The sequence below is a fragment of the Hydra vulgaris genome, chromosome 08 (assembly GCF_038396675.1).
Source record: "Hydra vulgaris chromosome 08, alternate assembly HydraT2T_AEP".
Lineage (NCBI taxonomy): Eukaryota > Metazoa > Cnidaria > Hydrozoa > Anthoathecata > Hydridae > Hydra > Hydra vulgaris.
In genome coordinates this window covers 12729623-12800000 of record NC_088927.1, presented here as the reverse complement: position 1 = coordinate 12800000, position 70378 = coordinate 12729623, and the positions used below count along the sequence as shown (strand labels likewise).

General features: G+C 28.9%; 1 protein-coding gene and 1 long non-coding RNA gene across 3 annotated transcripts; one reads left to right on the top strand and one right to left on the bottom strand.

The window, feature by feature from the left end:
- Positions 1-11814: 11814 nt before the first annotated feature.
- On the top strand, positions 11815-41085 carry LOC136083625 (uncharacterized). Of its 2 annotated transcripts, XR_010639944.1 has the most exons (3): positions 11836-11937; positions 39971-40086; positions 40191-41085. It is a non-coding gene; the product is annotated as an uncharacterized LOC136083625 (long non-coding RNA). The 2 variants fall into 2 exon arrangements; XR_010639945.1 differs by lacking the exons at positions 39971-40086; positions 40191-41085 and adding an exon at positions 18180-25095 and having other exon boundaries at positions 11815-11937.
- Positions 41086-42291: 1206 nt separating this feature from the next.
- On the bottom strand, positions 42292-45829 carry LOC136083023 (uncharacterized). The gene is made up of 2 exons (XM_065802435.1): positions 45770-45829; positions 42292-43095 (listed from the first exon to the last, which is right to left on the bottom strand). The coding sequence occupies exons 1-2, from the start codon at positions 45827-45829 to the stop codon at positions 42292-42294; spliced, it is 864 nt and encodes a 287-aa protein (XP_065658507.1).
- Between the last annotated feature and the right edge of the window lie 24549 nt (positions 45830-70378).

The window sequence follows — 70378 nt, the reverse complement described above, 5'->3', positions numbered from 1 at the left end:
TATATATATATATATATATATATATATATATATATATATATATATATATATATATATATATATATATATATAGGTGTATATATATATATATAAATGTGTATATATATGTGCATATATATACATATGTGTGTGCGTATATATATATATATATATATATATATATATATATATATATATATATATATATATATATATATATATATATATATATATATATATATATATATATATATATATATATATATATAGGGAAGAACATGGCAAGATGAAGGATGTCTTAAATTTCCAGTTTTTTACTTGGTGGCAATAGTGGCAGTATTAAAAAATTGTATAGAGACACTAAAATCACCATTTTTGTATTAGTTGTGAAGCTTTGATTGCTTACCGCTTCCACGTTATAACTTTTATGAGCTTGTAAATAAGCACTGCTAAAGATATAGGTAAGCTATTTTATTTCTTTTAATATTTATAAGTAACTTGGTTCAAATACTACCTATTACTAAAAAAAAAAAGGCTAATTAATTGCCTTCCTTCATGGAAAGGCAATCGAATATTTTTAAACAGGCAGTCTGGTGCAATATGATGGGACTAAGTTTGCAAGTTCGTCATCTTGCCCCATATTTCAAAATTTATTAATCTAACTATGATAATGATCCAGGAGCTGTTGTGTTGGTTTAATTAATTATTAAATATTATATCGTAATTTAAAAAAGAAAGCAACTATTACAAAAAAGACTCGACTGCAATTATTAAAGATAATTACGAAAATTCTATTTTTAAGAGACATGAATCATGACAAAAAAGATGCTGAACAAGAAAAAATTGATAAAGAAAAAGACATGAATCATGACGAAAAAGTTGCTGAACAAGAAAAAATCAATAAAGAAAAAGTCACAAATCATGAGAGAAAAATTGTTGAAAAAAAGAATCGATAAAGAAAAAGAACAATCAAATATCCTAAGATGTTCTAGTTCTTTAATGGAAACAGATGAAGTTTGTCTTGACCATAATGTAAATGAATTTGAAAACTGGCACAATTGCGTTTATACCACATAAAATTCAGAAACCACCTAATATTATTGAAATGTTTTGATAATAAAATATAATTTGATAGGGAAGTAAGGAACTCAGGCGTATTTAACTATAATTTAAACCAAAAAGTTTTCCGAAAGGTTTCTTTAAAAAATCATTCAAATGTTTAAGTTACAAAGCATTGAGAAGTTTTTTTTGTAAGATATTTTTTTATTACTTAATGATTAAAATTACGTGAACATCAGTATAATGAGCTATAAAATAATGACTGCATTGGTTATTTTTTAGATTGAAGAAAAAATTTAAGCATTTGATTTGCCAAACTATTAAAGGACCTTGACATCCCTCAAATTTTACATTCTTTGATAAATAAAAAAAGATTTCATCAATTTTTGCCAAGAGTCAAAATTTCAACAGAGGTGATTATATAGAACACATTCAAATAAAATTGTTGTATCTAAGTAATATGCAAAATGTGGTTTTAACTGGATTTAAATAACCAGATGCTTTGTACAATGCAAAGTGAATGTCAAAATTATCATACTATATAAAAGTTTTACTGTTGAACAAGAAGACCAGTCTGCTACCTAAAGAAAAATTTTTTTCTAGACATCAACTTACTAAGCTACAAATGATTGTTAGTTTGTTGTATTTTGTTCCATGGTGGCTAAGAAAATATCTTCAGCAGCATTTACTAAAGATTTAAATTTGATTATTTAATTATTTGAGTATAAAGTTATCTATTTAACAATTGCTAATACTGTTCTGAAAACTATTAGCAACCACATGTGGCACCTCACTAAGTAGTTGGCTCCACTGTCTCTGTTTAATAACAACTTAGAGGACAGAGGCAAAAGATTGCAAATAAAATACTCTTGCTAAATCATTTTGTGACAATAAATGAAATAACTTCAAAAAAAGAAAGGGTTAAGGTTTGGTAGACCTATATTTCCAATGCTTCCTGAAAAAAACTATGCATGATTTGACTAATTTTATTGGTGAAGACTTCCTAGTATTTTTCACCATTATAAATATAAACAGTTTTCTCAGAATCAGTTTAAGTTTTAAGAACCGGTTATGGAATGGCGAAAATAAGTTTTCTGTCTTTTAAAAATTTCTAATGTGTTGTATATTAATGTTATCTAATGTATATAAAAGCTTCTAATGTGTTGTATATTCTAATGTTATCGAATGTATATAAAAATTTCTAATGTGTTGTATATTAATGTTACCTAATGTATATAAAAATTTCTAATGTGTTTTATATTCTAATGTTATCTAATGTATATAAAAATTTCTAATGTGTTGTATATTAATGTTATCTAATGTATATAAAAATTTCTAATGTGTTGTATATTAATGTTATCTAATGTATATAAAAATTTCTAATGTGTTGTATATTAATGTTATCTAATGTATATAAAAATTTCTAATGTGTTGTATGTTAATGTTATCTAATGTATATAAAAATTTCTAATGTGTTGTATGTTAATGTTATCTAATGTATATAAAAATTTCTAATGTGCTGTATATTAATGTTATCTAATGTATATAAAAATTTCTAATGTGTTGTATATTGCAGTGATAAGAAAGAAAACAGCAACTCAATTATCAAGATTTTTTTTTGAGTAACTCTGTTCATTATTATTTTCTTGACCTAGTGTTTATGTAAGAATACTGTATGTGATCTCTAAGTATATGTTTTAGATGTTCTAATTTCACAGTTAAACTTACAGAAAAAGAAGAAAAGGCTGGCCATTGAGGAGGAAAAAGGACATTGACAAGGAAAAAGGCTGGCCATTGAGGAGGAAAAGCGACATGCTAAATATTTTGCATTTTTAGCTCCATCGACATTATCTTATGAACCACCACAGGAAAACTCATCTTTATCTCACTCATTAACTCGTTTGATTCTGAAAAAGCAAGTCCTCAATCCATACAGTTCATACAGAAATGCGAAGCGGGCTGAAGATATAAAAGTTAATTTTCAAAACAATATCCCGGATACTGTAACTGCCAACTGGGATGGCAAATTATTGCCAACTCTAGATTCACGTAAATCTAAAAAAGAATGCCATCCAATAGTTATTTCTTATGGCAAGTCCTTTCTTGGAAATCATATATCAAATCCATTACAAAATTAGCAGCGCGGCGCTTATGCTAATTTTGTAATGGATTTGATATATGATTTCCAAGAAAACAAAATTTAATCCTAGAAGATGTAAGGTAGATGACTCATTAAGTACATAAATATAGGATATACCATTTATAAATCTAAATTATTATGATAAAGATTGGCTGAAAAAAAATGTAGTTTTATCCGAACTAAAGTTCACCAGCCACTGTGAGCCCCATGCTGTAACAGAAGTGAGATCCTTTTCAAGCTTAAATGCCCCCTCCAAGCAAATAGAGAGTGTTGGCTTAAATGGTAGTATCATCAGCAAACAATGCCACCTTCAATGTGAGAATATCCAGAAGATTGTTAATGTAAATTAAAAAGAGTATATGGACTAATATGGAACCTTGAGGAACCCCTGAAGTTACAGGATATGAAGAAGAGTGCTGTCCATTGAGGACAAATTTTATACTATGATTGGAAAGGATGGATTCAATAATCTTAAAGATGTTACCTGATACACTGTAAGAAGAAAGGTTATGGAGAAGACCATCATGCCAAACTTTATCAAAAGCTATAGAAATGTCAAAAGCGATAGCCTTAACCTCTCCACCTCTATCCAATGCACGATAAAACCTATCGGTTATTACTGTTAGCAAATCAGCTGTAGAACTAGAAGATCAAAACTCATATTAATAATTAGAAAGTAAGTTATTAGATTTAAGATAAGAGATTAAGTGTTTGTTAATTAAAGACTCAAAAACCTTGCTTATGATAGGAATAAGACTAATAGAACGGTAGTTAGATGAGTCAGATGGCTCTCCAGAAATTTTGAAAATAGGGATAACAGATGCCACTTTCTAGCAGGCTGGAAAACAAGACTCCGATATGTACTTGTTAAATAGTTTTGAAAGTACAGATAACAGTTCGGAGAACACTTCTGCAAGACTAAAACAGGTATGTTGTTTGGACCACAAGCTGTAGAAGAATATAAGCAGGAAATCACTTTAGACACAGGAGCTGAAGTGATTGTCAAGCAATGGATCAACCTGTTTGTTATAAATATGTCAGGTAGAACGCAACTAGTGAAATCAAGAGATGATATAGATTAAAAGTTCTTAGCAAACAATTCAGCTTTGACTTTAGGTGAAGTGACAAAATCTGAATTATACAAGAGAGGTGAAATGCTTTGATTTTTGCTGAACATCATGTCATTATAAAAAGCGAAGATAAAGCATTAATAAAACATGGAAGAAAATCCCTAATTTTCAATAACGAAACGGCGTGGATCAAAAAAAGGGGAGGATCGTTCGATGTCACATTGGGGGCATTTGATGGTGCTGAAGTGTGCGAGCTAGTGGGAATTTTTTTACTATTTCAAATTTCACACCATTATAATAAGGAAGATTTCGGATTATATCGTGATGACGGCCTTGCCGTATTTAAAAACAAAAACGGTCAGCAAATGGACAAAATTAAAAAAAAAATAACAAGTATATTTAAAAGTAACGATCTACTCATCACCATCCAAGCTTATATAAAAATTGTAAACTATCTTGATGTTACGTTAAATCTAGATAACAACTCATTTCAACCTTACTGCAAACCTGACAACCAACTAAGGTATACCCCCTCCGAGCATAATTAAAGCAATCCCTCGCAATATCGAACAAAGATTATCTTCCATGTCATTAAACAAAACTAGTTTCATGAATTCTACTCCACAATATGAAGAAGCTCTTAAAAAATCAGGTCATAACCCAAAGCTTATCTACCAACCATTACAAATCCAATCACAAAAAAAACATCGCAAACGAAATATAATTTGGTACAACCCTCCGTACAGTGTAAATGTCCAAATAAAAATAGGTAACCGTTTTCTGGCTCTTATAGATTCTCATTTTCCACCAGGCCACAAGCTTCATAAAATATTTTATCGAAATTCTATCAAGATTAGTTACAGCTGCATGCCTAACCTGAAATCAATAATCAACTCACTCAATCATAAAATATTGCACAACAACAAGCAAATAGAAACCAAGCAATGTAACTGTGTAAATAAATCAATTTGTCCATTAAACAAATAGTGTTTGTTCAACAATATTGTTTACCAAGCTACAATTAATAATGAAGGTAACAAAAAAGTATATTTTGGTATTAGTCACACATCATTTAAATTAAGATTAGGATTTTAGATGATTAGAACACTAATCATCTAAAATCCTTTGCTTTAGTTAAATACAGAAACGACACTGAACTTTCAAAACATTAAACCTATATTAACGTGGAGAAAAATTAAACGTTGCAGACCCTATAATTTTACAACAAAAATTTGCCACCTCTGTCTCTATGAAAAATATGAAATTTTATCACATTGTGGAACAAATTTACTAAACAAAAAGAATGAAATTGTATATCAGTTTCGACATTCAAAGAAATTCTTGCTCTCTTTATTTGACACAGGGGACTAGTAAACTATAACGGCTTCTTGTTTTGTTTTTACCCAGATTTGTTTATCACGTCTGAATCCGTTCTACGGTATTTAATTTTAATTTTAAGTTTTTTTAAACGGTTTATTGGCGTTTTTTGTTTGTATTCACAGCTGATGATTGCCTTCGGGCATGAAACTTTAAGTCCCGCTATTTAGTTGTTTTTATTCATTTAATTACATAAAGTATATATATATATATATATATATATATATATATATATATATATATATATATATATATATATATATATATATATATATATATATATATATATATATATATATATTTCAAGCCACTTAACAGCATTCTTGAATGGTGTTAATGCAAAAAGTTTACCACCATTGCTGTCTTGATTTCACCTTTGACCTGCTCATCAAATAGAGCAAGTGGTACTAGATGCTTTGAAAAGCACCATAAGTGTCGCTTTAAAGCACTGGATGCGTTAAAGCATCTCTGAAGAGGCAAATCTTAATAGAATAGATGCAATAGCCATCCATCTTGCATTGTGCAGGGCACCTCATGCACAAAGTCATAGCTTGCCATCAGTTTCTCTGCCGAGAAAAAAACGAACTGAAGAAAATTCAATTAATAATCAAATCAAAAAATTAATGGTAAAGAAAAAAGTTTGGCTAAAAAGCAATTTCAAAACTGAAAATATCTTTTTATAATTTTTTGACCTCTATAAAGCAATTACTTCATTATTCTTTATCATCAGAACACCCCTATCTTCGTATCTCTTATGACTACCTTAAAGCTGACGAGGACTCTTTCTATGATTTTCTTTGTAACGGCCCTTGGGTAGAAACCTTTCGTCTTCCTGCTGATAAATGTGTTTCTTATGTAACTTCTTGGATTTGGAAGATTACAGTCTTATAAAAGCAGATCGTCTCTTGTCGTAAACCAAGGCATTCCATTAAAGACATCATTGGCAGCGACTTTGAAGCTAGATTTGTTGATGCAATTCATTTGAAAACATTTGAAGGCACCGATAGTTGGTCTGCTAGTATTCGCCACTGTAGCTGAGAATATATCCATTAACATGGTCTCAATTATATCGTGGCAGCATGCAATCCATATAAGTTCACGTTTCAAAGTTTTCTCTTTTTTTTTTTTTTTTATTATCTTCACTTCCAACAATGCTGCAAGCAACCACTATTAGAGTTGAAAGTTACTGGAAGGAAAATGTATTATTAATTTCAAACCTGTCATCACAGTTTAAAAGAGGAAGTTCACATCTACATGCTGATATATCAAATACCTTTAAAAGGTTATTTTCCAACCAACAACTTTCAATTTTGAAGCTTTAGATCATTCAGCTGCAATTTCTTTTTGAAATGTTCTTGGTTTTCTTATTTCTTATTGGTTTCTCCTTCATTAGTAAAAGATTTGGATTCACGTTTTTTCAAATTTTTAGAATTTCTTCACTTTTAAAACTTGGCAGGAGAATCAATTTTTTCAGTTATAGGCATATTGAATAATCTTATAGGCATATTGAATAATCTGTTTATATGTTGGGAGGTCACTAACAGGAAGTTAATTTGGTTGCACAGCATATCTTACACTTTGATGTCGAGTTATAATATTATGTGTTCTTTTTCTTGTTGGTCGCCTTGACCCACATTTTGCATTCATTTTTAATATTTAAATTCTGTCTGAAAAATATATTTTATAAACTTATTATATAAAATAATATCATGTGAAAATACCATAAAATACAGAAAATAAATATATGGCTAATATACTTTATCTGTGATAGATTTTATATAATATTTTATATCTTAAATCATTGCAAAAAGTACTTAAATAAAATCATGAAAATGTAATTTGTTTTGTTTTTCCCAAAAAAAAATGACAAAGTTTTGAAATTTTTTAAATTAAAAATAATTTTATTGAATATAAATAGAACATTTCCTAAATTGAGCCGAGAGTTGACTTGAACTTAGTAGTGGCTTGATAGAAGACAAAAGTTAGACAAGTGTTTAAACTAATTTATTATTGCTCTGTTCATTAAGAACATTTTGCACTCTTTTTGTAGAATACACTAAAAAATTTATATGTATATATATATATAAATATATATATATATATAGTGTATTTTACAAAAAGACTGCAAAATGTTCTTAATGAACAGAGCAATAATAAAATAGTTTAAACACTTGTCTAACTTTTGTTTTTGTATATATATATATATATATATATATATATATATATATATATATATATATATATATATATATATATATATATATATATACACACGTAAGTGTATATATATGAACAAAGAAAATATCTTTATATTATCATGTATAATATAGCATACTTAAAAGAGTGCTCAAAAATATTTCCAAAAAATGCTCTGTATGTCTGTATGAGAAATTTGCTATTATATCGTATCCAAAACCTGAGGAACTGCTAAATAAAAGAACCGAATTTATATCAAAGTACCGCCACAAAAATAAATTCCTAATAAAAATTTCTTATTTTTTTAATATATAAATAATGCACATTATCACATAAATAAAAATTTTAAAACACATTATACATATAACTATTTCACAACTAATAGCTAAATATAAACAGATTAATAATCTAACTACTAATCAATTTCCGTCCCGTAACGATCCAAAATACCAATACAAAATCCAAAGTACAAATATAAACCGTAACGTCCACAAAACAAATTGAAGCAAAATTAAACTTTTACTACCCACCTGATGATTGTGGTAACACATGAAACTCAGAGTTGCAATATTAAATTATATTATAAACATTAGCATTTAGCTAATTCCTGGTACTGCAAGTAACAGTAACACATATATTACATATATATATATATATATATATATATATATATATATATATATATATATATATATATATATATATATATAAATATATATATATATATATATATATATATATATATATATATATATATATATATATATATATATATATATATATATATATATATGTATATATGTATATATATATGTATATATATATATATACGTGTATATATATATATATATATATATATATATATATATATATATATATGTGTGTGTATATATATGTATATATACATATATATATATATATATATATATATATATATATATATATATATATGTATATATATATATATATATATATATATATATATATATATATATATATATATATATATATATATATATATATATATATATATATATATATATGATAAAGTATATGATAATAGTTTTTCTTTTTATAACTTTTTTCCATTATGAGGACTCAACTATTATACATACATTAACTGAGGATTCGGAGTTAGTTAATTTCTGTCACCATTTCAGAAGAGTTGAAAACAATATAATGATAACACTATATTACACAATTTTTGTTCCTGGGGGGCATTTTTGCCGGTGCTACAATTTTTTGGGTTTACCATGCCGAAATAGCAGTTGCTTGAATGGTCCATCGGCTCTCGCCAAATTCACGGGAAAACAAACTTCATGGCTCGCTTCTTACCTCTGTACCAACCTCTAACATACCATATAATAATACATAAGAATTATAATAATTTGAGGATAGGAAATTTCAAAATATGGAACGATTTCAAGATGGAATGTGTTAGCCTACAGTACACGACTTATGACAAAACTTAATAAATTAAAACTCCTAGAAATGAACTAGATCGAAACCATTGAAATTTTATGAAAATAAATTTAGTTACATCAAACTGTCCGGTTTATTTTCAAGTGTTTTTTTTTTTTGCAGTATTCGCATGTGAAATATGGTACCCAAGATTAGTCTTGGTCCCCTACCAGCTCGCTGAAGTATTCTTTGAAGGCCTCGCACCATATACGACTTGCTTCCGCGAAATACTTTTTCGCTCTAGTCATAGTGAATTGTCTGCACACGCAGCAGAATGAATCAGCTGGATGCAAACAACCTCTTGATGCCATCTCAAATAAATAACTTCTCTTCGACTATTATCGCTATTATTTCAGTCTGCAATAACACGAATTGTTATCTTGGTTTGAAACATCTGTGTTTTTGTACTTGTACAGCTATTTTTGGAACGTTCAAGAACCTTCTAGAAAGTTCTGAGAGTTTCTCGAAAGTACTGGAAGTTTTTTTGAACATTCTAGAGTGTTTAGAAGAATTTAAGAAAAGTCTGGACAGTTCTCTAGCAGTTCAGGAATATCATAGGAGGAAGCTCGGCTTTGAAAGCAAAAAATTTATAAAAATTAAAAGGATTACATAAATCTTACTAATTGTTCATGATCATGTCAAAATAAGCGAATTATTTCATGAGCACGTCAGTAAATTGATTTTTTTATTATTTGAGAAAATAAAAGACATAAAAAAAATTACCATCTTAACAGATTTTCTTTTAATTTTAAGTTTTGATAAAGATCATATTTGAGGATGATCATTCATCCACTGTGTTTTATTTTATCCCCATCATCCTTCCTCTGTGCGATTATTCATCCACTGTTTGATGTCTTGAAAACGCCATTATATTGAGATTACTTTAATCCGTATGTTGCACTACAGATTTTAAAAAGTATAACGTGCAGATTTAAAGTATAACGCGCAGATTTAAAGTATAACGCGCAGATTTAAAGCTACATTCCTATGTCACAGTCATCAATTTATGCTGCTGTCATCATTCCTATGCTACAGTCTGTTTTTTTATATTAATCATCAAATAAAAACTATGGCATAGAAACATGTGGGTCAATTTGTAAACGTTTTAGAATGATTTTGTTCTATAACAGTGCTAATCAAATTTGTTGAAATATTATAAATTATACTTAATTACACAAAATTATAATTTATACTGATAGTTTATTTTTTAGACCAATCGATTATCGTAATCAATATGGAAAGTTTTGAAGTTGTCAAAAAAATTGAAGTATATGAAGAAATGAAAGAGAAGTTTAATATATCATCCATTACTCCTATAGGTGATAAGCATGTATGTGTTTTGTTACGAAGTCATAATGATATCATTTTAGTTTAAAAAAACCAAGGGCTATAGTTTTTTAAGAAACTACGAAATAAAAAATGATTTTATTTATTCAATCTCTGCTAATAAGGATTGGGTTTGTCTTGGATTTGACGATGGTCATTGTTCCGAGGTTACTTTATATAGTTTTTTGAATGGAAGGATGTTAAGAAACTCTCATCTCATTGGAAAAAAATCTAATCCCATTTCTTCGAAAAAAAAGTTTCTGGTAACCACTTCAGTTTTATTATCTGAAACATTTATTTGGTCATTGGGTTATTCATTCAAATATTGCAATTTAAATGAAAGTAAAGATAAGAAAAAAGTCATGTGTTTTAAAGATATTGAAAGAAAAGTTGAAGATATTGTTTTTTCGTTTGATGAAAAATTATTTTTCATTTCTTTTCACTGTAGTCCTGAAATTCAAGTGTTCAAAAAAGAAACTAAAGGCATTTTACATACATTTAGCTGTCACGACAATATTTTGAGAGATTCACCAAATGCTCTTAATACTGATCTCAGGGTAACGTGCTTGTGTTCAGTCAGGGATATGTTATGGGTTGGTACCGGAAGTGGACATATTCTTATTTATAAGGTGTATGACGTTGATGGGATTTATAAACTGCTGCAAACACTTCATCCATATAAGATCGAAGTGAGAAAACTTTTGCTTGTTGAACTGACTCAAACACGTGATGACGGTGTAAAACATATTGTCGTAAGTATTGGAAAAGAATTAAACAAAAATGCATTTGGATTGGATTCGTTTTTTGAATTTAACGGTAATATTCCGAAAGATCAAACGGCAGTAGATAAGAAAATTTACACACACTTAGATGATAAAGACGGTAAAGTAATTATTTTTTGGCATGTTTTGCAGTCACACCAATACAAAAACTTAGTTTTGCCTTAATATAAAACAAATTTAGCCTTGCTTACCCAAAACTTAAATATTTATCTTGCAAGTGATGAGTTTTTATATTCACTTTTTAAAAAATATGTAAACCATATTTTATACATTTTTAATATTTTAATTTTGGTTAAAAACTAATATTTTAATAATTAATAATAATATATAATAACTTCAACTTGGAGAAAAACTATGGTGTTCAAACAATAGTCTCTTGGTTAATTATTAATTATCTGTTATATGACGTGATATGTTTTTATTCGAAGCGCCTAATGTTGAATGATTGAAACATTTATGTAAAAAGTTTTTTATAGTATATTATTGAGAAGACAGTTTTACTGAAACGAAAATTGTTTTTTTTATATCATAACATAATATTTATTTTGTAAGTTTTTTGTTTTAGTATTGTTCATTAAAATTACACTTTGACAGTTAAATTACGCAAGATCAGTTAAATTACACCTAATTTTGTCTGCGCAAAATTATCTTTTCAACAAATTGCTTTCAAACAAAGAGTATATAGCTTTTAATAAATCTGTTTTTGAACGAATAGGTTAACTGATATTCTTTGATACCAACAGTATGGTGTGATATAGACAGTAGGTTACAGCAATAATATTCTTATGTAAAATTCAACTTTAAATAGAGTCTCCTTAAATATTTTTTTGATCTGACGAAATTTTAATACCCAAATTTGTACTTTTAGAAATTGAAAGAATATGTAACATTTTTTTGGTAAAACCGCATCATTAACACCAAATATTTTTAATTTTTAAAACAAAAAAAGTATTTAAATTGCCCCCTTATCCTCCCGATTAAAAGTACACACTCTATTCTGCAGATAGTATCTATCCATATAATATATATAAAACAAGTACCAAACAAACTTGCAATTGTCTAAAAATATTATTTACATTTAAATTTTTTGTAGAATACCATGAAGAACATTTTTTTGGCATAACACAATGAAGAACATTTTTTTTTTAAAATGAGATGTTACATATTCTTTCCATTTCTAAAAGTGCAAATTTGGATTCAATATTTTACCCAAACTATATTTCGATAACACTATTAGAAAAAAAAAAAAAAATTAACATATCTTTTAAGTCTATTGACATTAAGAGCTTAATAAAAAAAATTTTTTTGTTTTAAACGCAGGTAATAGCTCTCTATGTTGAGGTGTAGCTCAAATATAACCATCTTTTGTATCTGGTAGTTGCAACATAGATGCAATTGTCACTTATTTTACAGCATGCTCGGTAGTTTAAGTATGAATTTTCACAGAAAGGGTTATTAAATGTGTCAATCTTAGCAATAAAAACTTTTATTTAGTAAGCGAACAAGTAAAAACAGATTTTTGTACTTCATCTTTTTCCCATTTAAGTAGCTCTAAAAGAGCAGTTACAAATTTCAGTTTTTTTTGTCAAGTTCGCATATCTCAAAGGATATAAAAGATTCAAATATTATCATGGTTTGCATACCAAGCTCCTGACTGGGTGTAGAGAGTCACAATTTTATTTTACCATATCATGTAAGTTAATGAAGCCTGTTTATGTAGGTTAAATATTTGGCTTATAATATTCAACTTAAAGCAGCAGGCTTAATGCAATGTTTTTTTGCGTCCCGTAAGTAACAGCATATAATCAACTAAAATTCCTAAACTTATAATAATTGTGCATACATGTGTGTATATATATATATATATATATAATATATATATATATATATATATATATATATATATATATATATATATATATATATATATATATATATATATATATATATATATATATATATATATATATATATATATATATATATATATATATATATATATATATATATATATGTATATATATATATATATATATTTTTATATATATATATATTATATAAATAAATATAAACTATAAAATATATAATATATATAAATACATATTATATATAATATATAGAAATACATAAACTATATAATATATAATATATAGAAATACATAAACTATATAATATATATAAATACATATTATATATATATACAAGATTGCCCAAATAACACCAATTCCAAAAATCCAAGATCTAACTGATTTCCATCCTACCAATCCACGCCCTATATCAAATCTGAACACTGTTTCCAAAATTCTTGAAAAGCTTGCTTTATCTAATCTTCTTCCGCATGTAACTTCCTTTGTATCTTCAACCTTTTATAATCTGGTTTTCGACTTAATCATTAAACTGAAACAGCATTCCTTAAGATTTTCAATGACATCCTATCAAACATTGATAATATATCAACTACTTTTCTCTTCTTTAAACATATCATCAACCTTTGATTCTATTGGTCACAGACTACTAAAAGAGCGTGCAAAAAACAAGTTTAGTATTGCAGGAACTGCAATGAAATGGCTTTCTTTATACCTTCGTATTCGAAAAACTTTTGTTTCTAATGGAACAACAAAATCATGAATCTCAGATATTTCAACAGGAGCACCACAAGGTAGTGTTATTGGCTCCTTTCTATTTTCCATGTTTGTGTCTTCCGTAAATCCCATTATAGCTAAACTTAGATATAATCACCATCAGTATGCTGATGATACTCAACTGTATACTGTTATCAGACCAGGTATAGACCACATAAACAATATAGTTAAATTTGCAAATGAAGTCATCACATGGTTTTTTGAAAATAGACTACTGCTTAATCCATAAAAAACAGAACTGTCTTGTAAACAAACATTCATCATAGAAGAAGAAGAAGAAGAAGAAGAAGAAGAAGAAGAAGAAGAAGAAGAAGAAGAAGAAGAAGAAGAAGAAGAAGAAGAGACAAAACTTCTAACATGTTCAAGCAATTGGCTCGTGATGACATTGACATCACAACTCCATATCAATCAGCTGTTTTTCAAGTCAACAATCTAAGAGGCAATCAAGCTGAAACATTAAATGATTAAAAAATGGCATATGGAAAGTTGGTCCTTACACGGTTCCTTAATCGATTCCGTTGGAATCGATTAAGGTTGGTCCTTAATCGATTCCGTTAATGGCAAGCACATCAACGGAATCGATTATCAAGTAGTCGTCCTTAAAAATGAAAGAAGAGAAATCAAATTGGATGTCCTGGGCTTGGTAGATAGCAGGGTTAAAAACTATTACTAAAGGAATTTCTAAATCCTCGATGAATTTCACCTATGGAATTCAATACAGATGATTGTTGCAGATACCGCCAGCGTTAACACAGGAAAAAAGAATTGCGTTGTTGTAATATTGCAACGAATATTCACAGAAAAATGCATCAACAAACCTCATTTTATCAGTAGTCAGCACCATGTATTAGATAGGTTCCTCGGCTTGGTGATGGATGAAGAACTTGGGAGTAAAACACAATCGCCGAACATTAAATATCCATTAGTATCTCAACTTTTGAAGAAGTACAAACAACTGAAAACGCAATTTGATAACGGAATAGAAGTTATTCTCGAAACATCAGGCTGGAGAGATGATATGAAATTTTTATTTCATCTCACTCGAGTGCTCCAAGTAAAAGTTCATCAAACTATAGTAAAGGAGCACGGGGTTGAAAAAAAGTCATGAGCATATAATATATACAGTATTGGACAAAACATTTGTAACCAACATCGAACAATGCTAAAAAGTGTTCCTAAGTTTACATGTCTTAAAAACGAAACGAACTATACTACCACAGCAAACAGTTCAGAAGTCTTGAGTCATGGCATACCATGACATGAGCAATCAGCTGACAGTTGACAGCACACAGGCAGAATTTCGTTGACAAGTGCCATTTTGCAGCGGAAAAAAGAAGTGCAACTTTTTTGGTTTGTTTCATTTTCTTAAGTCTGGTCCGTGTCAACGTCACGGAAGTTTTTTAATAATTAAAGGAAGTATCCAGAAGTTTCCAGAAGCATGCAGAAGCTTCAGAAGTTTCCAGAAGAAGCATCTGGTAGCATCCAGTAGCTTCCAGAAGTATCCAGAAACATTCAGAAGCATCCAGACGCATCCAGAAACTTCCAGAAGTATCGAAAAGAAGCATCTAGAATCTTCCAGAACAGGTTCGCACAGGTTTGTTTTACTATATAAGAGACATGTAAATCGACAAGTAATTCAGTCAGTATATGGAAGTCAATCAGTCAGTATTATCAGGACAGTTTATCGAAGTAAGTTTTGTCAAAGTGTTTTATCGAAGAACATCAATACAAGAAGTGAAATACAACAAGTGTTTCATTACATCAATACAGTCCACATCCAACCAAGACGTTGTGTTCCACAGAGCATTATTGTATCATCACAAGGTAAATGTAACACGGTAAGCCTTGAGAAGCGTGATTATTTATTTTTATTATTTTTATGACTTCAAGTGCAAAAATGGCTCCCGACAGTGTTGCATTGGAACTAAGAAAGGAAATCATTGGCGATTTCGTAAGTGGAATGTCACAAAAAAGTATTTGTGATAAATATCGCGTGAAAAAATGGACCGTATCAAGACTATGTTCCAAATATTGTTCTACGGGGAAGTTGGCAGCAGATAACAAAGATGGAAGACCGCATTCTACCACTTTTAGAGAGGATTCTATGATCGTAAGATCCGTCAAGAAGGATCCCTGGATATCATCAGCCGAGATACAAAAGCAACTAGACCTGCCTGTATCGGACCGAACAATCAGACGACGTGCTGTTGAAGCCGGATTGTTTTCTCGACGCCCTGCAAAGAAACCGCTGATTTCACTAAAATCCAGAAGAAAAAACTCCTGTTTGCTACATCTCATATTGACTGGAATGTGCAGAAATGGCGAACTGTCCTGTTCAGTGATTAATCGAAGTTCAACATCATTGGGAGCGATGGTATTTGCCGTGTACGTCGACCAGCCGGAAAACGCCTTGATTTACGTTACTGCCATAACACCGTGAAGCATTGTGGAGGCAATGTAATGATCTGGGAGTATTTTTCTGCTAACGGTCTAGGTCCAATACATCGAAAAGATGGAATAATGGATTGTTTCATGTATAAAAATATCCTGAAAGATGTTATGTTACCTCATGCTGAATGGAATATGCCAATAAAATGGGTTTTTCAGCAAGTCAACTATCCGAAACACACTGCAAAAGAAGTAAAGCAGTGGTTTCAAGACAACCACCTATCGGTGATGGATTGGCCGCCTCAATCTCCGGATCTCAACCCTATCGAGAACCTGTGGGAGATCGTCAAGCGCAGAATTAATTGTGAAGGTGTTCGTAACAAGGATCAACTGTTTGAACAAATCCAAAAGGCTTGGGCAGCGATTCCACAAAGTTTCATTGATCACCTGATTGAATCTATGCCTCAAAGATGCAAGGCTGTGATCGACAACAAAGGATTCGCCACGAAATATTGATAGCGAAATACAGCTATCAAATGTTGGTTGGTTTGATAGCTGTATTTGATAGCTTGGTCAACATTTTGTCAAGTTGCACTTGTTTTGTCCAGAAGGAAATCAACTTTTTTTAATACTTTTGATTAATTTATTAATTTTCGTGTACAAATAATGAACTTTGTGATGAATAAAACTTGAAGAACTTTGTCTCTAAACAGTTACATAGTTATTTCTCTAAATTGAAAAAATGCAGCACTTTTATATAAAGAAACTAAATTAGCATTGTTTGGTTGCACTTGTTTTGTCCGATACTATATATATATATATATATATATATATATATATATATATATATATATATATATATATATATATATATACATATATATATATATATATAATATATATATATATATATATATATATATATATATATATATATATATATATATATACACACACAAAAAAAGGCATCCCGAGGGGGTGGGCTTTGGGGGTGTCTAGCCTTTCTACTAAATTTGCTGGACATACTGGACATACTGGACATACTGGGCAATGGAGTCAGCAAAATTAGATATATAGTTGGCAGTCAGCAAATGTCAACAAACGAGGGCATTTTTTTTTTAGTCGGCAAAAAAGTCGACCAAATATAACGAGTTTAAGTTATTTTAAAGAACTTTTTTGTATTAACGTCATTTATTAATGTCATTTATTAATTACAACAGCACATTAATCAGACCAGTAATTTAAAAAAAAAATTAAAGTGCCAGAACTTACTTTTGAAAAAAATATATTTTCGCTTTAAAAAATATCTTGATAAATAATTTGTTTTGGAAAGCTTAATTAAGATAATTCTTATGGTTTAAGTAATAATTAAGATACGAGCACAACTAATCTTGGCAATTGGGGATCACTTTAATTATTCAAATTATATATAGAATATAAATTATAAAATAAATTTTATCAAGCATAACTATATGGAGCATATTATTAGTTATGTTCCCTGTTTAAACTTGTAACTATTTACAAATAAGGAAAAAGCAAGGTATGATCAAAGAGTTAAAAAAGAGAAACGCATCACAGACAAAATTAAAGCATTGAAACATAAAAAGAAAAACTTATGGAACCAATTAGGAGTTGGTAAACTCGAACATCTGAATATATTAAAATTTTAAATATAAAAAAATAAAATTTAAAATTTTTAATATTGTAATTAGCTTCGTAACTACTGTTTCTACTGTTATTAATGTTTTTTTATTATAAGATACACTGCTGTCAAAAAATACGAAGCCTATGGTATCAAGGGTGTACTACGTGGCTAAATATCGTCTTTTTTTTGTGATGGGTTATTACCTGTCACTATTTCTTGAGATTTTAAGTGGTGTGCTTCAGGGCTCTGTGCTTGATCCCTTGTTATTCTTGATATTTGTAAACGATCTACCATCAATTGTTAATTCGAATTGGAAATTATAGGCAGATGACATTAAACTAATGAGAGTTATGAAAATGTTGAATACCACGAGTCTTTGCAGAATGACATCATTGAATTTATAAAATGAACGAAAATATGCTTGGCCATGTTGAAAGTTGTAAGTGCAAAGTTATGTGTGTAGGTAAAAAGAATTTACAAATATGTTATAGTATGACCACGACGGCAAAGAGCATACATTAGATACAACAGTAAGTAAAAGAGATTTAGACGTGATTATTTCATTTGACCTTAAATGGCATGATCAAATGACTTAAGTGGCGGCAAAAGCGCAAAGAACTTTAAGTCAAATTAAATGTACATTTACATACTTTGATGTGTAAACGGTGAAATCACTATATACAACATTTGTGAGACCGTTTCTTGAAAGACGGTTTCTTGAAAAGCGATGGGTTTAACATCATTGGAGAAAAAAGTGCAAGAAGAGATCTTATACAATAATACAGATTTTAAAAAATATAGACCAAATAAGTTGGTACAAAAATCTACAATCGGCATCATCCTTGTCTTGTTCAGGCCCGGTTTCTTTGGTACGGGGCAACAAATACAGGTTAAAGAGAGAATACATACCATCTTGTTTACTGAGATATAATTTCTTCACAAACCGAGTTTTTAATAATGGGAATTTGTTACCAAATGAAATCATAGAAGCAAGATTGTTGAATATTTTCAATAACATTTGTTTTTAACTCTGCGGGCTGCCTGCATTGTGTTCCACAATTTATTTTATTTATGAATATTTTATTATATTTAGAAAAATTGTAATTGTTATTGCATTAAATTGTTATTGTAATTACTGTAATTTTAACTGCAATAAACATTACTATTACTATCAATAATAACACCTTTCTTACGTTTGATGTTAGTTATTAACACCTTTCTAACGTTTGATATTAATTTACATTTAAATATGAAAATACAAGTCATAACGTTTATAATGGGTTGGCGACTCACACAAGTCTAAGGTATTCCAATCATTCTTGATGTCCAACTGATAGAATATTTTAAAAAAATGCTAATAAAATCCAATAACTTTATAAATAATCAACATATGCTTTGAATAAAATTATATTTTTAAATACAGACGGTGCTTGTAAACGCCCTACTAGCGTCTCTGAAACGCTTTTTATTAGCCAAATTCATTCGACGCGGTCCGCACACTTATGTTTACGATGTAGGGAAAAGAATAAAAATGGTAGCTTTTCAGTTTGATAAAGTATCAACAAGTGTTCCAGATCTTAGTATTTATATTTTTTCTGGCTAAATTTTTAAAACGCTTTATTGTATTGTGCTTCTGCTTTATGCTTTATAAAAATTTTAAATCAAAAGATTCGAATGGTCTGCTCAAATACTATCGTTTATCAAGATCATAAAGTGTACAAAAAACCTATATGAAGTTGTTTAAAACAAGTTTATAAAAAGAGAGATTTAATACAAACAATTTGCCAGAAATACAAAGAATTTGCCAGACATTATTATTTCAGTTAAATAATAAGAAAAAAGATGCAAAAAAAACGGACTAGCTAAAATAAAACTTGAATCAATCATAAAAACAAAGTGATATGAAAAAACAAAAATAAAATTCAGCAGAGAGAAAATTATTGTTATAAAAATTATAAAAGGAACCCTTTATATATACAAATTCAAAAATAAAATTTTCAAAATGTTAAAATTGCTTTTATCTCGAAAAAATTACAAGGGTAAAAAAAGTTTTTTATAAATTTTCTTAATGATTTTAACATAACAAAACCAGATTGTCAAATTTGACTTTTAATATAAAAAAACTTGATTTCAAGATAATTTCAGTTTTTCATTTTCTTTTAATCATATATTGAATTTACTGTTTCTTCAACAATTACTAATAAGGTATTAATTTGTTTAATTTAAAAATGTTTGATGTATTGCATCTGTATCTGACATTGAACATAAAATTGAAGAAAATTTTCTACTTGTTTTTAATGGCCCAACACAATTAACACAATCTTGAGTTTTCTAGTCTAACCAACTTCTTGATAGATCTAATTTATCAGGGCTACAGCCATACTTATTGTTGATTAGGCTAATAAAGTATAGGTATTTTTTAACTTTTGCTTTAGAAAGTTTTCAAATAATTTATTTTTTTGAATATTTTCTAAATGGCTTAGGCCTGGTGTAAAAAACATTCTAAAAAACATTCCAATATAACATAACTTTAAAAGTTTTCCAAAAAAACCAAGTAAATTAGATAGTCAAGCAGCTGTAACTTTATGTTTTCTATAATCATGCTACTTTTTTGTATTTTGTTCTATGCTTATGTAATGAATACCATATCATTTTGGAGCCATGCGGTTACTAAGGTCAATATTTACAACACCAGGATGAAAAAGTTATCTATTAATGAGAAATATGCTATGCCTTTTAAAACATCATGTGTTCTTTGTACAACAGTATTTTCAGTCTTATTTCGAATGATATTAGCGACAATTTTGGTATTATTTTTAAAAGTGTTAGAAGAAGTTTCTTCGAGTATTATTATAATTTGAATCTTCCGTGAGTTTATTAATATAGAAGTCAATATTTTCAATTTTAGTGTTATCTATGTGAAGTATAATTGGATCAAATAATGAGGTATTAAAACAAATATAATCGGATAAAACAAAGACAGTCCTTTGTGAGCATTTAAAACATAAATGTTGACAGACAAATGATTCGCTTCCAATTTTCAATTTCATTTGTACAAAATAAACACGTTACAACTAAACAGCCATTTCTTAAAAGTGTTATTTCCATTTTTAAACAATGATACATTTGTTTACAAATAGTTTAGTTCTGGATATGCTGATATAGCAATTGTCATCTTTTTTATTTAGGACTCAGTAAATTTTAAAAAATGATTACACTTTGTAACTGTTCTGTTGAAAAAAGAGCCTAAATCTTTTCTTTTATAGTTTTCACTGTATTTAGTATTTTATCATTATTATGTCTTAAAAAACACAAAAGTGAAAGTAAACCCAGTACACAACCTACTAAAACTAACAGGACAACTTCAATGTTCTATTTTATGAATAAATAAATCAAAAAGTAAAACAACTGATCTCAAATAGTCAATATATAATTTTATACTCATAGATTTAATGCATGTAACATTTAACCAGGTAAGTATTTTATTTTTGCAACTTTGTAGCTTTTTTTTTTTTTTTCATGAAGACGCAGTTCCCTTCCTTTTTATGGTCACAATATCTGTAAATGATATCTTCACTGATTTTCTTATCGTAAAATATCTTGTTTGATGACCATTCAGCTGTAATTTTCGGTACTTTAAGAGATACTTCATTAAAAATACATGTTTGCTATTTAATAACAATATTCAATAGCATATTAGGCTTCCTTTTTTTTCTTTTAGCTTTAAAAAAACTAAATATTTGCATTTTTTTTCAATTCCTCGAAAGTATCTTTTTAATCATTTAGGTTTTTAATCATGATGAATTGAGAACTAATAGTAGCAGCGACAGTATTGCTTAGTTGATTTTTTTTAATAACATCTTTACTTTTTTCCCTACATCGAATTAATTTCGAGACCAGGCCTCTGAAATAAATTTGGCTAATATTACTTAATGTCTTTTTTTATTTTTTTTTATTTTACAATATTCTCTGGTAAAAGTGTCGTTGGTACATAATATATGAAGATCACGGAAATTCGAAGAGGATCGTAAGATCCTGTCACCGAGAACCGTTTATCAATACAAAAATTATAAACCAATTATTTCAAAAAAATATAAAATGAAAAGTAAATACCGTTTAAGAAAACCTTCATACAAATGAAATAAGGTACCTCAATTATAAAACACCGTTTAACAAAACAATAAAATATAAAATCAAATATTTTAAATGAGTAAATACCGCTTTTATGAAAACCTTCATACAAATAAAATACCGATTAACAAAACAATAAAAAAAAAAAAACAAATATTTTAAATTACATTTAGATAACACTTATAAAAGAGAAACGAGATTAGAAGAACTCGAAAATATTTTCTATTGAGAAAATAACTTTTTTCAGTTTGTTTTTGAAAGTAGAAAAATTCCAACTTTGGGAAAAATCAAAATTTTTTAAAACTATTTGGTTCCACAAATAAGCTTGTATGCGAATAATGTTGATAAATAAAATTGTCATTTCTTAGATCATATTTGTTTTTAGGCTTTATTGCATATAAATTTTGAAAAGGTATTGGAGCTAAGTTTATCTTACATTTAAATATAAAGCAAAGAGTGTTAAAAACATTTAGTTGGTATATATTAAGAATACTCATTTTGAATAAAAGTGGTTTTGCATGGGTAAAACGATCTTTAAAATTTATTAGTTGTGCTAGATGCTTCTGTTGCCGGTAAAGAGGATCTAATTGACTTTTTTTAGCACTGCCCCATGCGATATTTGAATAATTTAGATGGCATTCAATAAGTGAGTAATAAAGTTGAATTAATGCGTGTCTATTTACAAAACTTTTCGCTTTATATAATACTCCAATATTTTTTAAAACTTTGTTGCGCAAGGTTTCAATATGATTTTTCCACGTAAGGTTTTCATCAATAAAAACACCAAGAAAAAGTATAACTTTTGATTGTTTTATTTGAATATTATCTATATATATTTGAGGCATATCATTTGGCAAAAGATGTTTTTTGGATTTTGGATGAAATAGAGTCTATTTAGTTTTTTCTATGTTAATTGATAACTTATTAGACTTATTAAACTATTTTGAAATTTTAATTAGTTCTATGTTCATGTCATTAAATATTGTTATGATATTATTGCTAGACAGAAAAAAGTTTGTGTCATCAGCAAACATTAGTGTTTTTAAATTTGAGGCATTATAAAGATCATTGATATAAATGAGAAAAAGTAGTGGTCCTAGAATAGACCCTTGGGGAACACCACATGTTATATCTAGTAATTTTGTTGTAGATGATACATCAATTTGCACATACTGTTTACGATTGCTTCAATAGCTCTTAAGTAATTTTAGAAAATTACCACAGATTCCATAATTTTCTAGTTTTTTAATAAGAATCTCATGATTTATCGTATCGAAGGCTTTTGATAGATCTATGAACACTGCAAGAGTAAATTGTGATTTTTCAAACGAATCTGCAATATTTCTAGTCAGATGAAGCACTGCGTGTTCAGTGGAATTATATTTTTTAAACCCATATTGGGTTGTATTTAGTATTTTATTTTTAGAAAGATGATCATAAATTTTATTGTAAAGGATCCTTTCAAAAATCTTTGAAAAACCAGAAAGTACAGAAATTGGACGATAATTAGTTATATTTGATAATCCCCCCCCCCCCCCTTTAAATATTGGTGTAACTTTCGCTATCTTTAGTTGATCAGGAAATATACCTAGTTTAATCGAACAACTAAAGACCTGAAAGAGTATAGTTTTTATGATCTCGTAAGAACTGATTATAACGTTACCATTTATTTGATCTGGGCCTATCGATTTATTGATTTTTAGCATTTTGTAAGCACATTCAAACTCTTTAATCGAAAGTTCAAAGTTATTAAGTATAGAAATTATCGGAAGATTAAAATCATTTATTGTGTTAATTATAATTGGAATATTTTTTGATAAATTAGTTACAAAAGTTAGTTACAAAAAAGTTATTGATTTGATTTGCTATATCTTTAGGAATGTATAAAAAATCATCATTGTTTTTAATAAATTTTGGTGAGTTGCATGTTTTAATTTTTTGATTGCCAGTAATTTTTTAAAATCGCCTAGTAATCCATGGTGACTTTAAGCTTTTTTTGTTTAAGTTAACTTTGTATTGTGGAAAGTTTGCATCATAAACTTCATAGAATGTTCTAAAGAATGAGTTATAAACCACATTTGCTTCCGACGAAAAATTTATATGTTTCCAATGTAGTAATGATAGTTGTTCATTAAATGATGCAATATTTACTTCACTGAAGCAGCGTTTAAGGATAACTTGTTTTTTTATTTGTAATTGTTCAATATCAGTATTTATTGAAAAGAAGATAGGAAAATGATCTGAAACATCATTTTTAATTAACCCTTTTTTAAGAGATTCATTAAAAGTGTTAGTTGTCATAATATTATCTATTAAAGATACTGACTTTAAAGTTACTCTTGTTGGTTTATTAATAAGCGGAATTGCACCGTTTTCAAATAAATCATTATAAAAACTATTAATTTTGGAATTTACGTGATATTTTAATGCGTCTAAATTTATGTCACCAATAATGTAATTTAATTTTTTTTCTATTTTACATTTTGTTATAATATCAGTAATTAAAAGGACTTGAAACTATTTATTTCACCAGATGGTGGGCGATAACAGCAACTTAAAAGTATATTTTTAGTTTTTTTGGCTAAAATTTCAATTGTTAAAACCTCTTTATCGACATCAAAAATACTCGTGTCAGGCCTATTTATAAACCGCATTCCTTCACCTACATAAAAAAGTACTCCACCGCCTCGTTTTTTTGTTTTACGTGCTAAAGAAACAGGATTAAAACCTAGCAGGTGAAGATTCGAGTTAGATATAGCCTCGTCAGAACTACACCAAGTTTCTGTTAGGCATATAACGTTAAAAATATTTAAAGTTTCCTCAATATTATTCTTAAAATTTTCAAAATTCTGTTCAAAACTTCTTATGTTAAAATGTTTAAGCGATCTCGCTCAAGAAATTCTTTTAGTTCATTGTTATAAAAAGAAAAACAATTGTTTAACAAAGCACCTGCTTTACTAAAATAAATTGAATCAGTTTCATTGTTTATTGTTAAAAGTCAAAAGAATTAAACTCAAAATTATTTGCACGTTTTGAGTCCATTTTTTAGTTTTTAAATATAGAAATAAAAGAATTTCGGTAAGAATTTAAGCTTAAGATAAATGTAAACGTTACATTCATTTAAAAATATCAAGTTAATAATTTGAAGAATAAAAAAATTTAAAAATATCCCATAAAATATTAAGTATAAAAAAATAAAAAATTAATTTATACATGGCGATTTTTTGCGTCAATTTTCTTTTCTGCCCATTCACGAATGATAAGTTTGTCGTAGGAGATAAACGCATACTTTCCTTGTCTTCTTTCTCTTAACATTTTATCTCTTAAATCTTTTCGTATTTGAACAGTTTCGTAACAGAAATCCTCGTTGATATAAATGTTCATTCCTTTAAGTCTTACAGATCTCTTCATTATATCAATCTTATCTTTATAATTTAGGAGTTTTAAAACTATTGTTCTATTTTTTTTAGCATCTCTTGGTCCGGTTCTATGTGCTCGTTCAATTTTAACATTTTAACATTTGATTTCAAGCGTCTCCTCAAACAGTTTTAAAACTTTTAACTCACTTTCTTCCCAGCTTTCGTGTTCACTTTCTTTTATTCCAGTTATCCTTAGGTTATTTCTTCTCGATCGATCTTCTATTTCCCTTAACTTGTTGTTTATTTTATTTACAGCGCTTGTATCTTTCATCTGACTACTTAGTTTTTTGTTTGCTCTTTTACTTTTTCAAATTTTGATGCGACTATTTCATCGTTTACATGAATAAATTTTTTAATATTATTTAACTCGTTTTCTAAGGACGATATCTTTTAATTAGATAGCTCCAAAGCTTTTGTTATACTAACAATTTTTGTTGAACTGTTTATAACGTCTGTTTCGAGTTTATTAAATCTTTCGGTAATAATTTTTAAATTATCAGTCGTAATTGCAGTAAAACTTTTTTCTAATTCTTTTAATAGCTTATGACTTTCTTCAACTATTGTGTTTTTTTTGTTTTTCCAAAAGAAAGTTAATTAATTGTTCTATACTTTCCATTGTAAGATCTATTTTTAAATTTATTTATTTATTTTTTTATAAATTTTTTCTATTTATTTGCAAGAAGATAAAACACGTCTGATCGCTATGATCGCGTATATTGCTTTATTTTTAAGACTTATTTTTTGATTTCAAGTTGTATTTTTTAAAAATTGCTTTATTATTATTTATGATCGCGTATATTGCTTTATTTTTAAGACTTATTTTTTGATACCAAGTTGAATTTTTAAAAAATTAGTATAATTGTAATATTTTTAGTAAAAAAAACTCAAAGTTTGGTGACGGTGCCTTTTACAAATATAAACATAAAAATTCTTTCCTTAAAACGTCGGATCGATTTGTAGAGTTGTCTAACTTTTATAATTTTTTCACCTTTAAAATACTTTGAAACTTTTTCCAAAGATATATAACTATCTTCTAACTAATTGACTTAAAATTTTATGTCACATACCTATGAATTAGTTTGATAATTTTTGTCAATAAAAGTCGTATTAAATTTATGATTTTAGTATGAAGAATTTTTTATACAGGTTCTATGCTATACCCAGGGACGGACTGGGTTGCCAGGAAATCTCGAACTTTCTCGGTAGGCCGATGCTCAAAAAATAATTTATTACTATGATATCCTTTTAGAAATATAGGTAATAGATGTAAATATAAAGTATAAGTATTATTTTCATATCATCACATGAAAGTCTGAAAAATTGTTTACGTTTGATTTTAAAAAAAAGGCGTATAAAAGGGTGCAGGGTGTAAAAAAAATAAACTGATAACTTTATTGAACTTTATTTTCCGAAAAACGTTCTTTAAAGACTCATTACTTATTACGTAAAAAAATTTTGCCGAATGTATTTAAAGAAAAGGTTCCAACTTGCCGACTGAAGCCACATAAAAGGTTTTTTCCAATTGGCCGACTAATGGTGCATATATTGATTAAAAAGGGAATTTCACACATTATCACCATCCCCATCCACTCCCTTCTACACGCTAGCATTGCTCTTATCCTACTGTATTTCTAGCATTTGCTGACAAAGGCTGCACTTAAGGTACTCTATTTTTCTATGTTTTTATTACTTTTTTTAGAATTCACTTTTCTCTTTTTTTAGCTAACTTCAGTTAAAGGCCTTTTAAAATTTGCATTTTGTGACGGGTAGCAGTAGCTGTTTCGAAATCGTAAAAAGGAACAATTTTGAAAAATCGTAATCATAAGTTCGAAACCATGGAATAAATTCGTGAGATTGAATTCTTTATAAATGCAAAATTTTAAAAAGGCTTTTTTTTTTTTGAGCTGCAACTGTGCAAGCATTATTCAAAATAAAAGATTTATATGTTCTTAATTCAAGCAGAGCAATAGGCTTTTGAAAGCTTTTTTAAAACTCACAGATGTGGTGCTTTTTGTGCGTTTTAGCAAGCCAACTAGCCAAGGAATGCGTTAGTCTACTAATTACACATTTCATAGGAGGCCTGGGAATTGGAAAGGTAAGACCGTACGAGTGGAGTATTACACTGTTACTTTATTGTGAATGATACAATTCAGATTTCACAAATGAATGGTTCATACACAAATAATTATTCATTGATTTTTATTTATTGTTTTTTTTTTTCAATAGGTAACTATTTGTAAATCAATATAAATGATTAATTAAATTATAGCCGCATTTTGAAAATGAAATTTAAAGAAATTAACTTTGTGTATTGTATATAAAACAAAATGAATTAGTTTTATATAATTTTCACAAATGACTTTCTTGCATTTTGTTCTGAAAATGCAAGAATTATATTTGATAAGTCCGGTTTTCTTGTAATATCACAATTTATATTCAGCATAGCAAGTCAATTCAACCGTTCCCGCCCCATATATGAACGATGATAAGTTCTTGTAAGTTTTCTTTGTCATATTTATGCTAAAAATGATTAATTTAAAAATATAGTTGGGCATCATCTTGACTTGACAAATGACGATTAGTTAAAAACTTTCATGAAACACCAATACTTCTTTCAAAAAATTTTGACGCGGTTAAAATCTTATTAAGTATTACATTGTTGCATTCAAATTTGGAAATATACTTTTGAATAGCATTGAGTTCCATTTTAGCCTGGGCTGTTAAATGTAGCACCCCAAGTTCATTTAAAGCACTTCTCACTGAATTAAAATGTTGTGCAACTAATTTAACACCATCAATCTGTGCTGACCATCTTGCTTCGGACATTCCATGCAACAAAACAGGAAGATTTTGTTTTAGAATTTCCCATCTTTGAGGACTGCTACTTAATAAATTGTATATTTGCAGAAATGTTTCGAAATACGTTACTGCTTCTTTGCATAATTCAGCGCAATCGACACCAACTAAATTTGATGTGTGAGTTCCGCAGCTAGAAAAAATACAGTTTAGATTTTGTTCTATCAAAACCGTTTGCACCCAGGTGTACTATTCAGCCATTTTAGCACCGTTGTCGTAAGCTTGACCTACGCAGGCTTCGAAATCCAGCTTCAAAGCTTTCAATATTTGAGGAGCCCATCTGCAAAACGCGCTAAGTCACAAAAAAATATTTTTTAAGGTAATCACATTTCTATATTCTATATACTAAAATCTATCATCTATTTAAATATTTGTTCTATTAAAAGGTTCTTAGTCCTAAAAACAGGTACGGGAAATATCAAAACGTTTTCAAAACACGTTAAGTCAAACTGGGTTAAAGCTTCAAAACACGTTATGTTTTTTTAACAACCAATGAAAAGTCTGTTTATACTTATTATTAGCGAACTTTTTCTTGGCGCATCAAATTATTTAAAATTTATCACCTAATACTAAATGACTGAACTTAGAGAAAGTTTTATAGTTGTTGGAGAAAAAGCAAACAACCATCTTATTAAGGGAAAGAAAACAATAAGAAAGGTTGTTTTTATTATTTATTTCTAAATTATAAGTAATAAATCTTTCAATCAACGCAAGCCATATACTTTTTTACATCTACTCTTAGGTGTCTAATACACGGGAGGGGGCTTTGAATAATTTTTGAAAACTTTTCCCAATCGTCCAAGTTTATTAAGACCACACACACCCCCACCCCCTCCTTTATTAATTTTTATTTTCTATTTAAAAAAATAATGGTAGAGGTGTAATTTTTATTTTTATTTTTTATTTTTTATTTGCCGTATAATATATTAACACTAAGATTTATGATATTATACGGGCAGGACTTCAAGAAGATCGTAATGACCTTATCAGGCAGCCCTTAACAAAACTCTATTTTTTTCAACAATAAAAACATCTATACACTATATAAAATAAATATATACCGAGAATATATAATCACTAAATCATAAATTTAATATTCTACATACTTTAGTAGTGAAACTCAAAATAAAACATAAAAAATCAATATGCAGAGTAGCAACTAAAAATATTTTTTAAAAAATCAAAAAAAATCAAGAATATTTTTTGTTGAAATTTTTTTAATAGACTGTTTGAAAAAGGAATAGGTCAATTCAGATAAAAAAAACAAAATTAGGCCGTACTATTTCATTCCAGAGAAAAGTTCCACGATAAGATATACAAAATTGAGCTTGTTTATTATTGCAAAAAAATTTTTCTAAAATGCTATTATTACGTAGGTTGTATTTATTTTGGGGTTTAATTTTGTAATGGTTTACAATAACATCGGGGGACATAGTTTCTTGACATTTGTACATAAAACACAAAACATTAAATACATTTAGTTGATAAACATTTAAGTCGTCCATTTCTTTAAAAAGCGGTTCAGCGTTCGAAAAACGATTTTTAAAATTTATTATGCGAGCTGTGTGTTTCTGATGCCAATAAAGAGATTTAAGTTTAGTTTTGTGTGTACTTCCCCATATAATATTTGCATAATTGATATGACAGTGAATAAAAGAATAAAATAATTGTGTGGTTTTTGTTTAAAATACCTCTTGGTTTGTATAGAATTCCAATGTTTTTTGCAACTTTATAAGAAATATTGTTGATGTGTGATTTCCAAGACAGATTCTCTTTATATTTTCATGTGACTGAAACAAGTTTGTGTCGTCTGCAAAAATTATAGTCTTTAAATTGGATGCTTTGTTAAAATCATTTATATATATAATGAAAAGTAGTGGTCCAAGTATGGATCCTTAAGGGACACCATATGTTATGTTCATTAATGTTTGAGGTTGGGAATCTTTGTTAAAAACAAATTGCTTTCGGTTGGAGAGATAACTTTTAAACCAACTTAAAGTTTTTTCTGCTATGCCATAACATTCAAGTTTTTTAAGCAAAATATTATGATCGACCGTGTCAAAAGCTTTTGACAAGTCAATGAAAACACCAAGTGTAAATTTTTGATTTTTAAAAGATTTGTTAATACAACGTGTTAATTAAAGAATAGCATGTTCGGTTGAGTTGTTTTTTTAAAAACTGAACTGATTTTCATAAAGAAGTTTATTGGTAATTAGGTATGTGTACACTCTGTTATACATTATTCTTTCTAATATTTTTGAAAAAACTGGAAAAACAGAAATAGGTCGTAATTGGTTATATCGGTTGGGTCTCCTGTCTTAAAAATAGGAATTACTTTTGCTATTTTTAGAGAGTCTGGGAAAGAACCTTGTTTAATGGATGATTTAAAGATTTTGTAAAGAATGTCTTTCATAACGTCATAAGAGTCTATCACAATATTTCCATTTATACCTTCAGGTCCTACTGATTTATTTCTTTTTCACGATGTAAAAGCTATATCAAATTCCTCAAGCATTAGGTTTGTAAAATGCTTGATTCCTAGGTTTGTAAAATGCTTGATTGATGAATTGATAGGTTTGTAAAATACTTGATTCACATTTATTTAAAATTTATTTTTGCCGTCGTTTAATTTTTTTTTTGCCGTTTAATTATATATACAGTTTTGAAGCATATAAGTAAAAAAATATATATTAACGGGGCAAGAAGAAGACTTATTTAGTCTTATCACCGAGCCCCATTCTCACGTATTTACAAAAACCGTAATATTTAAATTCCTACAGTTTTTTTTTTTTTTTTTTTTTTTTTTTTTTATTGTATTTGCCGATTGAAAATAATTTACAAACGTAATTTATAAAAAAAAATATTTAAATGAATGGGGCTTGAAGAAGACAAAATTCATCTTATCATTAAGCCCCCCCCCCAAAAAAATGCATATTCATCAAATAAAATGTTTTAACAAAATGCAAAAAATAAAATATATAACGTTTAAAATATTTAGTAATTCAAAGAGTATTTATATTTAAGAACTGATTAGTAAAATAAGATGATATATAAGTATTAATATTACAAAAAGAATTTACAATAACTTTTTTTAATAAAAATTGAAATTATAAAATTTTACAATATTTTTAGTAATTAGTATTTCAAATAATAAAACTTAAAAAAATCGTTTGTAAATTCAAAACTTATAAGATAAGAAATACATTTACAATAGCAGACTATTGTTTAGAATATTAAATATAATATTAAAGAGTAATTAGTAGGTTAATTTTTGTTTTTGTTTGCTAGTTTAAAAAGCTTTTTAGAAGAACTTTAATTCATTTTCATGTATCATCAGTAATTGCTTAAGTTTTGTTTTAAACTGGTTTAAAGAATAATTAGATTTCAACTCATTATTTAATATTGTATTCCACAGCTTAGGACCTCGGTTAGCAATTGAGAATTTGGTTGCTGAATAATGTGTTTTGGATTGAATGTAATTGTTTTTTGAAAATCTGGTAGGGTATATGTGGTTTATTTTTTCAAAAAGTGAATTAAATAACATTGGTGATATTTTTTTATCAAGTTTAAACATGAAGATAAGAATATGGTAAAGGTTTAGTTTATATACATTTAGAATATTAAGTTTATTAAATAATGTTTGAGTGTGAGAGAAACGGTCTACGTTTGTAATTATCCTTATAGCCTGTTTTTGTTTACTAAACAGTTTTTTTACTTTTGTTGCGTTTGTGCTGCACCAAGCAACGTTTGCATAATTTAAGTAGCAATGAATTAAAGAAAAATATAAGTTTTTTAAACAAGATAGATTTAAAAACTGCTTGGCTTTATACAAAACACCTATATTTTTTGATATTTTATTTTCAATTAGACCTATGTGGTCCCTCCAGGTTAAATTTTCATCCAGAACCACACCTAAAAATTTTATTGATTGCTCTCTTTTTAATAATGCGTTACCAATAAAAAGATCAGGAAGTTTTAATGGAACAATTAACAGACAATTTATTAAAAAAATAAATAAAAGTAAAATAGATAACAATTCGCTGTCATTTAAAGAAAAATTTAAAGAGCCAAAATTTAAGGAAAGAGTAAGATCAAGTGAATAAGAAAAAATAAATAAGATATTATCATTTGCTTAAAACTTAAAAATTTAAACTAAGATTAAAAAATAAAAAGTAAATAAATTAATATGCACCAAAAAAATAACATAAATAAATTAGTATACTCCATAGAAATAACGTAAATAAATTAGCAAACGCCATAGAGGTAATACCATAATTAAGGTAATAAAAAAAAAAATGTTGATACACTCAATGACAATTGTTGTATTAATTATTATTTGTATTTGAGTTTTAACTAAAAAAAACATTTAAAATCGGATATATTAAAATCCATAGGTAAGGATACCTGTTTTGATTCATTTTTAAACTGCTCTATACTAGTTTCTTGTTGTTGTTGTTGTTCTTTTGTTTTTGTTTTTTTGTAGTTATTTTAGATGCTTCCAGAAGTCCTTACGGTCTTATCACAGAGCACTGCGGGAGAGCATTTAACAAGAAGTTCATGCCTCTTTTCGTATCAATGTGCTAGTGCCGGCATCGAACCTCGGACCTCTGGGTTCTGAGCCAGAACTCAAACCACTGCGCCACAGCTGCTTCTTTTATTAGTAATAGTACAAAAAAGATATAGTATTACTGTAATACTATATCATTTTTGTACTCCGCAAACATTTTCTTGACCATTGTTCGAATATCGCTAATTTCTACTGCCATATTTAATAATTGATAGCAACTTATATTTTATACTTCTAAATTTTTATTATTATAAAAAAAAAATTGAATTCAATAGTTTATTTTTCTTTTATAGAAAAAGAGCCAGAAAATGAGGAAGATATTATATGCATTTGTCTTGGAAAACAGGGGCGCCTTTTTTAAATTTCATACTAAAATATTTCAGCGTTCAAAAATTATAACCATATAAAGTTTAAATCCCCTCAATTTGAGGGGGTTGCAAATTTTAAATGGTCATTCTTTTTGAACGCTGACAGATAATACTATGAAACTTAAAATTTATCAATAAATATAAGTCTAGTTAAAATGAGTACAAAAAATTTCATCAACTTGTCGCTCTCACATTTGGGGCAGGGGGTGCCGAAATTTTGGGCTTTTTTGTTCCCAACTCCAATCATAGCAATTTTTTGCATAGCATCCTATTTGACATAAGTATAAACATATAAAAGTTTGGAGTTTGCTCCACGTCTAGAAGTTAGCTATTTCAATGACCAAAAAATGCTTTTGGCGCCCCTATTGCACAGTGGATCAGAGCTCACTTTTACTGGACAAAATTCTTGACTAATTTAATATTAGGGCTGTATTGACTAAAATTAGGATGAGTAATAATATGATGTCTGCGCTTCTTATGAAGGTGTGATTTTTTAATTCGTTGTTATGGATACTAAATATCGAATAGCAAAAATCTAGCAGATATTTGGTATCAGATATTTAGTATCCATAGCAACAAATTTGTAGATATTTTTACGAGTGCTATGTTTACCAAATTTTACATAAGTACCAATATGAGGTCGCGCTTTATAAAAAAGTAAATATACTTTTTATTTAGTTGCTATGGATACCTAATTTTGCTAAGCAGCAACTAACTTTTTTTAGTTGCATATGTTTTATTTGTGCTATGTACACTATTTAGCACGTGTTTTATTATGAGATCCTCACTCGTGAAAAGCAAAACTTATTTAAGTTTAATATGATTAACTAGTGTTATTACACGTGGTATTACACGCTGGTAGATAAACTTGTTTTCCTGTAGAAAAAATTATATTCTAGCTTAATTAACTAGTTTTTCTAATTAGCAGGTTTTACGAGCAGAATTTTCAAAATTTGTATGGTTATATTGTTTCCATCCATTCACAATCACCAAAAATCTTTGACAATGTATGCTACAAGTAGTACAAGCTTAGCAAACAATAACTCACAAGAATTTGAAACTGACAAAGTTGCAACTTTTCTTTTCTTTGTTTTTAATGATGATTCTTGAAATGATAATGTAGGTCTGCCGAGTTGTTTATTTTTACTATCCTTCATTAATGTGGTATTAAAATCCATTTTAAGCCAAGCTGAATTCTTTCTAATAAACTTTGCACCGGTTAGTTTACTTTAAATTCATCTCTTACCAAAATCAAAATAAATAAACGGAATTGACTCTCAAACTTTTCGCTTTGAAACTCCAAATCTTGTTCTTTAATAAAATCGTATACAAGTATACTGTTTTCTTTTTCATGTATTGACAGACTGTTGAGTCAAATAAATTAGTGAATTTTGCTTCTTGCGACACTTATTAAGCCTTAATAAAAACAGCATTTCAACATCTAAAATGAGTAGCCACAACCAAACCAACCAAAATAGATTATTAAATCCATTTGATTTGACAAGCGCTAAATTAATAAGAAAAAAACTTAAACTAGGAAATATATATATATATATATATATATATATATATATATATATATATATATATATATATATATATATATATATATATATATATATATATATATATATATATATATATATATATATATATATATATATATATATATATTATTGTTCAGTAATACGTTTAGTATGAGTAAGAACGTATTATATGTTTTCCGCGTTTTTGAAAATTTTGGTGCAAATACAAATTTTTGAGCGCAATTACAGATTTTTTGTTAGGTAAAAGAGTTCAAACGTAAAAGAAAACCAAAGTGGCTCCTAGTGGCAGCCAGATTTATGAAATTATTAAAGCAAACATATATAAGCTTTAAAATATCTGAGTATAAAAGCAATATGTAGCAATAAAAAAAATATATTGTCAATTAAACGCAAAAGTTAGACATTAAAATATAACATACTAGCATGAGTTACCCGGCGTTGCCTGGGCCAATATTTAAACTGGCTTACCTGATATCTGTACACAAAAATGGGCCCAAAAAATGGGCCCCCTGACCCCGGGGTTAGGGGGGCCTATTTTTGGGCCCCCTGACCCCGGGGGTTGGGGTACGGGGTCAAAACCCAGCTAAGAACCTTCTCCCCCTCAAGGACTACCCCCATGCCAAATTTCATCGAGATCGGTCTGGCGGTTTGGATTTCTATAGAGAACAAACAAACACACACAAACACACATTGCCCTTTATATATATAGCTGGAGTTAACCGGCGTTGCCCGGGCCAATATTTAAACTGGCTTACCTGATATCTGAACACAAAAATGGGCCCAATAATGGGCCCAAATAATGGGCCCCCCTGACCCCTGGGTCAGGAGAGCCCATTTTTGGGCCCCCTGACCCCGGGGGTTGGGGTACGGGGTCAAAACCCAGCTAAGAACCTTCTCCCCCTCGAGGACTACCCCCATGCCAAATTTCATCGAGATCGGTCCGGCGGTTTGGATTTCTATAGAGAACAAACACACACACACACATTGCCCTTTACATATATAGAAGATTGAGCATATTTAAAATTGCTATAAATATGTTAATTACTTACCAATGCTATTAATATAATTATTATATATTAATATAATTATATAATATATATTAATATATATTATATAATTATATACCATTGCTATAAATATGTTAATTACTTACCAATGTTAGTTAAACAACTTTTAAAATCTAGATAACGTATAGAGTTATAATATAATATTTAAAAAAACGCAATATTTTAATGTTATTTATTTCCATCGGTTTTTTAAACAACATTTTTTCTCTTTATAATTTTTTTTCTAATTTAAATTCGCATCTACTTCAAACCACACCATTTGTATATTCATTAAAATTTTAAGTGTATATAAACGGTTTTAAATTGTTTTATAATATCTTTATATTGGTTTGAAATCATTTAGACATCAAAATTCTGATTTTGTTTTTTATACTTTTGTCCAGTCACTGGCCCACTGCGTGTTGGAGAAGACGATCCTTGTAACCATGTTTAACTTGTTCATTGTACAGCATTTTCTTTGGTCAAAATTTTTAATAAAAAAACTACAACTTTTACAATAGTGCTTTGTTTGTTCCCACAATTTTATACTATTACTTATTTCAATAATTCATGCAAATCGAAGCTTTTCCTTTCAAATCTTTTTTATCTTTTTTTTAAAACAAAAGAAATCTTGTACGAATTCAATGAAGCTTATATTTATATATACGTATATAGTTTTTCGTCTACTAACCTATTTCAAAATAATCCATCTAACATTATCAAAAGTCCATCTAACATTATCAAAATAAACTAGTCAATAATTTAATCAGGTTTATTTTATGATCCTATTAAATTGCATTTTTTCCTATGCGCATACTTTATTTGTATCACTACACTGAAGTAACTTTTACCAGCAAATTTATTTTTTGAGCGCGAAATACGTGTGGGTCAGTTTTCCTTTAACATCTCAAAATCAATTTGCTCGGACTTAGCGCGTTTTGCAAATGGTCCCCTCATTTATAGTGTTCGAGCAGCAATTCCTCTTCTAGTTTTTTTTGAGAAATTTTTAAATAAAATAAATCTTTCTTTAACTGAAAAGTTTGTCTAAAATTTCAACATACCGAATAAGCAGAGTAGTTTGCTCCTTGTACGAGCAATCTGGAGTAGCATCAACTATTTTTAAAAATTTTTTGCTTTCACAATGGCATGGAGGATTGCTGCTTAAACATGTGAACCACAAATATCAATAAATTCGTTCTGAATTCGTGTTGAAAGATAATAAGCTAGCATTCACTGCTTACACTTTTCATCACGTTTAACATGCTCAGCTAAAAGTGTGATCATATATGCTAAGAAGTTCGATAATACCTCAAAACTTCCCATTTGCTCAATCATCTATTTGTTGATTTGAACCAAAAAGAGCTAATCCACGTTCAGAAAGGAAAAGAATAACATCTGGAATACGTTGGAATAGTTTTTTATAACTTTCAATGTCAGTTTTGAGTTCAGATAAAAGTAAATTATCAACTAAAGTTTTGCATAATACTGCTCTACTAGCACATTTTCATACAACATAATTTTCTTTATGGTAAATTTAGTTTTTGTGCGACGGTATACGATCTTTCAATCTCCTCCAACCTCTATTAATGCCCTATCCGGCAGAACCAGAGGAAAATGATACATTAGCAGCATTTTCGTTCAAAAGAAAACAAGGTGCACAATACAAAGATTGCTTTTCAATACTCCAGCACAACCAGTCTCTTTTGCATGTTTCTTCATTTGCAAGAGTTTTATTTACTAAACGATAGGGAAATGCATGATGATTAGAGTCTTAAACAATATTTTTGTAATTTCAAAGCAAGTAATCTTTAGAAAAGAGTTCACTTGTTGATAATCTGCACTTGTTGATAATCCCAATGTCAATAAAATTGACCGTATTACCTTGATGAGTCTGATCTGTTGCCTCTGGTTCCATATCTCGATTTTTATTTGCACTTGCATTTTCCTGTAATGAGATTACGGGTTTATCCTGTTTCTGATTTACAATATTCAAATTTCCTGCTGGTTGTTGTTCCAAAATTGGGTATTCTGCAATCGGAACAACTTCATTTTCAATGTTACCACTGGCACTCACACTTTGAGATTGGTTTGCTGGTTAAATTTGAACTGTATTTTGTGATTTTTTTAAAAAACGAATATATTTTCTTTGAGTTGGTGCATGCTTCTTCGGCCAAATCTTTTCTTACTATCAAAATTTCTCTTCATTTTAACCACTATCAAATTTTCTCTTCGTTTTAATGGTATTTGAAAATAATATTGAAATTTAAAAACATTATTAAATTATACATCAATCAAACTTATACAAATTTATATATTTAAATGTTTAAAAAATTAAAAAATTATTAAGCAGAACAAAAATATATTACTATTCTCACGACCTTTTTTTTAAGGCAATTATAAAAAACATTTTTATAATTGCCTTAAAAAAAAGGTTTTATTTTGACAAATGAGTAAAAAGTAAATTATGGTGGAGAATATTGTTTATATGGTGGAGAATTTTGTTTATATTAAGCAAGGAATGTTTATTTAATATTTAAAACAAATTTTAAATTTTTCATATTGAAACAAATTTTAAATGTTATAACCCAATTCAACGATTAACGGAATCTCTAATAGAAATAATTTGAAGGATTTTATAAACGATTATATATCTGATAAAAGCTTATTTTTTTTTAAAGAAAACTACTTTTCAAGAACTTTTTTATTTATATATTGGTGAAAGCTACTTTTTAATACATTATTTTGTTTTCAAATTAAGTTTAGAAATTGTGTATCATTGATTAACAAAAAGTTATTGATCATTATCAAACAATTTGAGTTTATAATTCGCGCTTATTCAGTCGTCCATAAATGGGACGACTGAGAATAAACACGAATTTCATAAGTGCGAAGCAGTTGCAAAAACTGGCACAAGTGCGAACTGGCATAAGTGCACCAAAAAAATTTGCAAACATTGTCAATTTTTTATTATCGTATATTTGCATAAGTTATTTATGTTTGAAATTAGCATAAAATAAAAGTTTTTTCTTCAATTTTAACTTCTTCCAAAAACTAAAGTCCGCATGCATCAACTTGATCGAAATGATTTTATTAAATCCTAATATGCATATATTATTCAAAAAAAAAATTTAGTTGCAGATTTATTAAAACTTTAAAGATCCCAAAATATTTCATGTTATCAAAAATACTAGTGTCTCTATTTTTGTTTTATTTTTATAAATACATGTTCAAAAACATTTTTTTTTTCTTTATATAATCGTACCTAAATTGTTAAAAATAGTTTAAATATTCATTTTTATTTTATTTTTATAAAATATTACATATATTTAACTAAATGAAAATACTTAAAAAAATGCATATTTTAGTAGGGGAGAGGAGGGCAAGTTGATACGGGGGCAAATTGATACGAAGCTAGTAAAACAGCTATTACACTAATTGCACGAATGAGATTTGGTACGGGAAATAGCTTTTTAGTTCCCTAACGTCCAATGTAAAAAAATTTCCTTTCATTTCAAAATTGATCAAGCTGGAAAGCATTTTGTAAATCGAGCAACTTTCGAAAAAAACTGACAACGTGTTTTAAAAGATTTTACAAAAAAGGTAAGTACATTTAGCTCATCAACCCTTCAATAAGTTTAAGAAAAAATTGCTAAATGATTTTGTAAATGTCATTTGTTTGTTCATTGCTTCAGTTAAAATTTAACTCGAATTTAATGCAACGCGGTCTAAAGGGTCACGTTGATACAGACCACTTGGGGCAAATTGATACATTGTATTATCTTACCCCTTTGGTAAAGCATTTGAATATGGCCAAAAATATTTTTGTTTATGTATTTGCATTAATGCAATTAAATTATTTGGTGTAGACTAATGTTTTTTTTTCTCGCAGAGATAGTAAATAGGTAAATAGGCCTAATAAAACATTGTTAGGACTACGGCCTAATTATTATTATTATTTTTTTGTTATTTAGGTGCCCCAAGAAGCACCGCGGAAGTGCATTTAACCAAAAAGTTCATGACTCTTTCCTTACCGTGACGCGAAAATATGTCCAAAGCACGTTTCGAACCTCGATCTCCTGCTTTTTAAGTAAGCGTAGTGTGATTAAACGTTCGTAGTGTGATTATATTGGTATTAAATATAAATTTATATTACTAGATAAAGTAAACATTTTTAATTGTTTATAATTTCAGATGGTGCGAACATATAAAAGAAAAACTACTTTTGAGACTCAGAACTGTTGCCTTGACCCATGGCTTAAATAAAATGACATTACTACGTTTCTGCAAAAAAGCCAAGGAAGGAGTTTCCACATCTGGATATTCCAAACACAAACTATTATTTACTGCTGCAGAGGAGCAAGAACTTGTTGATTATCTGCTAGACGCAGCGAAAATGATTTTTGGTCTTTCGCCAAAAGAAACAAGAAAGCTTGCATATCAGTATGCTAAGAGTCTACAAAAAATAATTCCTTGTTACTGGCATGCCATTCAATCTGCAAGAGTAGACTGGTTTAAAGGGCTCACGAAAAGACATGAAAATGTCCTGTTTATCAGAACGCCCTAGGCCACTTCTTTAAGTAGAATGACAAGTTTTGATGAACAAATGTTAATTTGTTTTACAACAATTTAGAGAGCCTGTACACTCCTTTCCATTTCGAACCACACAACATTTGGAATGTGGATGAGACTGGATTAACCACAGTTCAGAAACCATCAAAAATAGTAGCTCCAAAAGGCGTCCAAAAAGTTGTGACAATTGCAGAGAAGGGTAAATTAGTAACCTTGTGCTGTGGAGTCAATGCCTTGGGACACGTATGTCCTCCAATGTTCATATTTCCTAGGGTCAGGTATAGTGAACGAATGGTAGATGGAGGCATCCCCAGCTCTGTTGGAGCATGCCATATTTCTGGCTGGATGACAAGGGAGAATTTTTTTTCTATTTTTGAAATATTTTGTGAAACATTGCAAACCATCAGTTGAACAACCTGTCCTGCTGTTGTTGGGCAATCATGAATCTCATGTATCTTTTGAATCTAATCAATATGCCAAGGAAAATGGTACTCATATGCTTTCGTTCCTTCCTCATTGTTTGCACAGACTGCAGCCTTTGGATCGTTCAGTGTTTTTTTCACTAAAGAGACATTATAATGTTCAGTGCAATGCATGGCTAAATAGCCATCCCGGGCGGCCAATGCAGCCTCTTGACATTCCCGCTACATGTTGTAATGCATTCAAGCTTGCCATGTCACCTGCTAACATCCGGTCAGGCTTCAAATCTACAGAGATTTTTCTTTCAATTATTTTCGGATTGACGCTGTCCTGTTTCTGCCCTCGTCTGTTAGTGATAGGCCAGATTCTGCAGTTTCTGGAGGTGTCGATTCTGATTTGAACGTGAAGGAAATTGCTACTGCTGAAAACAATGGTTATCTTCAAGTAGACATCACTATGAACTTACCTTCATTTGAATTTCAACCGTCGACATCAGCTCTTCCAGATTCGTTAGCGATATGTAAGGAAAGTCCAGTAGCTTCCACATCTGCTGGAACTATTTTTTGTGCCAATAGTCAAGCTATAGCCTCGCCCTATGTGGTACGGCCACTTCCTAAAGCCGGACCACACAGTCAGAGTAAACGCGGGAGAAAAGAGGGCAAAACACGTATTTTGACCAATACACCAGAAAAACTGGCTATTGACCTGGCAGAATCAAAGAAGAAGAAAAAAGGAGAACCAAAGTCCAAATCGGTTGCAGCCATATCAAAAAATAAAACTGTAAGGACTTCATTTTCGAATTCAAACGAAAACATTGATGATACTTTCTGTCTTGTGTGTAGCGAGCCCTATTCAAATAGTAAATCAAGGGAAACTTGGGTTAAGTGTGTAGATTGTAAATTGTGGGCCCATGAAGAATGTACAGATGGTACTCCTGCTTTTATTTGTGAAAATTGTTTAGAGTGATTAAAATCTTTTTTTAGATTGTTTAACGGGTGATGCGGAAGTTATCGGACAAAATAAAAACGTCAATAACTTATTTATAAATAAAAAAACAAACTACTATTATATTTTTTTTAAATAAAGCATTTATCTTTTAATAAAAATATATTATTTTTTATATGAAAAAACACCACCATCTGCAATTGATCTCAATTTTGCTCTGACGCCTTTCATATGCGACTGTAAAAAGTTTAAATCAATTTCTTGTAGTTTTAGTTTAATGCGATCAATCAAAAATTGCTCTGTTGAAGCTTGCCAATCTCCCTCGTAAACCATCTGTGCCAAATGTCCCCAATAACTTTTAATTGGTCGTGACCTCGTAAACCTTCTGTGACAAATGTCCCCAAAAATTTTCAATTGGTCGTGCTTGAGACACATTTGGGGGATTGGATTCTTTATCAACGTAATAGACATATTGGTCCATCCAATTTAGAGAATCTTTAGAATAATGAGAACTTGCTAAATTTGGCCAAAATAAATAGTTAAAGTCTCCATGATACTTGTGAATAAATGGAAGAAGTCGTTTTTCTAAACATTCATTAATATAGATTGATGAATTGATCGCTACAGCCTTGGAAGTGCGAAACAATGGCTCGGACATACCACGGTCAGATATGGCTATCCACATTAATAATTTTTTTGGAAATTTCTCTTTTCCTATAAAACGAACACTTTCTGGACATGTCTTTTTGTTGTTTGTGTAGTATCCAGAAATCCCAGGCATGTTGTCCCCTGCAAAACAAAAGTATTTTTCGTCACCGATGACTAGAAGCGAATTTGTGTTATAGAGTTGGTTAACTAGTTTCCTGCTTCTTTTCTTTGCCTTTATTTGTTGTTCTATAGTGTATTTTGGAGTCTTTTCACGTTTTCTATATTTAATATTCATTTTTTTTAACTGAAGACCAATTGTCGATTGATTTACACCGAATTTAATACCTATTTTTCTCTGACTGACTCCTTTTCGACTATTGACAAGTCTAGTTAATTCGGCTTTCTTTTCTCTAGTCCAGGATGTCGGACGACCAGGGTGCTTTCTATCAGAAAACGATTGAACAGTTTCAAGTCTTTTTAGGTTATCATATATTGTACTTCGAGCAAATCCTTCCTTTTCAAAATGGTGTACGATTTTTTTATTTTTTATATTAAGTTTATTTACAAAAAAACATTTTTAGTCGCTTTCGAAAAGATTCTCGTTCAGCTGCATTTAACCTCATTTTACCACAAAAACTGATTATTATGCTCAAATAATAATCAGTTTTTGTGATAAAATCAAAGATAAACCCCAAAAACTAATTATTATGCTCAAATAATGAAATTAGGATTTGTCCAATAACTTCCGCATCAACCGTTACTTAATCTTTTGTGTTTGTTTACCTAACCTTTTGTGTTTGATTACTTAATTAGTTTTTTAAAGCTTCATTTTCAAGTCTTATTAAATGTATTAACTTACCCCATGGTGTGTATCAACTTGCCAGCATGGGGCAGCTTGATACACAAATCATTACCTTACTTTTTGTGCTGTATTTATTTCAATTATGTTCTAATCAATAAAATTGTGGTACTAAAATATGCAGGATACTTAGTGTAACATATACAAGTTATAAAATCCATGTAAAATGCAAAGTCCACTATGAAAACATTATATTTATAATATAATTTGAACATCTATTATATTGACACTATATTTTTTTATACCACATCTATTATATTTAAACTATGTTTTTATACCACATTTTAAATCATATCTTTGTTATTCCGTATTGTACGTATATTCTTTTTGTATTATGGTTTTTAATTTAATGTATTGAGTTATATATCTTTTGATTGATTATTGGATTGAAAATTAGAATAGTAAATTTTCATGAAAAAATAAAACCCATGACTAATTTTAGAAATTTTTGCTTGTGATTTTTATTATTCAAAAATATTGATGAAAAATTAGTGAAAAATAAACGGAAATCATCATCTACAATTTTTGACTAAAATATTTGGTTTTGGCTTGGTATGAAAATTTTTTTGTGTGGGAAAGGGAGGGGGGGGGAAGGGTTAGGCGTTGCTCTTTACCCCTCCCTTTCTGCAGCCCATTTATATATATATATAAATATATATATATATATATATATATATATATATATATATATATATATATATATATATATATATATATATATATTTACATACATATAAATGCCATATATTATGAAACCACATGCAAAAAAATTAAAACTTTTAGTGAAATTCTTGACAAGACCGCCTATGCGATATCTGAACAACAAAACCTTAAAACCAAAAACTGTTTTCAGATTTGGATTGAGCACTATCACTTTAGCATCAAATTTTTCAGATCACTGTGTAACGCAACGCTAAATCTTGTTAACAAAAAAGGAAAAAAGAAAAAAAAGGTCACAAGTTATCCATCGCAGAGTCTTTAATTCAACCAAAATTAAAATAGCATTAAATAGTTCAATGGAACTCGCCGCGAGTTAATAGCAAATTATCTCCTACTCTTTTTAAATTAGTTATAACGTTGCGTAATTTATGGACGATCTTTTATTAAAAGCTAAATAAAAAGGGATAAACTTTGTGCAAACAAAATTAATAAATTAAGAAAAAAATAACCAGTGAAAGAGCTTGTGACTGTATGATTTTAATTGTAACAAAAAGACAATTACTTATATAAAATGATTCTTCTATATATATATATATATATATATATATATATATATATATATATATATATATATATATATATATATATATATATATATATATATATATATATATTTATATATATATATATATATATATATATTATATATATATATATATATATATATATATATATATATATATATATATATATATATATATATATATATATATATATATATATATATATAATTCCAATTTCGACGATATAAGGGTATGCAAACCACGGTGCATAGGAACATACTCTAAGACCTTGCAACACATCCCCAGAGATTTTATTTTTGATTATCATTAGAAAACATTTCCTCATTCAAAAAATGTAAACGACAACTTTTTTTAGTGGGGGCTTGGGGAGAAAACACACATTTTAGGGCAGTGCCCAGGAATTTTGTTGTTCAAGATAGGTAGCTAATAAGCATGGGGCATACTCAAATTTTTAGTATGTTGATACTGGTAGCAAATGAGGATGACTTGCAAAAAATTAAGGTAATTGAAGCTAAACCAACCCCGCCCCGATCCCTAACTGCCCCCTTCCTAGAACTACGTCTCCTTTAATCGTAAATTTTTTTTTTGTTTTATCATAAAGTAGATCAAAATTCATCGACAGATTTCAAATTTCATCAAAAAATCTCTTTTCGTTTAAGATTTATAACAATGCAAAGCCTAAAATTACCCCCTGAAATAACCTTAAATGGTCCGAACTTTTAAACGAAAATTTTTTTTTGATGTAATTTGAAATCTGTCGATGAACTTTGATCTAGTTTAATATAAAACAAGCAAAAAGTTGAAAAGTGTTTTTTGGAACCATACCCTAGGGGGGATTTGGGGAATCTTCTCGAACACCACAAAATCATGCCCATGCCCCATATTTAGATTTTCAGAAATATTTGTGATAGATTTATCAATTTTGTTTTTTAAAGTTTTTAAAAATTTTTGTTTAACATTAAAATTTACAGACGGATAAGTAATTTTTATTACTTTCTATTTACATTTTTATTGAAATAAAAACAAAGCAAAGCAACCTTTAATTATTAACAGTTAGTAAAAGTTAGCAGTTGCTAATTGTTAACAGTTGCATAATAACTCTTTGCACGCGTTGATATACGAACTGAAAGCATGTTTTTAGCCATTATATTGACATGTGTTTATAGGCATTATATTGACATTTGATTGATATAACCGATATATCATGCCAATATTATCAATCCATATCAGAAGTTTTTATTTGAAGCATTCATTTAAAATGCCTAAACATGCAAAAGAACATAGTGATTTTGTAAAAAAATTTTGCATTTGCTGCTTCAGGAAAGGCCCGGATTTAAGACCAATAAATAACCCTGAAACAACTTATTTAAATCTAAATAAAAAGAAAAATGACTACTCAAACCTTATCAAAACTATATTCTGGAAAGATTATTCAGCGGATAATCCTGACCTTCCTACCATGCTTTGCTCAAAATGTAGAAAAAAGCTTGCAGGGACTGATCCTTACTTCATTATGCGGCCGTGTTATAAAGGTAATTATAACTATATTGATGTTTAATTTACTTCATTTAAAATATAGTTTCGCTATTTTAGTTATTATAGTTGTCATAAAAGTGCTATAAAATTTAGACCTGAATACCAGAGTTATTAGAGGGAAAAAATGTGAATGTTTTATTTGTGAAAATAGGCGCAAATCAAAAATGGAAAAAATATTGGCCCCAATGGTTGATTGTGTTTCGGGAAAGCTTGTTTATCAAGGCGCTGAAGATGTTTCAAATAAACCTGCAGAAAGACTAGTTTGTCAACATTGTTATGCCCAAGTGGGACAGGGAATTCCACATCCCTATACGAAATTAGAAAGACAAAAGAATTTGACTGCCATTGTAAAATCAATATCCCCAACAATGCAAGGAAAAGTTCTGTCCAGCTCTATCAAAGATTTCAGCACAAATGACTCAGAGAACACCTTAGTTTTGAAAACCTTTGGTCCGAAGCAACTCACTGTCTCTTTCGGAAAGACTGAGGTTAAGAAACCTTTCTTTTCTTTAGATAAATTGAACAAACTTCAATTAAAACTACATTCCAGGTAAATTTTTGTTGCTTAAAAATACTTAATAACTTTATTATGATTTATAAGTAATCGCAACATGATTGAAGTTGCACGATTTCTGAGAAGTGAGGCAGGACGAAAAAGTGTGGAATCCGGTTTCAATATTAAACTGATTGAGAACAACGAAATGATTGGAAATTTATTCAATTGTGATAAACTCCCATTGCTATTAAAATTAAAAGAAAGCGAAGAGGTAAGTAAACTATTTCCAAAAAAATTATTTTATAGCTAGATTGCAATTTGTATTATTCATTTTGATTTTTTATGAATGTATAGTTGGTAGAAAAAAAAAACTCCTATTGTGTATTGCAATGACATTGAAGAACTCGTAGCAATGGTACTTCATCACAGAAGTCAAGAAACAAATGATGTTGATATCAAATTAGGTGTAGATGGAGGGCAGGGATTCCTAAAAGTTACACTGTCAATAACCCTAAAACCAGAGTTAAAAAATAATAAAATTCCAGAGAAACTGAGCAAGAGTGACGGATATGCGTGCAAAGATTTTAAAGATTCAAGCGTCCACAAAACTATTATATTGGCCATTTTGCCTTCATTGAACGAAAAATACCATAACTTGCGGTTAATATTGGATAAGCTAAACATTTCATCCTTAGATTACACAGCATCTGAAGATCTAAAGATTTTGCTTCAAATGGTTGGAAAACAAACTGCAACATCAAAACACCCTTGTCCGTATTGCATGACGTCATCTCCTGACTTTCAAAAAGCTGATCATTATACTCTAGAGTCTTTGTGTACATTGTACGACCAATGGATGGCTGATGGTGCAAATTTAAAAAAAGCTTAAAAATAAACTAATGTTGTTAATTCCCCTTTATTAACAGGCAACAAAAACAAAAAAATACTAGAACTTGTAAATATTCCTGGACTACATATACTGCTAGGTGTTGTAGACAAAATTTTAAAAGAGATTGAAAAAAATTTATTTAAAAACAAGGAGTGTGGGTTACAGTTTGTTAATCAATATCTGTCTAAAATAAACATCTGCAGAGTGTCCTAACAAGGGCAGCATCGTTTGGAAGGCAATGCTTGTAATAAATTGCTTAAAAACATAGACAGCTTTGAACTGTTTTTTCAAGAGTTTAGTCTTGGAGTTTCCGCTGCCAAATATATTAAGGTACTTAGAGATTTTGAAAAAATAGTCCATGGTTGTTTTGGAAAATCATTAAGCACCACGTATGTTAAAGATCTAGAGGAGTTCTCTACGAGCTATAGAAATCTAAGGGCTACAATTCCTTTGAAGGTACACATAATTGAGCAACATGTTATTGAATTTATCAACATGAAAGGTGGAGTCTTTGGTATGATAAATAACTTTTAAATTTGATTAAAAATAATTTATAATCTTAGTAATTAAATACTCTATTTCAACAGTTGAATCGTAAAATTTGCATAATTTACGACGAATATTTATTAAATAAACATGCATTTCTTTTGTACTTCTACTGTTCTATAGGCTTAGGTTACTGGACTGAACAAGCTCTCGAATCCATTCATCAGGATTTCAATCAGTTTTGGCGAATGAGAAAAGTTGGAGGGCACAGCCCAAACTATATAGAGGCGCTGAAAAACGCGGTTGTTGCTTACAACTACAAGCACTTTTAAAGTAGCTTTCTATTTGCAGGAATGTAGTTTGTAAAAAGTAAAGTGTTAAATCTCCAATGAACAAACGTTTAGTATGACTTTGAAATGTAAAATATCAATCATAATGTAACCATAAAAATCAGAGTTTTTTTTTTACTGTAATAAATAATTGTAGCAAACCCTTCTCGACCCCTTATAGCCCTCCCCAGGGTATGGTTCCAAAAAACACTTTTCAACTTTTTGCTTGTTTTATATTAAACTAGATCAAAGTTCATCGACAGATTTCAAATTACATCAAAAAAAAATTTTTCGTTTAAAAGTTGAGACCATTTAAGGTTATTTCAGGGGGTAATTTTAGGCTTTGCATTGTTATAAATCTTAAACGAAAAGAGATTTTTTGATGAAATTTGAAATCTGTCGATGAATTTTGATCTACTTTATGATAAAACAAAAAAAAAATATTTACGATTTAAGGAGACGTAGTTCTAGGAAGGGGGCAGTTAGGGATCGGGGCGGGGTTGGTTTAGCTTCAATTACCTTAATTTTTTGCAAGTCATCCTCATTTGCTACCAGTATCAGCATACTAAAAATTTGAGTATGCCCCATGCTTATTAGCTACCTATCTTGAACAACAAAATTCCTGGGCACTGCCCTAAAATGTGTGTTTTCTCCCCAGGCCCCCACTAAAAAAAGTTGTCGTTTACATTTTTTGAATGAGGAAATGTTTTCTAATAATAATCAAAAATAAAATCTCTGGGGATGTGTTGCAAGGTCTTAGAGTATGTTCCTATGCACCGTGAAACGATTGTTTGTATACCATTGTATTTTACAAATCAAAGTTATATAAAAATTATAAAAAAAGCGCAGTGAAAAAACAAATTAAAAACGCTAAACTTGTATTAAAGAGATAGCATAGAAAATCAAAAAATACCTCTCACAACCTAGGCGAAGCTAAATTTGTTTTATAATTTTATAAAATTAAGTTTTCATATTAGTGCGACTCCAAAACATGCCAAACAATAATTACCTTGCCGTTGTTACCGTCGTTACAATTTAAGTGTTTTTCATCTTTTGCTGTTTGATCTTTCGGAACATAACCGTTAAATTCAAAAACCGAACCAAATCCGAATGCGTTTTTATTTAATTCTTTTCCAATACTTACGATAAGATATTTTACGCCGTCATCACGTAATTGAGTCAAGACAACAAGCAAAAGTTTTCTTACTTCAATCGCATATGGATGAAGTGCTTGCAGTAGTTTATAAATCCCACCAACGTCACGCACCTCATAAATAAGTATATGTCCGCTTTCGGTACCAATATATCCATAACATATTATCGACTGAACACATGCACGTCACTCTGAGATCAACGCTAAGAGCTTCTGGTGAATACTTTAAAATATCGTCTTGACAACTAAATTTTTGTGATACTTCTTTAGTTTCTGTACTGTAGATATGAATTGCAGGACTAGATTGATAAGAAACAAAGAATAATTTTTCATCAAACGATAAAACGATTTCTTTAACATTTCTTTCAGTACCATCGCGTTTCTTTTGTCATTTTTCTTTAAGTTGCAATGCATGAATGAACAACCTGCTGACCAAATGAATTCATCGGACGATAAAACCGAGGCAGTTACCGGAAAACTTTCTTTTAATTTGAAGTTATGAAGTGTTTTTAATTTGCAATTTAAAAAAGTTTTTAATTTAATCTTAGAACAACGGCCATCGTCAAACCCAAGACAAACCCAATTTTTGTTTGTGAGATTGAACAAATATAACCATCCTCTATTTTATGGGTTTTAAAACTATAGTTCTTGGCTTTACAAATTAAAAGGATATCATTAAGACTTTGTAACACAACACATACATGTTTATCACCAACAGATGTAATGAATGACATAATGAAATTCTCCAAATCAAAATCTTTAGCATTTAGTTCTATTTTTTTCACAATTTCAAAATGTTCCATATCGATTACAATTGCGGATTGGGCTAAAAAAAAAATTCATAAGGATAAATATTGTAATGTTATAATGTAGATATTTAGTTGGTTGGTTGCATAAATTTAATCAAATAGCAGTGCTTCTTAATATAAACAAACTTTTATTTGAGCAAAAAAAATTTGAATAAAAAATAGAGAAACGTAGCACTCTAGATGCATCTTTAAACATGATTGATATCTAAAACATGAAAATCTAAGATGCTGTGGGTCAGATAAGACCCACGGGATAAATAATCAATTTCTTATCAAACACTAAACATTAATATTTTTTTTATATTGACTTTTTCTAATAACATTTTAAAAAAAAGTTTCTATAGTCACTACATATGTTGTTCCATTATCATGGACATACTTTAAACAATCTTCTTATATTTTTATAGCGATTTTTGAGTTCCGTTTATGGAAAACGGAAAACGTTAAAGGAAATTTCCGTATCATTTCTATACCTGGTTGCATTAAAGGATTTAAGGTGGTTTGCAAACCTAAGCTTGAATGCGTTTTCGCTAATACCGATGTAAAATTTTCGGATAGACTGGCGATATATACAACATTTTTTGATTGACGTTGGTTTTTTAAATAACCAATGTCTATCGAGAATTATATAAATAACCAATGTCTATCAAAAAATGTTTAAAAAACAGATTTTTTTTTTTACAAACTTAATCTTACATTTAGGGAAAAAAAAAATCAACTTTGATTTGCAACGCTATATCATGTGTTGCCTATATACCTTACCTGATGGTTATTGAAAGCTTTAAAACTGTTATGAGATTTAAAGATGTATTTTATGACTTTTAAGTTATTGACCACAAGAACCCACAAGTAAAAATCTACGGTAGAGAATTACTAATGCTTGCAATAAAGTTGCAAAAAAAATTAAAGTTGATAAATAATCAAAAATTGTATTGATCTAGAAAAAATATCTACGAAAAAAGGGGAAATAATTTTACGATGTATTACTGAAGGTCTAAATTGTTTTCAACCGATGAATGTTCTTTTTATTTTCGACCGATTTTTCATACAGAGAAAAGTGCTTTTCAAAAGATGCCTTCTAAAATTTTTAGTATCTGCTTTACAATATTTACTGCAAAATTGTCCATAACAACTGCCTAAATCAGACATTAAATTTTATTTATTAGTTATAGTATAACTTATCTCTTTTTGAAAATTTTCAAAATTTCCAGAAAATTTTCAAATTTTCAAAAATTAGCATTTCCTGACACACAAAGCATAATTTTGCGTAAACGGTATTCTCAATTTTCGACACTCTCATTTTTGAACAATTTATTTATCAATCCATTTAAGAGATTCTTATATTCAACCGATTTGAGATTTAATTTTCAAATTTCAAGTTCCCTTTTTGCATTCCACCCATATATATATATATATATATATATATATATATATATATATATATATATATATATATATATATATATATATATATATATATATATATATATATATATATATATATATATATATATATATATATATATATATATATATATGTATATATATATATGTATATGTATATATGTATATATATATATATATATATATATATATATATATATATATATATATATATATATATATATATATATATATATATATATATATATATGTATATATATAAATATACATATATATATGTATATATGAGTATATATGTATATATGTATATATATATATATGTATATATATATATATATATATATATATATATATATATATATTAGAGGGTTGACTTTTCAATTTTTTCACTTGACACTGAATGTGTATATTTTTAAAAGCTCACATTATTAAACTTGTTTATAGAAATACATGCTATTAGATCTTTTGTTGCAAAAACATTCCCCGTATAAACGTTTTTTTTTTTTTAAACAAGCTAAAAAGGTAACCTTTTTTACGTTTTTTATACATTTTTTATTGTTTTGCACTATACGAATAATGGTAATATATATATATATATATATATATATATATATATATATATATATATATATATATATATATATATATATATATATATATATATATATATATTTATAAATTGCTTAAATTCATCAAATTCTAATTGCTTCTGCAAGTGTCATCTTTAATTGTCGTTTGCTGTCAAAAGCGTGTTCAAATCAAGGTGATTATTTTGTGTTTACTAAAATCTACAATTAATATAATTATAATAAGTTGTGTGCTTAAAATGTAAAATAGATTTAATTTTAAGCTTCATATGTAACTTACAATTATAATTGACGTACACCTTATATTTTAGAAATCTCAAGAACAAGCTCACAGATAGCTGAAAAACCTGAAAATATCAAAGCCTCAAATTGGTCTCAAAATCTAGTCCACTTTGAGAAATCAAAAGCAACAAGATTTCACATACACTTAGAGCCACTTGATAATTTGAATAAAATGCTAAAAGCTTGTTCTGTTATTGGTCGATTTATTTGCTTATGAAATTTAGAGAAGTCAGTTTATTTGAGATGTAAAAGAGTTGGCGCAAAATTATCTGATTTATGGCTCAAGCTTAGTTTACCAAAAATAAATGAAAGGTCTACAACAAAAAAGTGGTAATTCTCATTAACAAATATCATTCAGTTCAAAAATCTAAACAATGTCTTGAAGAAAAGTTATTTATTTATTTGATATAACTAAAGTAAATGGTAACTGGCTTAGCAACGAAGAAAAAGCATTTTATTTCTTACAAGTGGATACTAATGGTCAAGTTGGTTATTGTACATCAAAAACTGTTAAAGTACATCCATCTAAGGCTGGCAAGAAGAGACCTAGCATACCTGAAACAGATACAGTAGAGGTCAATGACAACAATGAAGAAAGCAATGAACAAAATGATGAACAAGATTCTAATTATATTCCTCCAGGAAAGAAAAAAAAAGAGAAAATATGAGAACACCACTGTGGCTGTTAACTTAGTTAAGAAGTCAAAACTAAGTATTAAGAAATCAGCAGAAGTTTGCAAAAATTTATCTAAATGCGGTGTGAATGTACAAGCCCCATCTAAATCTGGGGTTAATAGAGCTACAATGTCAGCAGTTCAAAAAATGGAAAAGCACATGATAAGTAATATAAAAAATGAGAATTGGGTGTTGCATTTTGACGGTAAAAGAATGTCAGAGAAGAAGTATCAAGTCTTGGTTTTAAAAAATGCAGAAAAGGAGTTGAAACTAGCCATTTTAAAACTAGATGATGGGAAAGCTATTAGTATTTACAGTGGAATAGTTGAAGTGTTGGATAAATTTCAACTATGGAGTAGTATTAAAGTTATAATATCTGATACTACAAGTGTGAATACTGGGAGTAGAAATGAAGTTGTAATTTAACTGTAAAGAGAATTTGAAAGAAAAAATCTTGAACCATTTCAATTTATTAGTTGTCAGCATCAGGTGTTGGACGCAATTTTGAAACATACTATGAATGAAATTCTTAACGAAGGAGTGTCAAAATCGCTAGAATTACATTACAAGTTTACTGAAAACCTAAAAAAGAAATTATGAAAATTGGAAGTCAAGCTTCAAGCAAGGTGAACATATTTGTAAAGTGAAGACTAATAAATGGAGAGACGACATGGACTTTTTGTTCGAGTTGGTACAAAGTTACCGATACAAGAAGGTGAATGTGAGCTTTCCATCTATAAACTTCAAAAGTCATCGTTGCACAATGTCAGATGGAATTCAAGAGCAATCTATGCCCTCCTGGCTTTTATTTTAACTGAATCAGATAATAATCAATTGTGCTTCATTTGCGACTTCATTGCATCAACTTGGTCTGTTATATGGTTTTCTGACTTGCAATACTCAGAACATGATTTTAAAAAGTTAGAACAAGCAATAACTTCAACTTTAGCCATGAAGACCTTAAGAAGATTTTGGTCACAGGAGCCCAGCAGAATACAAGGAATTCAAAGATTTAATATTTGTGCTGAAAGAGCCATAAAAGTTATGCAATAAATTCATGCCAAAGATAAAATGAACTACAGATTTATTCTGCAAAACAACTTTTTAAATTGTACCTTGTTTAACTAAAAGATATTTTGTCAAAATAAATTGTTATTTATCTGCTAATTTGTTGATTTATATGTATTTCTCAAATAAAAACATATTTTTCTAATTACGGGGACGTTTTCGTAACTTGAGTCAATAGAACTTTTAAAATTGGTAATCTAAGACATGTACCAGAAAAAATCTGCGCGTGTTCTTATGTGGTGTTTACGGAAACCGCGCATAATTTTAAATAGCTAATTTATAATGTTTTAAAATGTCATTGTATTAGTGTTATTCAAAAATTTAAACAACTCTGTTATTTAAACAATTAGTTTTAATAAAATGTCATCAAATAAAGATAAGAAGTGAGAAAAATTTTTGCATTTTTTCTTTGAAAATCCTGGTGTATCAAACAAAACAATTTCTAAAGAGTTGCAGGTTGCTTTGAGAACAGTGCAGGGCGTTGTAAAACAATTTCAGGACACTGGTTCAATCAAAAGAAAATCAGGAAGTGGAAGAAAAATATATTTTTTTAGACAAGGTCTTGGTAAAAAAGTGAAAGATGCCTAAGACAGAAAACCGGAGATTTCTGTTCGAACTTTAGTGAATAAATTCAAAACAAGTGTTTTCACTATACAAAAAGTGAAGAGAATTGTGGTTATAAATCTTGCAAAAATTTTCCTCGTCATGAAGAAAAGCAAAAAAAATGTGCCAAAAAATCTTGTTTGATTATTGACGATGAAACTTATTGTGCTGCATATTTCCGATCTCTTTCAGGACACCAATATTACTCAGCAATTAATCTCAAGAAACTGAATTCCAATTATAAATGCATTGGAATGCAAAAATTTGCTAAAAAATTCTTAGTTTGGCAAGCAATTTGTGAATGTGGTGAAAAAAGCTCTTGTTTTGTGACTACGGGAACAATTAACACCAAAATAAACATAAAAGAATGCCTCAAGAAACGTCTTTTGCCATTTTTAAGAACACACACGGGTAACCCGTTATTTTGGCCCAATTTAGCATCATGCCACTACTCTGAGAACTTTAAAATGGCTTACAAACATAAAGTAGACTTCGTTGAAAAATTCTGCAATCCACCAAAATATCCCGAACTACGTCTTATCGAAAGATATTGGGCTCTTGTCAAAAGAAAACTAAGGTTTAATGTAAAAGTAGCCAGAAACATAAAAGATTTCAAAAATAAATGGACTAGAGCTACCAGAAGAAAGTTCAGCCAAAAACCGTGCAAAAGCTGATGTCGAGTGTAAAACGCAAAGTGCGTGCGTTCTCATGTACAAAACTTTACAAACTTTCTTAAGTGAAATTTAAGAATATTATATGTACTTTCAAAAAATGTATAACATTCAATATCAAAATACAATAGTTAAAAAAATATCCTTTAAAATGTCTATAGAATATCATATTTTGGAACTATGCCCAAGTATAGTTGTGAAAAGGTCAACCCCCTAATATATATATATGTATATTTATATATATATATATATATAATTGAATTAAACCTAGTAGAGGAAAATAATATCAGCAAGTTTTATAAATATGTTAATAATAAAATAAATATCCTTAATAAGCACCACCATCTAATAGACAAAAATAACAATAACAAGGTCACTTCCAGTAATCTAGAAATTGCTAACGTGTTTAATAATCACTTAGGACGTGTTTTTATGGACGATAATTGCTATTTGCCTAATATTGCCAATTATTTTAATGATCCAATAAGTATTTACACGGTTCATTTTTCCGTGGTGTCAGTGTATAAAACCCTAATGGGAATTAATACAAATACCTCGTTCGGTCCTGATGGTCTACCTAATGCAATTCTTAAAAAGTTAGCTCATGTTTTATGTTTTCCTCTTTCATATATTTTTGAGACTATTTTTACACCAAACGCTTTACCTAATCAATGGCGCAAAGCTTTAGTCTCCCCAATTTTCGAAAACGGAGCTACATCGGATCCTAACAACTATAGACCCATCTCTTTAACTTGTACTTGTTGTCAAATTATGGAAAAAATTATCAACTCACATATTGTTGAGTATCTAAATAAATATAATATAATATCTCCTAGTCAGCACGTTTTCCTCAATAAGCGTTCTACATGTACGAATCTTTTAGAATCAACTAACGATTGGAGTACCGCACTTTACAATCATCTGATTACAGATGTTATATATATCGACTTCCGAAAGGCGTTTGATTCCGTATCTCATTCAAAATTAATATTTAAACTTTCATTATACAATATTCGTGGTAACCTTTTAAAGTGGATCACTGCATTTCTCACAGACAGTAAATATCTGGAATAATCTGACATCAGAAGCTGCAAATGCTGAGAACATTTATATTTTTAAAAATGAAATAAAATCGTGCAATTTTGATAAACATTGTGTCTATAAAGTAAGTGAATGAAATCTTGAGTGCTTCTATTATAAACAATAATTGTTTCTATGTACTTTGTTTTCTTATTTAAGGGCATATTGTCAGTGTCTATTTATTGGACCTGTATGTCCTTTAAAACATGTATTTTTTTTTTAAACTTGTTCTAACAAATCTTTATTTATGTATGTATATATATATATATATATATATAAATATATATATATATATATATATATATATATATATATATATATATATATATATATATATATATATATATATATATATATATATGTATATATATATATATATATATATATATATATATATATATATATATATATATATGTATATATATATATATATATATATATATATATATATATATATATATATATATATATGTATATGTATATGTATATATATATATATATATATATATATATATATATATATATATATATATATATAATTATATAAATTAGTAAAATACTTTTCAGGATTTTTCTTCAGCAATTTTTTCTCTATCAGTAGGTTCATCAGGAAGAATATAATATATATATATATATATAATATATATATATATATATATATATATATATATATATATATATATATATATATATATATATATATATTTCTATATATATATGTATATATATATATATATATATATATATATATATTTTCAAAGTTGATCAATATTAGATGACTAGCTGAAATAAGTATGTTTGTTTTGTTTTGCCTTAAACTCACATATAGATTTTTACCTTGTTACCATTAAATTTTTTAAACCTTGTTTAAAAAATTTGATGATACTTTTTTATTAGTTCTGGTAAATTAACTCCTGTGTCAATGTGCTATTCAAATTTTGAAAAACCTGCTTTATCTTATTAAACAGAGTTTTATAATATCTTTTGGTGAATCAACTCAAACTAATAAACTTTATCTTCCTGGAAACAACACCTTTTTAAATAGAAGTTTTAAATCTAGAAACAATTGTTTATTTTCTAGAAAACAATTTTTTTAATCATATATATAAACAAATAGTTTTATATAGTATATATATATATATATATATATATATATATATATATATATATATATATATATATATATATATATATATATATATATATATATATATATATATATATATACATACATACAGTGGTGGCCAAAAGTCCTGGAACATCATATTTTATCTTATGAAATCAATATATTTGTGTGAAAAACAATTTATTAGTAAATTTTTTTATTTTTTTCAATAAAATAAGTGTTTATAACAATTTTAAAGATGATAGGTACATGCACATACATGATAAAAGTTCAATATTTAATGGAAGCATAGTTATTGTCAATTACCATTTGGATACGTTTTGGCATGCTGTTAACAAGTTTTGTACAATAGTCTGGTGTAATTTCATGGATCCACACTGATTTGATTGCTTCAACTAAATCATTATAGGATCTAGGCTTTTTGGCAGCAACTTTTACTTTCATAATATGCCAACAATTTTCAATAACATTAAGATCTGGTGATGACCCAGGCCAATTTTCAAGGGTTTGAATTCCTTCATCAGCAAACCACTTCTTTACAATTTTGGCTGTGTGGCATGGTGCACTATCCTGTTGGAAATAAGTGCAGTTCAAGATCTGCATGAATAGTGCAACTTCTCCTTCATAACATCCAAATAGACTTTGCTGTTTATTGTGGTATTCTTGGGCATTATCCATAATGGCCCACGTCCTTTGGCAGAAATAGCACCCCAAACCATACAAGACACAGGAGCCTTGACACTGCTAACTGTATATTTTGGCATATATCTACAGTTTTTTGGTCTTCTTACAAAGTTGTTTGTAACATTAAATTGTTTAATACATGTTTCATCAGAAAAAAGAACTTTAGACCAATTTTCTCCAGTCCAATTTTTGTAGCGCTGAAAAAATGTTTTTCGATCTTTTAGGTTTTTTTAATGATAAAAAAGGTTTTTTTGCCGGCTTGCATGCCTTCATTTTGAAATCAACCAAAAGCCTTCTTCTAACTGTTCGGTCACTTGCTTTTTTCTCAATAAAAATTTATTTTGAAATCTCGTGTGCAGATAGCCGTGGATTTGCATGGCTGATCCGGCTAATAAGTTTGTCAGTTCTTGAGGTGGTTGCTCTGGGCCTGCCTGATCTCATCTTTGAAGTAAAATTTAATTGGAACTCTTCTTTATGCCTTTTTAAAGTTCTACTTACAGTTGATAATGAACAACCAAGCTTTTCAGATATTTCTCTTTGTACTAAACCTTGTTCATATAATGCAGCAATAATTCCTCTTTTTTTAGGTGAAAGTTCTGGCATAATATAGCTGATAAATTGCTTATGAATAATAAAAAACGATAATAAATTGCGCAATATACAAATATGTAACTATAAACATATTGCTATGTAAAAACAAAAGCATCAAACTTTCAAAATTTATACTTTAGATCAAAAATAAATTTTTTTGGTCGTTAAATGTTTTGTTCCAAGACTTTTGGCCACCACTGTACGTGTGAAAATATTTTTAAGAAAAACAAATATTTTTCAACCTTCACATGTTTTGTAGTTTACATACTACATTTTCAAAAGATAAAATTACAATTAAAACTCTGGAATGTAAAATAAAAAAACAGAAAAACAAAAATTTTGATACCGTAAATAGCATAAAAATAATAAGTAAATAAAATAAACTAGACAAACTTATAATTTAATGAGCAGTTTGTTTATTTAAAGATGGATTTTGTTAGGAGAATCCAAAAATTTTAGCTTTAAAAAACAATTATAGTTAGTTGGATTTTTACAATTAACAGATGAAATGAATTTATTGTAAACATTAGTTTGTCACTTGTAAGGTGCTTATAAATCCTTGCTGTTAAATGTCTGGAGGTTTCTCCAATATAACTGGCATTACAGCCAGCACAAGAAAATTTGTAAACAACATTGGATTTGAGCAGCTTAGGAAGTGGATCTTTTATACATGAACTTTTTTGTAATTTGTTGGTAGTGAAAATTAAATCAATTATGACATCTTTACAATATTTTTAATGAATTTATCGATTTTAGATTTAGTAAAATTTGAGTATAACCATAGATTATCCTGGTCATATTTAAAATATCCTGAACATTTTTTCCTTATAATATCTCGAAAAAATCCAGAAAAATATTTTTAAGACATATCCAGAAAAATCCGGGAATAAAAACGCTTTCTTTGTATTTAAGAATACCTCGTGTGCTTAATAATATTTTTGGCAGGTATTCTTCTATATAAAAGAAAAGTATTTTAAACCTTTGAGTTAAAACTGAGTTAGCGACTGAGTAAAAAGCAGCTATATGACTGCGCGTAAAATAACGGACTAGGATCATGATAGATTAAAAGAGTATAAAATAAAAACTAATAGTCAGAATTATTCAAAAACCTTGTTTTTTTTGTTAAAAAATTGACTTCCAGAATAATGAAAAAACTTTAAATTTTTTTTTGTTATCTTAGTAATGTGATCAAAATATATCATGTTGAAATTAACAAAAATATATAGTTTCTTTATGTAACCTTAAACAAACAAAGAAAAAATACATAAACAAATTGTTTTCGATATTAAAAAAATAAGGCATTTATAGTGATTAAATAAATAAAAAAACTCCATCACTATCATTAAAAAATATATCACGGATCTCATTTATATCAGTATAATTTAATCTATATTAAGTCAAAAAATTTCCGCCACTATCGTTAAAAAATATATCACGGATCTCATTAATATCAGTATAATTTAATCTATATTTAGTCATTATAGATTGCTCTAAAATCAATTTTAAAAAATTGATTTTTGAGCGATCTATAAATGCAATTAACAAACAGTTTGAAGCATTAGCTTAAGAAATTATTCACAGTTTAAAGATAAGTTTAAAGTTTTCCCCAATTGCTGTAGATCTTTTTGAATATATAAAATTGTTTATAAACCGCCATGTGGGTCACTCGCCATTTAGAAACAAATATTATGACCTGCCATTCGGGTCCATTTGTCACGAAAGGGTTAATGCTTACTTTAATAGAATCCATAAATTAAGGTGGTAGTATAGTAATTAAAATTGAAAAATTCATTTTTTCAAAAATACATTTTTTAGCTAATATAACTATTGTAGAGTCGAAATCTTATCTTGCTTTATAATAAAAAAATCAGTATATACCTCTGAAATTGCTTTTAAATTGTTCAATATTAATTTTTATCCGTAGCAACGCTTTATTTACCAGGTTGCTACGGGTTTTTGCAATCAAAGTTATATATAAACAATAAAAACAGTTTCATGCTAAACTTTTATAATGAAAATTGTTAATCAGCAGTTACTTCTTGTTTATTGACTCGATTTATACGCGAATGAGCACGCTTTATTGCTATTTTATGCTCTTTATAAGTTCACCAATAGTCTATAGTGTAGTATACATCAGTCAATTTTTAAAGTATCTTATTTTAATAAAAGTGTAATGGGTCGAACGAAAAGAAAACAATCTTCTAAAAGAGTATACCAAAATAAGAAAAGAAAGTTTTACGGAAACAGACATACAAATGTCTGCAAAAATAATGAAACCGTAGCCATACCTTCAGTTGAAAACATACCATGTTCCTCATCCTACAAGAAGTTGTTCAACAAAGAAGTTGTAAATGAACCTCAACAGATAAATGAAGACTTTAACTTTATTATGAACTTTGGTTTACTTAAAAAAGCAATAATGGTCCTTAAATGCCCAGAATGTAACAAGTTAGTAAATTTGCAGTTTGATTCTTCAAAAAAATATGGCCTAAGTATTGGACTAAAAATTTGTTGCAGTGATTGTGAATGGGAAACGATTTTTTTTTCATCTGCTAAAATGGATAAAAAAATTAATTGTGTTAAAACGCTTTGACATAAACACTCGTACAGTAATTGCATTTCGTGAAATGGGTAAGGGATTTTCAGCAATAGAAACATTTTGTGGAATTATGAACATGAACCCTCCAATGAATAAAACTGCTATAATGACACATTGCACATAATGTTGGATGTCTATCAAAGTTTGGTTGACAAAAGCATGTCAAATGCAGCAAATGAGTTACTATCAATCAATGAAACATCTAAAGATATTATTTGTGGGTTTGATGGATCATGGCAGAAACGTGGATACACCTCAAACAATGGATTAGTAACAGCTGTTGCTGTAGAAAATGGTAAGTGTGTTGATTACGAAATAGAAACAAAAACTTGTAAGTTGTGTTCTATATGGGAGTTAAAAAAGTACACACATCATGAAGAACATAATGATTTTCACTCCTTACATTATAAAAAGTGCAAAATCAGTCATACCGGTTCAGCCTCCTCTATGGAATCAAGTGGTACAATAAAAATATTTTTGCGTTCTGAAAAAAAAAATAATTTGAGATATACAACGTTTCTAGGAGATGGAGATAGCAGTTCATATGTTAATGTCGTTTCTGCAAAACCTTATGGAGATTTTGAAATAAAAAAAGCAGAGTGCATTGGGCATATTCAAAAACGTGTTGGTACTAGATTAAGAAACTTAAAAAAACAAAATAAAGAAACTTTATGTGATGGCAAAAAGTTAGGAGGAGCAGGTCACTTAACAGAACATGTTATAAATACATTGCAAAATTATTATGGTAAGGCATAAAGACAAAACGTTGGAAATTTATATGGAATGAAAAAGAGTGTTGCAGCTGTACTTTTTCACTGTTCTGAAAGTTGTGATGGCGAAACGCGTCATCAGTTTTGTTTGCGTACCAAAGATTCTTGGTGCAAATTCCAGTCTGAAAAACTGACAGGCAAAATTTCATATAAAGAAAATATTTGTATTCCCGCTGCTGTCTGCAACACCATCAAACCAATATTTATAGACCTTGGTTCCGATAAACTTCTTGAAAAATTTTTGCATGGAAAAACGCAGAATCCCAATGAGTCTTTAAACCAGTTGATATGGAAGTGATGCCCAAAAGATATATTTATTGAAAGAACTGCTCTAAGTATAGGAGTAGCCTCAGCTGTACTAAATTTTAATGAAGGGCAGCAGTTCTTAAATAAATTGTTTAATGAGCTTGGAATGGAATTCGGTGTAAATGCGCAAAATTACTGTTTACGTAAAGACAATAAACGAATCATTAAAGCAGAAAAACAATGTAGTACTAAAGTAAAATCAAGAAGAAAAAAGTTAAAAGCAATAAAAAAAGGTTTTTGTGACCAAAATGAAGAACTGGAAGGTGTAACTTATAAAAGTGGTGAATTTTGAACTATTTTATTCTTCTTTTTTTTTTTAATTGCGTTTTTCTCAAAATCATGTATTTGGGGTTTGCGACGTGGATTTTTTAAAAAACCAATTATCAGATTTACTTGAAATTTGGCACACATACTCACTACATTAGTATCTACAACATACACTAGGATAATTTTTATTGCTTCTCTCGTTCAGTAATTTTTAATCATTTTTTTTCATAAATTACCCCCAAAATTGCAAAATTTTACACAAATATCAAAATCTTCTAGTCTATGTTGCAATGCCACATGTAATATATCACCAGCCAAATTTTCAATAAAAAATATATAAGGGTTCTTGAAAAATCTCTGTCACAGTTTACCCCATTTATGGGCCTTCAGCGATAATTATGCTGAAAAAGATTTGTCATAATTTTTTTTTTTTTTTTTTTTTTTGCTTATTGATGTTATATTACACATTGTAGAATTTTTTTTTATTTGAAAAAGGTGATTTTTTTTTTTTTGTTGCTAATTACTATACTACCACCTTAAATTAAACTAGATTTTTAGGTGAAGTAGTCAAAATAATTAAAGTGACCTTTAAGTGCTGAGTATTTATATATCTTGAATAATCCTTAAAAAATAAGTTTCATATTATTTAAATATTCCAAAACAAAGTATTATTTAAAGCATAAGCAAAAAAATTTTTATTAATTTTTAACGCCATTTTTTTTCTCAAATGTAAGTCTTGATTTCAACACATTTATTTCTTAAAGGTACGTTCTGCAGAATTTATTTAAAAAAAAATCTTTGATTTTTTTATAAATAAATTCTGCAGAAATATATGGCAAAACAAGAAATGCTTATTTGTTAATATCTCAATTAATAAATTGATTTGGTAATTTTAATTAACTCAAAACTTATTTTATAATTTAAATACATACATACATTTTTTAATAGGTTGGGTGAATAAAAAGTTGCTTTTACCCAGCGTTTTTCAAATAATTGCTCATATAAGTGAATAAAATTTTTAGTGATTTTGCTCAAATTTTTATTCACGTAAAGCTGAGCAATTGCTCCAATTTGTCTAGGCACTTGGGAATCCCTATATTAATAAATATACGCGTACAAATAAGAAAAAATTATTTGTAAAAATAATGCCAAACCTAAGTAAAATATAGCATTAAGTAATTGATTTGGAAATATAAATAAAAAATATTTTTATTTATATTTCCAGAAAACTATTTGAATATCCGGAAAAAATTAAATTGTGTAAAAATTCCGGAAGTATCCAGAAAAAGATAATCCTGGGTAAAATCTAATAAATGGAAATTTATATCACAACATAACATAATATAATACAGTTTATATAACATAACATAGTTTATATAACAACATAACATAGTTTAGATCATAACATTAATATAACATACATATATATATATATATATATCAACGGTTTCTCACAATTTTGTTTCCAAAATCAATGTTTTATTACATTCCTGCTTTTGTACATGTAAACGAGATTATTGCCTTCAACTTTATCACTGTAATACCTTTAAATTTTAATTTTATATTGCAGAGTTTTAATTGTAATTTTATCTTTTGAAAATGTAGTATGTAGTATGTAAACTAAGAAACATTTCAAATGTAGTATATAAACTACAAAACATGTCATGATTGAAAAATATTATGCTTTTCTTAAACGCATATACATCAAAGGTTTCCCACAACTCTGTTCCCTAAAGCAATGTTTTCTTACATTCTTGCTTTAGTACATGTAAATGAGTTTATTGGCTTTAACTTTGTATTTCACAAATGCATAAAACTTTTTATTTTGAGAATTTTGAAAAATGTTATCTTCTAAAAATCACAACCAAACATAGTAATAAATTTACAAAGTCAAAATCCTAAATGTATATATGATTTGGATCCTTTTATGTTTAAACACAGTGTTAAGTAAAATAAAATTAGGAATTTCTAAATCTGGCCTTTGTTTTGAGTTGAGTAAAAAATTTCAATAAACAAACAACAAAAAAGCAAATATTTTAACGATGAATAGAAATTAAAGGTAATTAATAAATCAGCATGACTTCATTATAATAACCTAATATATTTATTAATCATTTTAATAACTGACAAAATAAAAAAATTGTATTCAAATATAAAAAATATATTAAAAACAGAAATAATAATAAAAATAATAATGATAATAATAATAATAGTAATAATAATAACAATAATAATAATAATAATAAAATCAAAACATAACTATAACAATACTAGAGATTTCATTTTTAATGAGGCGGTATCATCATCATCATCCTAGCCTGAGTCATCACCATCATCATTTTAATCTCTGTCTGGAGTAGGTCTAGTTGCCATTTGCTCTTTCATGGAGCAGTATTCCCAAACAGGTACAAAGGAGTTTAACAAATCGAAGTTCTTGTTGATGAAGACCAACTTATCAGTGGTTTTTGGAGACAACCTGCATCTCTTTTCGTGGACCGTCTGTCCAGCTTTACTAAAGGCCCGCTCACTTGAGGCACTTGAGGCTGGCAGGCAATAATACTCCCTAGCTAGTCCTGATAAGATGGGCATCTCTCTGCGATGTGTCCTCCACCAGTTAAGGACATCAACCTTCGAAAATATTACAGTTGTTTCTCTGAATTTAGCCCACTCAACGGTAATTGGAGGACCCTCAGCTGTAGCATTTGTCTGCCTGAATTAACTGGACACAGTCTAAAAGGAATGAAAGGAAGTTAAACATTTAGTAAATTTCGTATAACTTTGCTTACTTTAATCTAAAATTGTTTAAATTCAAATAACTTTTAAAAAGTTTGTTCAATTTTGAATTGCCCCCCTCTCCCCCGTATGACATCGTATCCTCAAATTAAAATTTTTATGACTTTGTTCGATTGCATTAAGATTAATAGAAGTTTTAAAGAAATTTATTTTATATTATACTTAATAGCTATTACCTTTGCTGCTGTCTTCCAGAATTCAGTTTCACCATCATCTTCAAGAAGCTCATGGGTAATCTTATCTGAGACATTGATTGTACCTTGCTGATTTGACATCCAGTCTGCTGTTGTAGGATGGCTGGTTTTCAACTTGTCAAAAATCTCATCCCTTTTACCATAAGCGAGCAGTTGTTGGCCTTTCAAGAAGGGATGTAGCAGGCAGTCAAGAGCATAAGGTATGATATCACATCCTCCTCTTGGGAATCGTTTCTCGAGTTTGACAATGAGCTCAACCATGAGAGGACCTTATCCAGTGACACTGTTCTTTCTAATTTCTTTGTCCCACAGAGAAGCACACCTATCCATAAGATGAACAATGGCTGTCGGTGCTCTACTCATTGTAATTTTCTTATCACTCGACATTGACTCAAAGATGATTCGGCATGTGGTCAGGAGTGGAAGGATGGTTGCAACCAGCTCAAATTGTTCATCCATAGGAACGGGCATGGTCCATTCCTTTTTGTCAGCCCGAAGAGCAACACAGCACACTTTGGAGATGATTTATGTCTAGGAGCATCATCTGGACAGAGTTCCAGATTTTTCTGGAACTCTGTCCAGATGAGATCTGGTAGCACAAGGCGCAGTGACCTTTCTGTAGAGTACTGAAGCAAAAACTAAAATAAAAATTCGCAAAAAATTTTGCATGAAATCGTAACTCTTAGAAAACTTTGTTTAAAGTTAAAAAATATTTGTAAAAACTTGACATTAAGTAGTAATACTTTGTAAAACTTTGTTCGTATCTACTTAAAAAGTTAAAAATATTACCATTCATCTCGAGACACTTCTTTTTCAACACCCCTTCAGCAAGAGAAGAGTGATAGACTCGGGTAAAGATTGTCCTGCATGCATTGATAGCAGCCTTGATATTAGGCTGTTTGTTGACAGTCCTTTCCAGGGCCACGTTACGCTTGTGGTCAATGCACGTGATTGAACCACTTTCAAGATCAGCAACAGTCTCTGTCTTCCTTAGTGCAGCTTTCATATTTGAAGCTTGATCACACACAACAACCCGTATCTTGACCATTTTGAGTGACTCAAAATGTTTAACCAAGTTGTCCAACTGAGTAGCAATGTTCAGACCAGTGTGCTTTCCTGGGAATGGAACAACTCCAACAGTTACCTTTCGTAGAACAAACTCCTTGGTGATGTAATGAAGAGTCACCGCCATGAATGGATTGTTATTGCGTGAGGTCCAAATGTTAGAGCTGATTGCAACTCGGTCGCAATGAGGAAGCTCCTTGTCAAACATGCTCTTCATGGCCATCTGCAGATTCCTATAGAGGGGAGGTAACTTGAAGCGAGCCATGCAACGACCACTTCTAACCTTGAACCTTGAGTCAAAGTGGGCAAGAAGTCTTTGGAACAAGATAGAGTCACACATGGAGAAAGGCTGATTGTCAGTTACAAGGTAAATTATGAGCTCCATGTCACGACAAAGTTGAGTGGTGCTCTGTGTTGGATAGCACAGATTCTTTCTGGCTTTTAGAACCCTTTTTCTTTTCCTGTGACGTAAAAAAAATCGTATACATTTGTTAACATTGAATTAACTTCGGATACCGTTGTTTACATCAATAAAAAATCATATAAATTTGACATGAAGTTGTATAACTTCGCTACATTGCATTGTAACATCAATTATTTAACAAACTTACCAACTGTTTCCAATTTATCTTCTGCCTCTTCAACTTTGTTCTCTTTGGCAGCTTCTGCCTCATCTCGTATCTTTTGATTCTAACACATTTCAATGTACTCATCCTTATGGTTGGGTTGTAGGTAACCACTCAGGGTCGATGTTGACCCAAAATTTATTTTTAGGTCTTTCTAGCAGATATTGCATGTACCATAGGCCTTATCTCCCCTGTATTCCTTCAGGAAGTACTGCCAAACCAGCGAGCAATGGGTCTTTGACATGCTTGTTTGATGTTTTACAATATCTAAATTGTGTTAAATAACAGGTTAAATATGATTTAAACAAATTTATACGATTTTTATAACCTTAAAATTTTAATTTACAACTTTTTGCGGCTTCAAACATAGTTTTAATTAAGTTTTAACAACTTTTAAAGGTTTTCAATGTCGATTAGAAGTTAAAGCTGCAACTTTTTACAGCTTTCATAACCGTTTTTTGAAGTTAAAATCCGTTAAACTTCGAAAAAAATTTAATTTAATTAACTTTTTTTCGAAGTTTAACGGATTTCAACTTCGTTTATTAGAAGAAACTTCGCCTAACTGAAGGCTTTCAAAGTCGAACAAAAAATATACGATTTTGAAAACCGTAACTCGATTGTTTTATCATTAGAAAAAGCGTTTAAAAAAACAAAAAGAAGCCTTAAGGTGAAAACTAGATGTCTAGATCAGGTTTCAATCCCGAGATACAACAAAAATAGTCGTTGCTAAGGCGGTTGCTATGGCAATAGAACAGTTTTATCTAGAAGGGCAAATTTTGCTTGAATGCATAAGATTTTTTATATCACACCAAATTTCCATGAAAAAAGACCCCCTGATGTTTTAAAAATATAATTTTTGAAATTTTCAAAAAAATTTCAAAAAATACCTCTTTTTTCCCTGCCTTAAGTACTTTTTAAATCATCCGTAAATTACGCAACTTTATATTTAATTGTCAGCAAAAAAAAAAAAGTCCACAAGTTTTCCCACGCAGAGTCTTATATTAAAATAATGAAAATTAAAATAGTTGTTAAACTTATCTAAAAATCACTGCGCTCTATGACATCATACTAAAGACACAAGTCACCATGAATATAAGTAAGCACTATCTCAACCATACTATACATACAGTTTGTTTAATTGACAAAAGGCTACCAGCTACCTGTTTTATAAAACGAATGATACTCTTATAACTTATACAAAATTCCATATAATCTTAGATTATTAGTTGTAAAATATATATACAGATTATTAGTTATAAAATATATATACAAGTTATTGTTACTATATTGGCGTAATTCTATTTAAATTTTCCAGATTATCTAGTTGCAATAGTCTGTTATTTTTAAAATACATGTTATTGGACTTCTAGTATTCACGTCTAGCTTACGTTGCACCAGTTTTAATGACTTATAACCAATTTTATACTAACAGCTCATACCATCGAGACATTCTATCACAGTAGACACACACAAGTACACTGCATTGACGGTCTACATTACATACACGTCTATAAGACTAAAAACAGTTCACAACTCTCACTGACCCTCTTTATACTGCAACAAAGCACTGCACATACCGACAATCATGTCAAAAAAGTGACTTACAATTGTATGGAAGTTGTACTGACCCCCACTATGTGTCCTCTGGTCCCAGTGTCAATTCAGAAGTCTGTGGCAATCGTCCTGACAGGATACTCTGAGAATAGTCCTTTTGGGATAACACAATGGGATACCTTAACAGGATACCCTGGTGTAGACCCAGAGTGGAACTTCTTTTGGGATACCGGTCTTGGGCGAAAGTTGGAGGTCTTCTTGTGTTCATACTGTAGCATAAGGCGCGAACCCATACGGTACTCAAGACGTCTAAGACACATTTATATCGTAAATGTATGTTTACCACCCTAGTAATACAGACCACATGATAACTACATATAAAACGAATAATTCTGCTCCATCACTGATACTGTCTACACATCACACTTACGCTGGCCACGACAATTTAGTAGAACAACAGTAAATGACTCTTACGTATCTCAACTACTGTTTATTGTTATTGTTTATTTTAACAACATTTACTTGTCATTTTTTCAGTATTTTTCTACTTTGAGGCTCTTTGTTTTCCTCTGGACATCTGTCCTTTTGTACTTTTATCTCACACTGCTAAACTCTTTTTAACTTATTATTCATCCCTAAGGCGTTCACTGCTCGGTGCAGCTTCACTAAAATGCATTGCATTTACAACAAAAATAAAAATGATAAACTTTTATTAATAAAATAAATTAGGCGTTGCCTAATTTACGGACGATCGCATTAAAAAAAAAAAATTAAACGCGATAGTGGAACGGTTAAAAGAAAATTTATAGAGAAGTGGAACGATTTCGTGATTTGTCGGTTAAGGAGGAACGGCGTTCCCCTGCGTTATATATATATATATATATATATATATATATATATATATATATATATATATATATATATATATATATATATATATATATATATATACTAGCTGGAGTTACCCGGCGTTGCCCGGGCCAATATTTAAAAGTAAATGAGCATCTGGAACTTTGTTATACTAATTTTGGGCTATGCACAGTAAGATTGT

Coding starts and splice junctions, on each gene's coding strand:
- LOC136083023 (XM_065802435.1), bottom strand. CDS start 45,829: ATGGCTAAAAACATGCTTTCAGTTCGTATATCAACGCGTGCAAAGAGT. Junction 43,096..45,769: donor CAAAGAGTTATTATGCAACT/GTTAACAATTAG, acceptor CATTTTGAAAAG/GAAGGATTTGCTCGAAGTAC.